This window comes from Genypterus blacodes, unplaced genomic scaffold (genome assembly GCF_046128005.1).
Source record: "Genypterus blacodes isolate CSIRO-AG114 ecotype Tasmania unplaced genomic scaffold, CSIRO-AGI_Gbla_v1 ptg000008l_1, whole genome shotgun sequence".
Lineage (NCBI taxonomy): Eukaryota > Metazoa > Chordata > Actinopteri > Ophidiiformes > Ophidiidae > Genypterus > Genypterus blacodes.
Genome location: NW_027466822.1, coordinates 1195964 through 1256911, shown reverse-complemented (window position 1 = coordinate 1256911; position 60948 = coordinate 1195964). Strand labels below are relative to the sequence as shown.

At 43.3% G+C, this 60948-nt stretch overlaps 3 protein-coding genes and 2 non-coding genes across 7 annotated transcripts; 2 read left to right on the top strand and 3 right to left on the bottom strand.

Annotated features, from left to right (window-relative positions):
- Positions 1–6938: 6938 nt before the first annotated feature.
- On the bottom strand, positions 6939–7020 carry trnas-aga (transfer RNA serine (anticodon AGA)). The gene has a single exon. It is a non-coding gene; the product is annotated as a tRNA-Ser (tRNA).
- Positions 7021–7476: 456 nt separating this feature from the next.
- LOC143005319 (aurora kinase B-like) lies at positions 7477–10763 on the top strand. Its single transcript, XM_076156660.1, has 8 exons — positions 7477–7633; positions 8757–8838; positions 8919–8964; positions 9072–9260; positions 9507–9645; positions 9847–9995; positions 10084–10258; positions 10530–10763. Exons 1-8 carry the CDS (start codon positions 7628–7630, stop codon positions 10701–10703), a joined length of 960 nt encoding a protein of 319 aa, XP_076012775.1. The 5' UTR covers positions 7477–7627; the 3' UTR covers positions 10704–10763.
- A 928-nt stretch (positions 10764–11691) lies between these two features.
- On the top strand, positions 11692–30393 carry LOC143004643 (alsin-like). 3 transcript variants are annotated; one of them, XM_076155727.1, is made up of 40 exons: positions 11692–11791; positions 13147–13349; positions 13640–13800; positions 13919–14146; positions 14634–14851; positions 15072–15104; positions 15199–15396; positions 15605–15708; positions 16282–16490; positions 16830–16923; positions 17199–17347; positions 17613–17769; positions 17985–18081; positions 18183–18260; positions 18358–18579; positions 19042–19213; positions 19459–19654; positions 20272–20337; positions 20501–20663; positions 20831–20962; positions 21177–21305; positions 21476–21546; positions 21901–21967; positions 22125–22303; positions 22629–22694; positions 23230–23328; positions 23681–23845; positions 24110–24221; positions 25685–25762; positions 25859–25995; positions 26130–26285; positions 26399–26513; positions 26850–27007; positions 27397–27504; positions 27629–27811; positions 27941–27986; positions 28250–28311; positions 28576–28725; positions 28809–28905; positions 29049–30393. In XM_076155727.1, the coding sequence occupies exons 2-40, from the start codon at positions 13330–13332 to the stop codon at positions 29085–29087; spliced, it is 4914 nt and encodes a 1637-aa protein (XP_076011842.1). In that variant the 5' UTR covers positions 11692–11791; positions 13147–13329; the 3' UTR covers positions 29088–30393. The 3 variants fall into 3 exon arrangements, with proteins under 3 accessions (XP_076011842.1, XP_076011850.1, XP_076011833.1); XM_076155735.1 differs by having other exon boundaries at positions 14631–14851; positions 27632–27811; XM_076155718.1 differs by having other exon boundaries at positions 14631–14851.
- Positions 30394–43615: 13222 nt separating this feature from the next.
- trnal-caa (transfer RNA leucine (anticodon CAA)) lies at positions 43616–43724 on the bottom strand. Its single transcript has 2 exons — positions 43687–43724; positions 43616–43661 (listed from the first exon to the last, which is right to left on the bottom strand). It is a non-coding gene; the product is annotated as a tRNA-Leu (tRNA).
- A 6141-nt stretch (positions 43725–49865) lies between these two features.
- On the bottom strand, positions 49866–50621 carry olig1 (oligodendrocyte transcription factor 1). The gene has a single exon (XM_076155153.1). The coding sequence runs from the start codon at positions 50619–50621 to the stop codon at positions 49866–49868; it is 756 nt and encodes a 251-aa protein (XP_076011268.1).
- Positions 50622–60948: the final 10327 nt, after the last annotated feature.

Here is a 60948-nt window from a genome sequence, read left to right as displayed (position 1 = left end):
TGAATGTCCCTATGAAATGGCCGACTGTTGCAGTTTAGTGAAATGCTTTGGCGTGGAGCTCACACACTTCAAACAAACAAACAAACAAACAAACAAACCTCGCGAGGGAATCCCACATTTTTCCAATCAGAGGACCCGACTTCAGACTTACAATCGGAAGACGCCGTGGCAACCAGCCGTGTGATGTTTGGACCAATCACAGCCAGGAGGGGGCGGGATCAGAGGACGAGGAAGACAAAAGTTAAACCTGGAGACCAAGAACACCCAAAGAGGACGAATCACCACATCTGGAGCCTGGCAGGAAGTGTTTCTCCTCCAGATGAAGCATAAAAAAGCCACAGTGATACTGCACACACGGTACATCTCAGCTGTTACGCAGAGAGAGAGAGAGAGAGGGAGAGAGAGAGGATCCGATTTGATAGAGACAAACAGATAAATGAAAGAGAGACTGGGTAGAGAGAGAACAGAGGGAAGGCAAATGGTGGAAAAAGGGAAATGTGATTTGTTGAAAGAGGCTGTGGAGACAATGCTTTGATGTCCTCGGAAGCTGTGTGTGTTTGTGTGTGTATGTGTGTGAGTGTGTGTGCTGCTATTTTCAGCATGGTCAGAAGCTTCCCATTCCGTTCATATCTATCATGCCATTCTAAGTGTGTGACACTCATCTTACATCTTCTTCTGTGTGTGTGTGTGTGTGTGTGTGTGTGTGTGTGTGTGTGTGTGTGTGTGTGTGTGTGTGTTTGTGTGTGTGTGTTTGTGTGTGTGTGTGTGTGTGTGTGTGTGTGTGTGTGTGTGTGTGTGTGTATAAAAGGCAATGTAATACAGCGTTGACTTGTTACATTACATAAACTCTCACTGTCATTTCACTTCTATCTGTGACCATCGAGGTCGTTTGGTTGATGAGACCTTCATCAAATTAGAGAAGCCATCATTATTCAAGGCTTCATTACCGGCAGCACAGAGAATCTCTCTCCCCTCACCTTCTCTTCCACACACAACAGAGCCCTGCCCCCTTCTTTACCCACCCCAACCCCCACAAACACACACACACACACAGCAGTATTTGATGTGACATGTTAATTGATGCAGACTAATGGAGGTGGTGAAAACCACAATGATTGCCCTGCCCTGTTTTACACAAAGCTATCTCACTCAGTGTGTGTGTGTCTGTGTGTGTGTGTGTGAGAGAGAGACACAGAGAGGTGTAGGGGGGGAGCTCTGTCGCTCTGTCGCTCTGACTCTAAACAGAGCGAGAGTCAAAGTATTTCATGGCTTCCAATCTGAAAACATACTTCATTCTGTCATGTGAGTGTAAAGTGGGTTAGGATTTGACAGAGATGGTAGGATGAGGAAGAGTGGGGGTGAAGAACAGGAGCAGGAGAGACAGTGGATGAGGAAGAGGATTAAAATGGGGTGGGGGGCTTCCTGTGGTTCTGAGGTCGAACACACAGCTGTGGTCATCACCTTTCTCTGTGGGGAGTCTCTGTCTCTGTCTCTCTCTCTCTCTCTTTATCTCTCTCTCTCTCTCCCTCTTTCCCTCGCTCTCTCTTGCTCGCGCTCTCTCTCTCCCTCCCTCGCACACACACACACACACACAGACACACACACACACACACACACACACACACACACACACACACACTCAAACACATACACACACTGCTCTGATCATTACACCCTCTGTGGGAGTTTGACCTGAGCCAGATGGTCACTGGTCTCTGTCTCTGTCTCGCTCTGGTGTCAAAGGTCCGGGTCCATCGCAAAGTGTTGTGAGCTATCAATGTAGTTTATACTTTACATTCAAATAGATTTCTTCTTGAATACCAAATACCAAAACAATCCTCAGCTGCCATTTTTAAAGCACATAATCGTGACCTTTCACCCTAAAAATGGAGCTAAACTTAAGCAAACAGGTGCATTTTCCAACCTTCTCCTTAGCAACACCTCCACAGCTCCTCCTGTGGGATCCCGGCAGGTTCCGGGGCCAGCTGGGGAGTGTAATCACTGTAGCGTGTCCCTGAGGCCACCCCGGGGTCTCCGCCCATCCGGTCACACTCAGAGCATCTACAAAGGGAAGACGGCCATAGACGACCTTAGGTGCCCAAACCGTGTCGGCCAGATTCCTATCTGAGCAGCGGTTTGATTCAAGATCCTCACTAATCACACAACTCTAGACTCTAAACTCAAACAACTCAACATGAACCTGAACCTCTGCGTGACAAATACATTCACTTATGGACTCATTTGGACTGTGCATGTGTTTGGCTTAATCACAATAAAGATAAATTGAGAGAATAGAGTGCATGTAAACGCAATGATGAAGAGTGATGAAGAGGGGAGGTTAAGGACCACATGGTGCATTTTCCAGACATGCCCTCTTAAAAGACGGACAAGTTGGAAATGGAGGGGTTTGGATCAAAAACGCCCCTCCAGATGTTTTCCGACACATTTCCAGCATAAAGCGGCAGCTCGTGCGCGCCTATCCTGTGATCTCTGTGTAAACAAACGGAGCCCCGGTGTGTTGAGGAGGTGAAAGTCAGCTGGTCGACACAGCAGTGTTAGAGCAGAGAGAGGCGTCAACACTTTGTGTGTGCCAGTGTGTGTGTGTGTGTGTGTGTGTCTATGAGATCAAAGCAACTGGCAACCGAGAGGACACCGTTACCTCACTACTGAGCACAATACACACATCAAAAGGGAATCCACATTTCTGCTTAACGGCACAATCAATGGTTTAATTGAATTTACCTCATAAATCCATTAATACTAATTGGGTTAATGATTAACACACACTCACCAATACAAACACTGATACGTCTAAAGCTGCATGAAGCTGCTTTAATGTGTTTACGTCCTATTTGAACAGATTGTTTGGATCTGTCTACTTCTTATGTCTCAAACACACACACAGACAACACTCACACACACACAAACACACACACACACAAACACACACACACACAAGGCCTGGGTTTCAACTGCAAACTGTATACAGACAGTGAGGGTGGGAAGCTGGATCCTTATCTTCAGACAGAGGCCACACACACGCTAACACACACACCCACACACACACTGAGGCAGAGTTTACAGTCATATCAAATAAGTGGGCACTGTGTACAAACAGATTGAAACCCATTCAGACCAAATCCTTCGTGCCTGGGAAACTCCCTGTTTCCTGGGTGGGAGGCACATGGAAAATGAAAAGAGGTTTCCAAAGCTGGGGTCCAGGGGCATGCAAGGGTGCACACGAAGGTTGAGGGGGTCCTAAGCCATCAGCCAAAAAAAGTAACAGCTTAACTTTAAACCTATTATAACAAACTGGACTCGTGGCACTGAAGCATTACCAGTTTACCGTCTATTAGCTGCCACAACGCTGCCAAATTGTGTCATGCCAAGCCAACTGCCAGCTTCCTCCCTTGGTGCGCTCGCAGCTTTGAAGTGGTGCCCGAACACGCCGCTTCCTGCCGCCCTGGGCCGGGCTGTGGTGATTTAGTGGAAGCATAGATTAGCGCAGGATTATTATCTTTTTCTACCTTGATGGTTTCTACTAAGCAAGTGAAAACAATGGAGGAATGCTCACACCGTTGTTTGAAGCATCTGTTTCGGTCCCTGGAGTGTTACTGCGGCTCAGCATATGTGAACACAGCAGTCGGACCAGGATGACCTGGAGTGTTAATAATGTAGTTTCGTGCGCTGTGGATGGAAGAATGTTGATATTGGCAGGAGGATGTAAGAATTCTGGACATGCGGCCAAGTATTCTGAGGCTTTTCTATGAAGTAAACACTCAGCACTCTGTGTGTGTTTGTCCTTCCTGCAATTAAAAGGCAAAATCAACAGGCACATCCATCCTTTAGGTCTGTTTCTTGGCGTAAGTATACTTCAATTTCGGCTCATTTAAGCCTCATTAAGGTGTGTACATAATGTTTGAAAAAGCTCATTTATTGCCTTCATGGCTGTATAATCAAAGTTTGCACGTAAACATACTGAATATTTTGTCTGTGACTTAGAGGCCATGTTGGACCTCATAGTTCACTGTGAATCTGTAACATCTCAATAGAACGTGTGAGTAATGTCTTAACTTTCACATAATGGTGAAACTCCTCGACCACTCTGGGGGGGAGGAGGGGGTTTAATTAAAGCGACTGTGATTCTAAGTTGTACTTCATCATCTATAAACTGCCTGTTAAACGTCTCAGCTGCCTGCCGAGAGAGGAAATGTTCCCCAAATCTCAGAGATGCGTCCACAGAGACGAATGTTTCCTATGTGAGACTGCACAGGACTTCACTTTGCAGACCCTTTGCATCGTGACTGGCTGCGCTACAGAGACAGAGTGCTGACAGATGGCAGAGAAACCTGTGTGTGTGTGTGTGTGTGTGTGTGTGTGTGTGTGTGTGTGTGTGTGTGTGTGTGTGTGTGTGTGTGTGTGTGTGTGTGCCGACTGGCTTCAAACAAGCAGAGCATACGCTTACTTTAAAACAGCAGGAGGTCGTGTCAGTCACACAGGCACAGACCCGCACATGCACACACACACACCCACACACACACGCAAGCAGATGCTCTCCACCCAATATTTGAGTGAGCCACTTGAACCGCTACTTTCTCAGTCAGTACTTTTACATGCACGTTAGAACAACAAATATACTCCGATTAAGGCAATTCATTTCAACCATTGTGTAAACAGCATAATGTGACTGAACTAAGAATATGGCAGAATCCTCATAACTCTGCTCGTGTCTGTTTTGCCTCGATTGCCTAACAGACAATAAAACAAAGTGAGCATTTCTCTCTAATTGTTTCCTTTTGTTTCCTCCTGTTTGTATGATCAGCTCTCCACCTTTAACAGAGGCCTCATGTGGGATCATATGCAGTGATTCTGCTTCATACGTCTGGTTGTGTTCAGTAGGAAGGTTCAGTGATGATGTATGAAGCAGCCTAAAGTTAACAGGTTTGTCCACCGCCTCTCCATTACCACAACCGAAGTTGAACCCAAACCCTTACCAAGTGGCTTAACTGTGCACTCTGTAACCTGAGTCTGAGGCCAGGCTACAGAGTATACCTGCTGCTCATAACAACACTGTGGTCAACCAAACTGTTTCTCTGCGGCCTCGCTGAAGCCCTATGTGGGTTTACACACACACGCACACACACACTGTACGCTCTCGGTAGTCTTGTAAATCCAAGCTGTGTTGTTTCCAGCAGCAGTGGAAATACTTGCAGAGGTTTGTGAGGGTTAGGACAGAAGGAGAGCGGCTGCTCAGGTCACGACATGGGGACTGGGTGGAGCACACAGGGCGGGGGGTGGGGGTGGGGGAGTGCAGCGTGGGAGCAGGATGGGTGTGTGTGTGGGGAAGCGTTTTCATAGCTGAAATGTTGGAACTGTTTATTCTTATAATTATTCACATATTTTCACGGCGAGTTCATACTGTAGCTTATCCAGACTGCCGCTCAGACGCCATCTTCTACGCCATCAAGTCCTGTGTTTGTGTGTGTGTGTGGTTGTTGAGATTGCATGATTAGAAGATCAGAGCTCTTTGAAATATTTTATCAGTGTTATTGCATGTTACAGACAATTTATTGCCACTGATTTGTATGCTAGAGTGTATTCCAAGACATACCCCTGCGTTGGAAGTGTTTGTGCTTCCTCTCTCCAAGCCAATCATTGATCTTCACTCAAAAAGTATGAATTTGGAAACTTGAGGAGCTGCTCGCAAGTACTCCACTCAACCTGACTAACGCTGGAGCAACAGGTAAAGACAAGTACACAGATAAACACACACATCACACTTTACTTAACAAGTTGGAGCCCCTGTCTGCTCAGTATTCAGGTTTTCAGGTCTTTTGCATCCAGTTGGAAAAGACTCAAGCCTCAATGCAACAAACATAAATAGGTCAATGTTGCATTGACTACTGTGACTACTAAGACGAGATAGAATTCCTCTACGGAAGCTACTCTGGAATTGAGGAGGGACCCTGGCTCTCTGCGAGGATAAAATGTTAACTGAACACTGAGAGGATTGTGTGAGTGTGTGCAAGTTTTGCAGGGGAAAAAAGAGGAAACGCTGCAGGGCAGGCAGTAGATACTACTGACTGAAACTCGAGTCCTTGAAAGCTACAAGTTCATCTCTGTGCGTGTTCATCTCTGGAAAGGCAAATATATGAAAGTCTCCTTCTCTCCACAGCTCTGTCTCCTCCCTCTTCCCTCATTTTTTTTTTTCTGTTTTACGACTGCAGCCAGTAAAACTCTGAGCCAAACCCAGTTGGATGCTTTTATATAGAAAACACTAAAACGGCAAACAAGAGCTGATCACGAACATGGGGCCATCAGAAAGGAAATGAAATGAAAGGAGAGCCGACAAAAAAAGGCAAAAGTAACCAGGACAGAGGAACAAACAAGCAACAAACAGATGAGGTCGTAAACAAATGAAAGACGGGATGAAAAATCAAAGAAATGAACAAAGCAGCGACAATTCAACATGCATAAAAGCAAAAGAAACACAAGCAGTTATACAGATATAGGACAGTGAACAAGCAGACAGACTGGAAGTATGTGTGTGTCTACTGTGTACTTACACCAAAGGCTCAGTTCCAGGCTGCACATGCAGGGGAGGTGACAGCGCCCTCCTCTGGTGAACCTGCACTCTGCAGAAACAAGAGCGAAGCAAAGAGCAAAAAAACTGATAGTAAACTGAAGATACTGTATATCAACCTTAGCATGTAAAACTGTGTTTCAACAAGAGACAACAGGACACATTTTTATATCTCAAAACAAATTTTTTGTTGTTTCTGTTCATCATACATTTGAGGCTCTGAAAGAATTTTACAGCAAAAAATGAATTCAAGGCGGGGCGGTTGTTTGTCCACTCGAAAATATAACAATGATATTTACCTTATCACAGTTACCGCAGATATCTTTCACACTCTTGTAAAAGAAGAAAAGTTATGCGTTGTCGGCAGGATTCGAACCTGCGCGGGAAGATCCCAATGGATTTCTAGTCCATCGCCTTAACCACTCGGCCACGACAACTTCTTGCTAGCTGATGCTCACTTTTACTTTCATATTCAATATCTCAGTAAGCAGCCAGAGAAACTTGTGTGTTAATTTTATCTTTCTAACCTCTGACATATTTCTCGAAATAACTACGTGGATTTCTCTCGATATTCCTTCCCTCGAATGTTTTAAATCCAAATGTACGTGTTGTCTAGCAAACTACGTGAAAAAATATATCAAACAAAACACACGGGCCTGTGTACACAACACATTTGAACATTTACAAAAAAAGGAAATACGGTTAGCGTATATACAGCATAACACATCCATCAGTATCACGTAATGATCTTCGTAGCAGCACTGTGTTAGTGTGACATATTTGTTTTGGTCGGATGCTAAATCGACAGTCAGATGTGAAGTTGTATCAGGGCATAGGATGTTATAACAAAAAAGAAAAAACAAGAAACAACAGAGGAAAGTTTATTTGTAGTTCTAAACATATTTACTTATTTTATGACGTCATTTTGGCGACTTCCGGATCCTGTGGTTAAGACAAGACTTTTCAAAACGTTGGCGGCTGTTGAAGTTCTATAGAAGGACAGTGCTTTCCACGTAACGACTTTACGTACGTCTCTTCATCACAATGCAGGTAATCCTTTTTATTTAAAGTACTGAAGCAAAGTGAGCGAAGGTGAGAACACCGCGTGATTTCAGCGATAAAAACTTTCAAGCTCTCCCAGCTTCACGTGCCCGACTCCACCTGCAGGTGGATCGCAGACTTCTTGACTGACAGGAAGCAGCACGTGAAGCTGGGGAAACACGTCTCGGATGCACGCATGCACAGGTTCCCCTCAGGGCTGAGTTCTTTCCCCACTGCTCTTCTCCTTGTACACCAATGACTGCACCTCCAGTCATGTAAAGGGATCCATCATCTCCCAGGACCTCAAGTGGGAGCTCTACATCAGCTCCCTCACCAAATAGGCCCACCTGAAGAAGTTCAGCCTGCCAAAGACTACTCTGCCATCATTGAGTCCATCCTCACCTCCTCCATCACCGTCTGGTTCGCTTCGCATCATACGCTGTGCGGAGAAGGTGAACGACTGCAATCTGCCGTCCCTCCAGGACCTGCACGCCTCTCGGACCCTGAGGCGGGCAGGCAAGATTGTGGCCGACCCCTCCCACCCTGGACACAAACTGTTTGCAACCCTCCCCTCTGGCCGGAGGCTGAGGTCCATCAGGACCAAAACCTCACGCCACAAATCCAGTTTCTTGCCCTCTGCAGTGGGCCTCATTAACAAGGCCAGGGTCTGCCACTGACCACATCGTTTCCCTAGCAACTTGCACGTTTAATTTTATTCAGTTTAGTTTATTTATTTGATTTATTTAATTTTGTGTGTTTTCTAATTTATTTTTATTTCTTTGCATAGCTGTTGTCTCATAGTTGTTGTCTTGTTGTCTAATGTCTTATGTGTCACACCGATAACCACAAAAAATCTACAGTTTAACTGAAGCTAATCTCTGGCTAAGCTGACAGCATATTGTCAGACTTCGGTGTTATAATAACATATGCCACCTTATTAATGTGATCTTACAACCCACAACAACATCACACAGCTCCCTGTGTAGGCCCCTGTCCAAACATCACAACAAAGTATTCCTAAATCCTGTTTCGTGAATGTTATTGCTTTTCATAGAACCTGGATTGAATCATTTGGATGTTTGTGACTAACTGGTTACTAAGTTCTTTATTTAATATTTTTCCTAAATATCAGTTGACGGCACCCAGCATGGTTCCAGGCCCAGAGTGTTTCCTAGTGAACCCACGTCCACAGGCAGACCAAAATGCTGTCACAGGTAATGTTTTATACACGCACGCACACTATCCAAACACAACTGGGTGCTGTGCCTGTTTTTAATTGTATTGTTGTTTTTAGGTCCTGGGAGAGAGTGTGTCAGCTCGTCCTCTAACCCGGCTGTCGGGTGAGCGCCTTCCCTTCCTCCCTTTAGCATTCGATTTGAATTGTCTGCATTGTCGTGGTTTGAGTGTTTAACGCAAAGAACATATCTGCCCCTCTTCTTTTGATCAGGAAATTTACCCTACATGACTTTGATATTGGTCGTCCTCTGGGCAAAGGCAACTATGGCAACGTCTACATGGCCAGGGTGAAGAAGCTGCAAGCTGTGGTGGCACTGAAGGTTTTGTTCAAGTCACAAATGGAGAACGAGGGTGTGGAGCATCAACTCAGGAGGGAGATTGAAATACAATCCCATCTCAAGTTAGTGTCCTTCATAGTGATTTTTTTTTTGGGGTCATCTATTATATTCTCATGTCGATCTAACTGATTCAGGACTGAACTGCATCTTGGAATGTTTCAGTTTCTTGAATGAATTAACACATTCATCCATCATGCAGCTCAGTCAAATGGGGATTTTCTTTTGTAAACGGCAACTAATAGTTCCTTCTACTTCTGCTTTTGAAACTGTACGGCTGCCGTTAAATAGGATCTCTCCTTTCTCTCCAGGCATCCCAACATTTTACGCTTCTACAACTACTTTCATGACCATACACGAGTGTTCCTGGTCCTTGAGTATGCACCACGTGGTGAAATGTACAAGGAGCTGCAGAGATGTGGGAGATTTGATGACCAACGAACTGCCACAGTAAGTATACACAGTATAATGCTATTATATGTAATTTAAGCCGTTTTTGAGGGCGCTTGTGTTCAATTGATGGCTGTGAAGTAATTTCCAACTCCCTGTGTGAGTACCACTGTAGGCACCATGCTGTTGTTAGATGCTTACTCTTGTAATACATGTGAATGTCTTCTTACACTCTAACTTGAATCGTTTTAACAATTGCAGTACATGGAGGAGATTGCTGATGCTCTGCTCTACTGCCACAACAAGAAAGTGATTCATCGGGACATCAAGCCAGAGAATCTGCTTCTGGGCTATCGCGGGGAGCTGAAAATTGCCGACTTTGGCTGGTCGGTCCATGCACCTTCCCTAAGGTAAGCAAACCAAATCTACCCCTGATTTGGTAGTGATTCTTGATTCTTGTCTGCGTTCCATACTCATCTTTGTCCGAATCTTTCCCAGGCGTCGGACGATGTGCGGGACACTGGACTACCTCCCTCCAGAGATGGTTGAGGGTCACACTCACACTGAGAAGGTGGACCTGTGGTCTATTGGGGTCCTCTGTTATGAATGTTTGGTTGGCAACCCACCATTTGAAACTGCTAACCAGACAGAGACGTACAGGAGAATTGCAAAGGTTTGGATTTCTCTCTTTCTGGGTTTCTTTGCGTGTTGAATGCAACTTTGCTGTTGTGACACCTGTGCAAAGCCATTACAGCAAACAGTTAGCTGGGTCACAGGTGCAATTATTGCATGGTTGACCTTTCTGTCAGAAAGGTCTCTGATTACGAGGGCAGCAGTTGAATCACAATCCATAGACTGAAATATCTGAATAATCATAGCATATGGTTATAGTGAAAGTCAAATTTTTCTAATTAAATGACCAAATGTGATCCGTGTTGTTCTAGGTGGATGTGGACTTCCCCAAAATTGTCTCAGATGGAGCACGGGACCTCATCTCGAAGCTGCTCCGCCACAGCCCACTCGGTCGTCTCCCATTACAAAGGGTAATCGACCACCCTTGGGTGAAAGGCAATTCCCGCCGGGTCCTGACCCCCACCTGCAGCAACAAGACAGCCTGAGCCCAGCCTGGCCGGCCTGATTTTCCCTTCTCCAGCATGGAGGCTCTACCACGGCAGTCGCCTCTGTGAGTAAAGCTAATACTACTACTACTACTACTACTACTACTATCTATTTATTGGTCTGGCTCTGTTGTAAGTCAGCTTTCTTTGATGAAATAAACTCATTCTTCTTTGTTGTTGTCTTCCAGGATGAACACCTAAATATGTGTTGTAAATATGTTTAAATTGTAATTTCATTCATGTTTTCTGTTATTGTTATGTTTACTATTGTTATAAATTAAAGGTTATTCCTTTCAATTTGAGGCCTGAAATGATTTCAGTGGTTAACTGCACAAAAATGACAATTACGTTGACTGTACTAACCTATGAAAGATGATAAATGTGAATGATGTTGATATGCCTGCATGCTACCGAAAAATGTAGTTAAAATGTTACTTTAATCATATGCAATTCTCTACTCTCCAAAACTGCTGCTAAATATATGAAGTTATATTTAAACATTGTCATTGACTAGAGAATGATTCACATTGCTGATATAATATTGATAATCAATAATATCTAAGCAACTTATGTGATTTCAACGAGGAAAAAAATTACCTCAGTATATAATGAACGCCTCAATTTATACTTAGGGTGGGAATCGCACCGGGAACCTCAGGATCAACAGCTCTTCTTCCCCTTTCCCCTTTATTCCCCAGTTTATGTAGAAAGACTGACCCCCATGGGACTGCGTAAGAGACACTTGACATTGTCTAATCCAGTGGTTCCCAAACTTTTTCTTTCGCGCCCCCTTATGTAGATCATACGCTCTTCTTCCGATCCCGCGCCGGGTTTAGGACTTTGGGAACCACTGGTCTAATCCATCGTTCGGTTTCCTTGTGATAATGTTTTCATACTCCGAGTGGAACCTCATCGCGTTTCTAGCGGATCTCTTCAGCCGCTCATAGCTGCAACAGGTGTGGCACCGCAGTAGTTTGAGAGTGTATGACCCTGCCCGGCTTCCATCCGTGGGCTGAACACAACAACACAGCTGACAGCAAGAACTTCTGCTTTCCCTGCGCTGCACTGATTCGATCGGACGTCAGCAGGTAACCGAGCCGTGACACATCACACCCTTATCTGGAATGTCAATCTCTATCATTTGATATTAGATGTTTTGTACTGACTACAACGCGGTAAAGTTGGCAAATTGAGCGACTTTAGCTTTTAGCACGAAGCTTGTTCATGTAAGTTTATAGCTGTGCGTGCCAGTGCCACGCAGTGAAAAATATGTTGAGAGCCCAAAAAGTGACGATAGTTGTGTCAAAGAACGTGTTGTTGATAAACGTCCTTGGTGATCACAGCACAGGCAGTGTTTTACGGTCAGTATGGAACGATGCGTGCTGCCCGGAAACCTGACCGAGCTCATGTTTGCCACTGAGCCACATGTTCGCAGAGATTACTGCATGTCGTTCTGCTAAAAAAATCCTTAGATATCTAAAGGGAAAAACTGGAATGAAGAATCAATAGAACCGATGCTGAGTTGGATAATGACCAATGTGGAGGAAGCTCAGCGCTGTGATCCTGCTTCAATCTGCTCATAGGTTTAAAGTAGTTCAGCTGCAGCTACACTACAAGCTCCTGAGAAACAGTAGCTACCTACATTGAAGTTACCCCAAGAGTAAATATTAAATATCTTAGAGGGGTTTGTTTTTATACTGGGAGCAAATAGCCAGAATAAATGGATATGTGTTTATATTTATATTTACATGACTAAAAACTGTATTTATTTCTGCAGTGTATTAAATCAAGTGTACACATTGATTTCTATGATTGAAGATGAGTATAGTTATAACAACACAAAAACAGTCAGTTATGTTTGTTACAAATCATTCATGAAATCAATGAAAGCAGTATTTGTACTTTTATCAGTGGAAAAACGAAGAAGCATTGAGATGAATGTATTTGCATTGACTGAACTTCTCAATGCCGAGCAAGGTGACAGGAGTGATGCATGCTGGGATATTTTCAATGGAGTAGTGCTGTTGGGAGCTCTGTTAGAGTTCAGTGTGATTGTTAGGTGTGTTGAAGAAAGTTATGATTGTGCTCCTTTGACTCCTCCTCATAAGTAGCAGTGTAGCTTTTGGCAAGCCACATAGGCACTTTTGTAAGTTACTGAAAAAGATACACTGTTTTCTAAATAGCTGAGCTACTATCAAGCTTCTGAAAAGTAATTAAGTTAGTAGCTACTTATAAGTAGCTAAACCAGTTGACTCAACAGAAATATACAGAGGTATCTTGTAGTTTAAGCGTATATCAGTACCTGAATATGGAATTAATGTGGCACAGTGCATGAACAGCAATATGTTTATGAAGTGTTGGTGAGAATTCCATCTCAGACAAATCTGGCTGTTGTTCCACATTAAGATGATATGGTGTAATTATACATTTATGTCATGAACAGATGTTGACCAGAAAGCTTCCCCTTGAAACTGAAGATGAACCAGGGGCATCAAAACAAGAGAGAGGCCTCACTTGGTTAAATGTAGCTGAATGATTCCTGTGAGCGAATGGCCGATGAGGACGTTGGAGAGATCTTCATAATGATGCTGCCTGTATTGTCCCGTGGACCGGATCGTCTTTATTGATGGAGAACAGAGTGGACAAGTAAACACACCCAGACACACACACGCACATTTTGTTAGTGCCTCTGCTGATCATATCATCCATCATCCTATTTCAGTGGCCATTATGTTGAATTATAGAAGCAATATGCTGGCTGGTAAGGTTGTGTTCAAAGGCCAGTGTTGCCAGTGTGCATCTCAGTCTTCAAATTAATGTTTTGTTGTACTGTGTAAGCTGAGGTCTTGCCAAAGTCACAAAGTCATCTTGTAAAGGTTGCAATTTTAGTTCTTATCCAGGCTTGTGTAGTAATCCATGTGTGCACCTGATTGCAGCCCCTTAGATGAGGAGGACCTTGCCTCCCCTGACAGAGGCCTGCTCCACATCTGGCAACCTGAGGGCCACAGTGTGCAGCTGTGCCCAGACAGAGTGCTGCTGTCTAAGCCTGTTCTGCAGGTTGCTCTGGGAGAACACCATGGTCTCCTGCTGATACAGGGTGAGGGAATGTGGAAAGAAGCTTGAAAATGTATATCTATTGTTATAAACAACACAGTATAGCCAAGTAATAGTTATGCCTGTAACAAAGATGACTGTGCATTGTGGTTTTCCTCCAGGTGGTTTAGTGTATTCCTTCGGGGAGCTGTCATGGCGGCATGGCCAGCGTGTCCCTGTGGAGGGCCCCTTGTTGGAGATCTCTCTGGTGAGGAGGACTGTGGTCCGTGTGGCAGCTGGAAGCTTCCACTGTGGAGCAGTGACTGAGCAGGGCAGTGTTTACATGTGGGGGGAGAACTCGGCAGGGCAGTGTGGGCTGAACAAGAGGGGCGGGGCCACGTACAGCACAGGTTGGTTCACCCCTTCCTTGTTTCCTTCCCTTAAATCTTGTCTACACACTCCTACTACCTACACGAAAACAGTAAATTGTCACAAACCTTTACATGTTGACTGTATGGACTGAGCCAGACAAAAGTGTTATCTTGTTATTGATATTCTTTACCGTTTTACTCTAATTGGGTGCCAAACTTGGTGAACATGTGCACTGGCCTCTTGTGCAAAAAAAACACATCAATTGACCTGATGGTGAAGCTACAACAACAGTTCTTTTTTTTCTATACATTTAGAACAGAACATAGTAGAATCAAAGGTTTGTTGCTGTGTTGGTGGGGGGATTGGCATGATCTTGGTCTCATCTGTTAAATTCCGACACTGAGACTAATTATTGGAGGGCTACTTGTCCTCGGTGGAGGTATGCGCTCTCTTAGTCCCTTCTAGTTTGCTGTGCTCTGGCTCATACTGGCACACACTGTGTGTGTGTGTGTGTCCTATCAGCAGGCCAGGCAGACAAAGGCCCAGTGTTTGTAGCTGAGCCATGTCCGGTCAGTGTGGTGGACAGTGAGGTGGTTCCTCCTGTGGCAGTGCGAGTCATTGATCTGGCCTGTGGACGGGAGCACAACCTGGCTTTGTCAGCCCAAAATGAGGTGTGGGCTTGGGGCAGCGGCTGCCAGCTGGGCCTGGTCACCACCACCTTTCCTGTATGGAAACCACACAAGGTAAATACATGATAAGAATAAAGTATCTTCATCTTAATCTTAAATTGAATTAATTGAAGTCACAATCTCGCTTTCTAGCAGCGTCATGAAGGAAAACACTCCAATCCTTTTGTCATAGTTGAATATACTGGGATCGAGACAATGACTCACAACAGCCAGTTCCCATTTTAAACAAATTTTCAAGCATTCTAACCATGTCACTTTTATGACTTGGGTTTAGGTGGAGCACCTGGCAGGCAGACATGTGATCCAGGTAGGTTTTCTTTCCTTGCAAATATCTACAAACTACTAACTACTACTAAATAAATACTTCATTCTGTTTATTGTATCTGATGTGTTTCCCATAGGTGGCTTGTGGGGCCTTCCACAGCTTAGCCCTGGTACGGCGTTTACCTCCTCAGAGCTTCACTACTCAGCGTGCGTCTGAGCAGAGGGAGCAGAGCCAGTCGCCTCGTTACCTGCTCACACCGGAGGATTCTTTTGTCGTGGATGATACTCATTACTGTCCACTCGGGGTGGAGCTACCTGAGGTCTCACCAGGGAAGGTAGCTTGGTTTCCTGTATTGGTCGGTTCCTATTGCCAGGCTGTGACGCCAGGTAGCAAATTTAACAAATGCTTTTTTTTGCCATTTGGAGATGAGAAATTATATAATAAAAATCTCAGTTTGGTCCGTTCAGGATATAATCACGTGTTATATATCTCAATAAAAATGTTGTGGTTGATTCCTCCTCTTCCTTGGTGTGTGTTCTCAGGGCTGTCCCAGGAGAAGCAGCCCCAGACGGAGGCTTCAAACCGCGGGGAAGTCGGGCACCAGCAGCCCTGCCTCTGGATCCAGCCCGTGTCAAAGTTCTATACAGTACAGTTTATTGGTTTATTCATTAATTTATTATTGGTCATGGGTAGCTGCCCCTGTTCCCTCGTGTCAGTTGTCTCTCTGTCATCAGCTGTTCTTCAGTCAGTGGATGAGTCCAGATCATCAGATTCAGTAATAACTGGTTGACATGTTATTATCCATATGTTTCAGCACATACTTGAAGTTTGCCTTGATGTTAGTAGTGGCAGATGGTTGGCATGTTGGGGTCATCATGTGTGCACCCTCCCTGACCCAGCTTCTCCATTGTGCCTCTGAGTTGCCCCAAAGCTTGGGTCAAGTCGGTGTTTATTTCCCATCATCTTCCTCTCTGTCACGGAGAGTTTTCCCTCCATGACAGGAGTTCAGTTTCTATGCAAGCTTTGGTTGCGTAAACAAATCACATGAGCACTTTGTTTAAACAAATCAAGGTTTTATCTTGATTAACTGTGCAGCCCTAATATGATGGCAGTTGGCAAGTTCCTCTGTCGTATCTGATCCCTCTGAGTTAATGTGTGTTTCTATGGTCCTCTTCTTAAATACATACATTTTACATCTTCCTCTCTTCCTCTTATTTAGTTCCCAGTTTGAGGCAGGTGGAGATACACAGACAGACGGCAGCTCTGCGTCTTCCTCAGGCCGCAGGACCAATAGGAATTCGGCCTTTCCTGACGGGCTGGAGCTTCAGGCTCTCCTCCAGAGACTCTCCAGCCAGTCCACAGAGGAAAGGGACATCAATCACAACACAGCAGCGGGAGACAACACCTCGCTGAGCAGTCACACCTCAGGTTCAGATTGAATTTGCTCAATCTGCTTCTATCATTTGTGCCTTCTTCCCTTCATTTCTTCTCCCTGTAGGACCTTCATCCAAAGTTGTGTCACCTTCTTCTTTGTTCTCTGTTGCCATCTTGGTCTTTCGGTGGTGGCTCATTTCTTCTTTCACTTCTGTATTCCGTTCTTCCATTCTTTTTTTGGCTCATTTGCAGGTTTCTTTCTCCTTTCATTCACTCACTCCCTTGTTCCTTACTTCCTCCCCTCTAGCTTTAATGCTGCTTTCATTTTGTTCTTTTCCTTGCTATTTGCTCTTTGTCTCCAAATTCTTCCCTCATCTCCCCTTGTCTCTCCAGATGAAAGCTGTCTCTCCTCCACATCTGAAGTCTCAGTGGACCAATTTGCTCCTTGTTACAAAGATGAATCCCCAGTTAAGAGACAAATCAATGAGTAAGATCATGTTAACTTCACATGAACCCCCGATTTAGAACTTGAATTTTCATTAATTAATAAGTACATAAAAGCATTTGTGTACTTATTACATAGAGCTTAATGACAAGCTGCTGTTTATCACTTTTACATTTAAATATCTTGCCAATCGCTAAAACCAATTTGAAAGTAAAGTGGAGTGTCTGTTAAAGCAGTAAAAATAAATCTAAAATCCACTTACGTTCAAATCTAGATTAACCTATTTCCTCTCTGATCTTTGACCTTCTCTTTTACAGGAGCAGTGGCGTGTCTGGACACTATTTACCCGCAGTGTGTGTGGAGGAGGTTCGTGTTTGTCTGGAAGGGGAGCGCAAGATCTCCAGTCCGATTGATATAAACCAGGCAGCAAACAGGAGACTCTCTCTACCTGGAACACCCACCTATGGTAGAGAATATGTGGTGTGAATGACCCGACTGTGCTAGGAAGTGTGTGTGTGTGTGTGTGTGTGTATAACAATGGAGTACAGTCAAGAGTCAATATTTGTGCAGTCTGAGGAATGTTCTTCAGCAGGCATCACTCAATGATCTCACTCAATCTTACCCCTCCGTCTCTACTCTGATCTACCGACTGAAGAGTGTGTAGACCAACGCAATCACATGTAAGGCGACACTATTAGGTAATTACTATAATGTGGCTTTTTTATTTACAGGGTCCCCATGCGGGCGGCGCCTGAAGGACTGCAGGTCGTCCTCTGCCGGTCGGATCCTGGAGGAGGCTGCTGATGGGCTGCCAGCACTGGAGACGGAGGTGTGGAGCTGGGGCCGCGGGACAGAGGGTCAGCTGGGCCACGGAGACCAGCTCGCCAGGTCTAGACATAGACATATACACACACACGCTAACACACTCAAACACTCACAGGGGCTGAAGAGATATTCTCCTGTCAACACACGAAAGCAACAATAACAAGCCTTTGGTAGTGCAGACTGTCCAGCTATGTGCGGAAGAAAGTTTTGAAATGACTAAAAGACCTTGACTCAGTTTGTGTGTGTGTTTGTATTTGTGTGTGTGTTTGTGTGTCCAGACTTCAGCCTTTGTGCATCAAGAGATTGACAGGAGAGGAAGTGATCAAAGTTGCAGCAGGGTCTCACCATTCACTCGCCCTCACCGCTCTGTGTCAGGTAACCAAGCGTGTTAAATAAGCGTAACCAAGCGTGTATACACAAACACACACTCGCATGGATACGCTAATTGTGTGTGTAATTACTGCTTTGTGTTGTAGGTGTATTCTTGGGGCAGCAACCTGTGTGGACAGCTCGGCCATGACAACAATCCTGTTCTTGTGCCTCATCTGGCGAAGGTGCAGAACCTTCATCTGTTCTTCCAGATGTTTATCTTATTCATCAGTAAAAGTCCTAACAGTATTGGTGTGTTTTGTCCCTGATGGGCCTCCGTAGCTGTCTGATGGTGTCCGAGTGTGGGACGTGTGCGGCGGTCAGAGTCACTCCCTGTTCTTGTCCGATGGAGACTGTGTCCAGCCGATCTTATTCTACTGTGGCCAGCAGCAGGGGCCGCATCCAGGGTCAATACAGAGCCAGAGGTCATTGCCGGGTCAAAGCCAGAGGTCCCCCAGCAGGCTGGATGATGTCAGACCCATGTTGCTGCCATTCTGCATGGATGTTAGTACTGTTTTGGTTCATACTTATGAGCATCGTTCAGTAGTTCAAGGAAGTTACAAAGTTTCAGTTTAGTCTCACACACTCCCTCCTCACTGGACGTAGTTGTGAACGATTACTGATTGATTTAGGGAAGTCACATACAACAAGCAGTATGTGACTGGAGATAAGCAAACATTGCTGACACGTTGTTGAGCCTGAACAAAACATCACATGACCCGTGATGTTATTGTATTTGGAAAAGGGCTGTAGGATAATATAGGTGCGCAGTGATCCTGAAGAGTTTATTATAGCAAAAGTGACGCATAGCAGCAGCCATTGACAGCTACCAGTGCAGTATATAGTACATCTCTTACCGTGTTCAAATAAACAGAACTAAGTAGACAGTGTTGTGTGTGTGTGTGTGTGTGTGTGTGTGTGTGTGTGTGTGTGTGTGTGTGTGTGTGTGTGTGTGTGTGTGTGTAGATGGGTTACATCAGCAGCGTTTGCAGTGGCGGTCAGAGCTGTGCTGCACTGTCAGACCACAACATCATGGGTTTCATCTCCGCCATCCACGAGCTGGCGTCCAGGGAGAGACGCTTCTACTGCTGGCTGAGCAGCGTGGGGAAGCTCCTCCTCACTCCATTACGCAACAAAGGTCAGCTCACATCTGAAGGCCAATTCATACCAACGCCGGCCTTGTTTCCTGACCTCATGTATCGTGTTTGTCGCGTTAAACAGTTAAATACTGATCTCTTTAGTGTATTTAATCCTCTTTTTTGATTTAAATTAGGCAAACAAATGTGGCAAATGTGTGTAAATGTTCTGTAAATGAATGTAGCATTTCTGTTCTTCACACATGTGTGAGTGTGTAAATAAGTCACCGTGTGTTTGTGCCCACAGAGAACATTTACACATCGCTGGGCGAGTCGTGCGCTCTTCGCTTCTTCTCTCTTTGTGAGAGCTTTGTCCGTCTGACCGCCCTGATCGGTCGACACTCCGCGTCCCTCAGCAGCTTCCTGCGAGGTGTGCAGGGTCGTGATGTCACCTCCTTGGCCCTGCTGATGCACACGGAGCACTTTGTGAACACATATAAAGAGTAAGATTCATTCAACCACTCAGTGCTTTGTAATACAATAAGGCAGTGGTTCCCAGAAAGAAAAAGCTTGGGAACCACTGCAATAAGGACATATGAAGCTACCACACGACTTTCGCTGACTTTCCGCTGAGTCCTTGCGTGGATATTTTCAATTGATGTGTTGCGATTTCTTTGATCCGTTGCTCTTCATGCTTTCATTTCTGTTTTCGTGAGGTTTGTTTTACGTATTGTTCCTCTTTTGTTTTCATATTCCTCATTCTGGCTGAGAAATTTCCCCAAAACCACTCATTATTGATGAGGTCAAGAAACATGAATCAACTTTAACAATCAATACAATTTCCCAGAAATACTATTAAGAAACATCGTAGTAACACAATCAAAAACTCGCTTACAACAGCAACGGCCTCTGAAGCTACTGACATACAAGCAATAGTGGGGTCATTAAACCAACAAAGTTACAGCAATGATGTCACATTTATTACTTACTAATGAAATCATCTAAGAATAATATGAACCTTAAATGAATTACTTATCAATCTAGTAAATCTTTGGCTCTAACATGATTTCCTCTCTCTCTCTCTCTCTCTCTCTCTCTTTCTCTCTCTCTCTCTGTCTAGATATTGTTCTGCTGTTGGTAACTTCCAGGTGATGGGTGGATTCCAGTCCCTTAACAAAGTTGCACTGTAGGCCTCCAATGACCTCAGCCACTCGCCTACATTTGACCTACTGTTTCAAGAAATATGATGATGAGTGTGACTCTCTCTCTCTCTCTCTCTCTCTCTCTCTCTCTCTCTCTCTCTCTCTTTGTCTGTCTCTCTCTCTCTCTCTTTTTGTCTGTCTCTGTAGTGACTGTTTAGGACCTCAGCAGTCCTGGTTTGCCCAGCTGACATATGATGGTTCGGCCTCTGCTGATGCTCCTGCTGACCTGGTTTCCTTGCTGTACCAACCGCTGCAGCAGCTGCACCAGTACAGCCGCGTGCTGCTCAAAACAGAAGCCTGCTATGACGTGGTGAGCGGCTCTCCCAGCTGACTCTTTGTTCACACTCCGTCAAGTTGTATATCGATGAGTTATGTATATATTCTCTCTCTCTCTCTCTCTCTCTCTCTCTCTCTCTCTCTCTCTCTCTCTCTCTCTCTCTCTCTCTCTCTCTCTGTCTCTCTCTCTCTGTCTCTCAGAAAACTACCGAGTATCTGTCCCTCCATCAGGGCTTTTGTCAGTACGAGTCTCTGTCATCGTCCCAGTTGAGGAGGATGAAGGAGGCTGAAATCACCTTCGCCTTCTGGCAAGCTCACTCAGGAAAAACTACCGTGAGAACAATTTATTACTGCGCTAGTCTCAGGGGAGATTGTAAAAGTTGAGGAAATTATCTCTCACAGACAGAAGAATGACCACACCCCAATTTTTGACATGCACGTCATAACTGTGTGTGTGTGTGTGTGTGTGTGTGTGTGTGTGTGTGTGTGTGTGTGTGTGTGTGTGTGTGTGTGTGTGTGTGTGTGTGTGTGTGTGTGTGTGTCTCAGGAGATTCTGCGTCTACCACAGCGCCGTGTTCTGTGTGAAAGCAGCAACAGATCTCTCACACTGCAGAACGCTGGACGGTTCTCCAACCACTGGTTCATCCTGTTCAACGATGCACTGGTGCACACACAGGTACACACACACACAGATTAATAACATATGCATCATTTCTTAAAGGTGACCTTCAAACCACAAAATGAAAGCACATATCCACTTCCTTTTTACTTTACAGTCACACACACACACATACAGCATGAGACAGTTTGATGTTTGGTCATGTGGTTTTTTATTTTTCTCTGTAGTCGTCCACACATCATATCTACCCCCTCAGCTCTCTGTGGGTGAAACCAGTGACTGACAGCAGCAGTGGACTGTGAGTTCACTCAGAAATCAACCTTTTATTTACTGTTGGTATGATTACAGCTTATGTATCTGCTTATCATGGTGCCCACTCAGTATTTACAGATTTGTATTGATCATCATATTCTGACACAATACATTTTGTGGTGGATCCAGATCATCATTTTAAAGTTAACAGTAGTTTTAGCCCATAGACAACCATTTAGCTTGTCCTGTGTTCACCACTGGATAGTTATGATGGTGACTCAGGATGGTACTGTCACCTTCAAATCAAGGAGTCAGATTATAAAGTTAAAGTACACAGTCATGCATGTTTTAAGTCTTTGTGTATTCTTAGAGTACTTTCTTGTTGTGAATGTGTTTTCAGCCATGCCATGAAAATCACATGTCCTGAGGAGAGTTTTACTGTGGTGGCCTCAACCCCACAGGAGAAGGTGAGGTTTCTGCTTTACGCTCTTCTTTTTTATATCATCTGAGAGGTTTGATGCAGTAAATTACACAAATGTGAGATGTAAGTGTAATGTGTGTCTCTCTCTCTCTCTCTCTGTCTCTCTGTCTCTCTCTCTCTCTCCCTCCACTCTTTTTCTCTAGAACAAGTGGCTGCGTGCTCTTAACCAGGCAGTGGATCAGGTGCTGGGTGGTGGAGGTCAGGGGTCATCGCCAGGGACGACGGCAATCTCTCGCATGGCCTCATACGCCTTCACTGGAGAAGGACGATTCAAAGATGCAAAGTACACAGGAGGCTGGCTGGCTGGACGGGTTCATGGCAGGTTAGAATGTGTGTGTGCGTGTGTGTGACATCAATGACACGTGCTAACCCAGTGGAAGGGTTCCTTTTCGAAAATTACTTTTTTTAAGTCTGAATAGACCTGAAATGATGACACTTTTGGGATGTAATGGAGCTGTGTGTGTGTTATAGAACGATTCAGCTGTTAAGGTATCTGAATGAAGTGAGCGATGCTATCAAGTGAGCGGTTAGTGAGACCCATGTAGAGCATTTCCTGTGTGGTGAAGTCCAAACCTTAAAGACCTCAGACCTGGTTGTCATGTCGTGAGTTCCTCTTATCTTGTAGTGAAACGTGTTGTCCTTTGCAGAGGAACCATGAAGTGGCCAGATGGGCGAACCTACTGCGGGAACTTCAAGAACGGACAAGAGGACGGGTCAGACATCAACTTTATACAGTCCTGAGCTTCTGACAGTAACTTGTTTCACAACAAATGTTGATTTCCAGTAATAAAGTACAGTTTTGGGAATACTAGAGATAATAAAAAATAGCTGGAGGATCATTTCAAGACTTGCTTATACTTTTTGTACAGTTCAGAATAATGACTTGGCTCACTCAGATGGAGACTCTGAAATCAGCTTTAAGTTTCCATTCAGACATCCAGGCTCCAGTCTTTGATCAGGGCTATTTTATATGGCAACGACTGAAAAGGGGCATGGGAAATAAGAAGTAAGGCTACATTAATCATGTGACCTGACTCAACTGTGGAACTGATTCAGATGTTTTGCCTTTGATCGCTGATCAAGACATATTTTACTGCCTTAAACACACATTCTGCTCCTCTGAAGTCATTGTACACAGACTAAACCGATGGGATGTTCAGTAAAACGTAATGGTGCTGAATCAGAAAGAAGCTGCTGATTTTACTTGTTCAACAATTACAAAAGCTGTGTGTTTGTCTTTTCTTTTAGCTATGGGGAGTGTTTAGTGCCTAACAAAGTGCTGAATAAAGCAGACAGCTACTCGGGGCAGTGGAGAGACGGCAAGATCCGTGGTTTTGGCAAGTACAAGTCAGTACACTGTTACTACTTTCTGACTTTGAAATTGTATTTTCAATGTTTTCGCGTAAACTTTGAAATGGAAAATGCATACTGAGCTTTGTCTTCTGATTTGAATTATCTTAGCTCATATCAAATGTTGAATAAATGCAGATGCTGTTAACCATTTTTACGTTTAAGTCAGCATCATGTAGTATAAGTCTGGATCAACAGTCTTAAAGTCATCTTCATTTACTTTTTGATCTTGCTGCTTCGTCACAGCATTGTATTTTCTGACTTCACTGGCAGTTTAACCCATTGTCCTATAATTATAGTGCTTTGCTCTTTGGACAGTGTGTTTATGTGTGTGAGCGTGTCCAAACAGGTATGCCAGTGGAGAAGTCTACGAGGGCTGTTTTTATGATGGCCAGCGTCATGGTTACGGCATGCTGAGCTCTGGTAAGCTGGCCAGGACGTCCTCCAGTGTTTTCATCGGCCAGTGGGTCCATGACAAGAAGACAGGATATGGAGTCTACGATGACATCACAAGGTTGGATTCATGTTCCTGTGGCAAATCAAATACAAGGAGCTTTCATGTTTAAGAAGTCTGACTTAAAAATGCTTCTTATTATCCTCAAAGCTTTCATTTTGATTCCTTCTTTTGACCAAACATAAAGCATAAACCACATGTCCAAAGACTTTCTAATGAAGGAATTTACACCTTTGAGAGACTAGAGACTAAAATGAAGGTACATATGTATTTACCAAAGACAAACTGCTGGCATGAGTCCTGCCCTCGTTTGTTTTTCTCCAGAGGTGAGAAGTACATGGGCCTGTGGCTGGATGACCAGCGGCACGGCAGCGCTGTGGTTGTCACCCAGTATGGCGTTTACTACGAGGGGAGCTTCAAAGACAACAAGATGGTTGTAAGTACAAAAATAAGGGTTCACTTCGTACTGAGACGTACAGCAGGGATGCTTCAACCTGGTCTTGACTTTGCAAATGTAACATCAGACACTATGTTGGCACAAGTCTTACAATATGCTAACTCCCAAGGGAAATACAGTTTATCTCTCTCAGTACAAAGTGTTTTGTCCTTATTCCGATTAAAATTTGAAATTGGGTCAAGCCATATACTACATGCTACCGTACATGCATACAATCAATCAATCAATCAATAGGACTCCGCCCTCCCCTGTGTTTACAGATGCATCTCAATCAATTAGAATATTGTTGAAAAGTTCATTTATTTCAGTAATTCAATTCAAAAAGCGAAACTCATATATTTTAGATTCATTACACACAAAGTGAAACATTTCAAGCCTTTATTTGATGTAATTCTGTATGGCTTACAGCTCATTCCAAAAACTCAAATTCAGTATCTCAGAAAAGTTTAATATTATATACGGCCAATGGAAATAAATCTTCCTCTTGACAATACCCCGTAGATGGGGTTCAGGTCAGGCGAGTTTGCTGGCCAATCAAGCACAGTAAAACCATGGCCATTATACCACTTATTGGTACTTTTGGCAGTGTGGGCAGGGGCCAAGTCCTGCTGGAAAATGAAACCAGCATCTCCGTAACTTGTCAGCAGACGGAAGCATGAAGTGCTCTAACATTTCCTGGTAGACGGCTGCGTTGACAGTGGACCAAAACCATCAGATGACATGGCACCCTAAATCATCACTGACTGTGGAAACTTCACACTGGACTTCAAGCAACTTAGATTATGAGCCTCTCCACTCTTTGAGTCACACCTTGATTTCCAAATGAAATGCAAAATGTAAGGACTTTGGACGACTGGGCAACAGTTCCTTTTTCTTAGCCCAGGTAAGACGCTTCTGAAGTTGTCTCTGGTTCAGAAGTGGCTTGACACGAGGAATGCGTCAGTTGTAGCCCATTTCCTGGACAAGTCTGTGCGTGATGGCTCTTGATGTACTGACTCCAGCCTCAGTCCACTCCTTGTGAAGCTCCCCCAAATTCTTAGTGAATTTAAAGGTACAGGAAACCATTGCAGGTGATTTAAATTAATTAGTGGATTAGAGTTTGACACCGTGAGTCTAAGTATTGAACTTTTTCACAATATTAACATTTAATGAGATAATGGATTTGGGGTTTTCATGAGCTGTAAGCCATGATCATCAAAACTAAAACAAATAAAGGGTTCAAATATTTCACTTTTTGGGAATGAATCTAAAATACTTGAGAGTTACACTTTTTGAATTGAATTACTTAAATAGATTAACTTTTACACGATATTCTGCATGTAAACATACTGACTGATACAAAATATTGGCACTGCCCTAACCATCATCATCATCACCATCACCATCATATCTAAAATGGCCTTTGTGTGTGTGTGTGTGTGGGATGTGCTGTGTGTTCTCAGGGTGCAGGTCTGTTGGTGTCAGAGGATGACACAGCTTTCCATGGGGAGTTTTCTGATGACTGGGCTGTTAACGGGAAGGTGAAGAGCATCTTTGTCTCGGTTGTCTTGGTTGTTGACTACACAGAAGAGATGTAGCCGTGTGCTGGAAATTTAACGTTCCATTTTCCCTTCTAGGGTCTTCTGTCCCTGGCTAACGGTGACTCTTTAGAGGGCCAGTTCAGTGGAGAATGGGCTGCAGGGCTGAAGGTAATTGGAACGTACTTCAAACCACCTCCTGATGAGCCTGAAAACAAAGACAGAACCAGTCTGCTGTGAGTATCATGTCTGACAGCTTCATTTCATATGCAGAGTAGCAGATTTCACTGTACAACAGATTGCTGCCTCACACTACAAATGGTTCTGATTGTATATTTCTGTTTTTGTCGGTGTGTGTGTGTGTTTGCAGCCGGTTGGGTCAGTATGTCGTGACTGCAGATCAGAGGTGGATTTGTGTGTTTGATGAATGTTGGAGTCGGCTAGGCTGCAGTGCTGTGGGGAGAGGAGAGAGGAGCACAGCCTGGGACAACATCGCCATCGCCATAGCATCTGCACGGCAACACAGGTAGACACACACACGACCGCGCTGTAAAGCATACACTGTATATTTATACTTTATGTCAAAATACACAATGCAAACCTAAATCCCGTGTCTATTCTGTGTGTTTGTGTGTGCAGCACAGACCTCAGTAGGTCTCACACCAAACTGTTGGAAAGTTTGGAGTGTATTCCTCAGCATGAAGAACCAGTCACTGCCACAAACTACGAGAACATACGAAGATACCTTACCAAGGTAACAAGTGACGAGCATTTATCCTTCTCTTCAAGTCTCCAAACGGCTGAAAGCCTGATAGCCTGCATCAATCAAAAATGAAACAAAATACATTAATAACGTGACATAAATAAGGGGCAATGTTAAGGGTGTCTGTAATGTAATTTTGTTAAGATAGGGCCTAAATCTGTAAAGTTAATTGAAGTTAGTTAGTTTTGATATTTATGGCCTGTGGATCAGCAAACAAGCATGAACAGTGACAGATGTTTACCGCCACTTTTACAGTTTGTTTGTTTAGTCGGTACCTGTCAGTATTCAGTGTTGTCGTTGGTGTGTCTGTGTTTGTTTGTGTGTCAGGCTTGTGAGACGCCCCTCCACCCTCTGGGCTGGCTGATGGAGACATTGGTGACAGTCTACAGGATGACCTTCGTAGGTGTGGGATCCAACCGCAGGCTGCTTAAGCAGGCTGTCCAGGAGATCCAGGCCTACCTCAAGCATTTCTTCACTGTGGTCAGGTAGCTTCAAACCTTCAATTCACTCTGTGTGTTCACTGCTTCACTAAAGAGGTTAAAGGTCAGGCAGAGCAAGAATTCTCAGATACTCCACATTTTTTCCTTTATTCAACCTGCCGATGTCTAAGCTACTGCAACACTCGAAGCATTCACACCTTGTTTACAACAATTCTACTTTACATGTGCCATCCACAGAGGGATCAAAGTGCAGATAATAGTTTTACACCAGTAGTAGAGGCGACATAGAAAATGTGATTTCAAATTTCTTTTTTAATTTATAGATTTTAAATCTTCCACCCAAAGGTTTAACACAACATTTGTTCCCATTTATATTGTATTTTCTCTTTTCCACTGGATCTTGTCTTATTTGCTCTTTTTAATTCTTCCTGCAGATTTCTGTTTTCAGGGTTACCAGATGAGGGCGTCGTTCTCACCAACACCCCTGCATTACCATCATCCAATGCCCACAATACCAACAAACATAACACAGCGGAGCAGTGGTAGGACTCAGCACACACACACACATACAGAAAGTAACCATGTCGGTGCAGTGTGTTTGAGTTGTGTTCTCTGCCTTTCCGCTCCTTTCTCTTCCTCTTCCTCCTCCTCTGCTCTGCACTCCAGCAGGGTTGTGGTGGTTAGCTGCTCCTCTCTGCTCCTCCCTCTGCTCCTTCCTCGGCTGTATCCACCCCTCTTCACCCTCTACTGTCTGCAGGAGGAGCAGGAGGAGGTGCAGTACTGGGAACGCATCCTGCGACTCAACAAACTGCCCGACCAATCACTGCTCAGCTCCCTGGGAGTGAAGGAGTGAGTATAGGAAATACAAATATGACCTTTTAACCTTCTCAGTTGTTTGTTGTTGAATTTAGTTCATTTTTGTTGTCATTTTGTTTAACCATCATTTATAAAGTTATTTCATTTTTTTCTGTTTGGTAGGAAATTCTGGCCGATGTCCATGTCAGTTCTGGGTGAAAAAAAGCAGGTCAGAGGTCAATTCTTTTCTCCATCCTGTCTCTCTTTCGGCCCAGCTAGATCCTTCATCTTCACATCCTCTTCCTCACTTCTTGTCATCTTCACCCTTACTCCTCTTTTGCCTCCTTTGACACCAACACACACACACACACACACACACACACACACACACACACACACACACACACACACACTCACACAGTATAGATCAGCTGCATCTTTGTAACGCCCTCTATAAGCGTCTCTCTCTCTCTCCCTCTCTCACACACACAGATCGTATCCAGCAGCAGAGACGCCTGCTTTGTTTCTGCCGTGGAGACGCTGCAGCAGATCAGGTAGATGCTGGATTCACCTGCACCGCCTCATATGGTGATGAGCAGATGAATGACTTATACAGTTTGTTCTGTTATGGACATGCAGTGGAATTCCATGCAAAGTCAATATTGACACGTGAACAATATTTTCATTGGAGACTGTTGTTAATCTGATGTCACCTAGAATAACATGCAGGTCACATGACAGGGCCAGGTAAATAATGTAGGGATCGACCTGTTGTGAATGTATAATCAACACCTTATGTCTCCAACACACACACGCAGCACGACCTTCACGCCGTCAGATAAGCTCCAGGTCATCCAGAGGACTTTTGAGGAGTTGACCCAGGAAGTAAAACCTATGCTGAACAGTGACTTCCTGTGGTGCATGGACGACCTGTTCCCTCTCTTTCTCTATGTGGTGCTCAGGGCAAGGTTTGTTCCCAGACGCACACACACACATACACATTCAGTGAGTGTAACTGCTGACTGATTGTGTTTGCTGCTGTGCTCACCAGGATCAGGAACCTGGGAGCTGAAGTGAGTCTCATAGAAGATTTGATGGATCCCAATTTTCAGCATGGAGAGCTGGGACTGATGCTCACTACGCTGAAGGTTAGAAAACACACACACACATACACACTCACACAGTTATAAACTGATTTTCAGGTGCAGCATGATCAATGGAAAAACTAATCAAACTCATCAAAGTGTGTGTGTGTGTCCGTGTCTTTGTCTGTGTGTGTCTGTGTGTGCAGGCCTGCTTCTTTCAGATCCAGCAGGAGTCAAACGTGTAGCAGGAAGGTGACACGCAGCGAGGGGAAGTGGTACTGAAGCAGCTTCTCACTGTCGGAAAAGAAACAGTCAAACCTCCAGTTTCTCCTGGTGGCCACTGGGCTGCACAGAGGCTGCTGGGAGTTTAGGTGCCTGAGGTATGGAGAGGCTTTGCACCTCCAGCTTCGATCAAACACAGGAAGTCCTCATTCACGTTTGAACCTATTGTTATGTAACCGTATGACACAATTCATGGATTTATGGGAGATCAACAACACGGCGCAGCATGGTTTGCCTTATGTGACCACAACCAAAATACACACATACAGATGTGTTGTGTTCAGGGTTGGTTTGTTGTCGATGCCGCAGGGATAACAAAAGAGAAATATTTTGTTTATTTTTAAAATTTTTGTACATGAAACACAAACATATGCAGTCTAACAAAATAACTCCAGCTGCTGCTCCAACTGAAGCTGCTGATAAGGACTTAACCAAAGTGTCCTGTACTGTATGTATCGCCTCCCACATTACTCTAACTGGAGACTTAAACTGTCTCATTTGGGAACAATAATTATAATGATTTTTCTATCTTAATGTAGTTTATAAAGATGAACAGTAGAAACAGATTAAGTTGGGAAAAATGACTTGAATTTGGACTTAATGTGTCTTTTTTGCATCCAAGAGGGCAGAAAAAAAGCCACCTAAGAGTCTGTCGCGCTGCACTGTGCTTGTACAGCAGGGGGCGACATTGAGCTGCAAACGATCTCGATCAAACTAGACAGATTGAAGAGGAAAACACATTTTGGTCTTATTTATTGTAGATTCTGTATATTTTTGGTGCACATCCTTAACAATATACATTTTGTTGTTATCTCAGTTGTTTTTAGCCATATTTTTTGGTTTAAGCTTCACTCTTTGACAGTGGTACCGAGGATGATGAAGGGCGAATCAAAGAGAAACTGTTAGATCACACAGGTACTTGTTGAACAAAGGGAAATGTTTTATCATGATCTATAAACACAAAAGTACTGCAGAGTAAAATAAGCACATGTTATTTGAGGCGTTTTTAAGTATCAGTTTAAGCTATAATGTAGTTGGTACGATTCTCTGCTGCACTGTGAGCTTTTGTCCTCTAAAATAATCCTAATACTCATCAGCACCAGTAGGAGGCGTATGTGTTCATAGCCGGTACAGTGACAAAGTTGTGCGTGCTGGGGTTGTGAGTATTAGAGTGTATTTATATGTTTTAGCTGACTGGTGTTGACTCTACCGTGTTAATTGCACACATAAGATTATACTACTGATGGTACGCATTTATTGATAAGATTACTGATAATCTGAAAACACCTAAAATCATGTTTTCCCAAATCGTCTTTAAAAACATCTTAGTTGCTTTAATTTGACAAAGTTTTTACGCCTGAACACGCTGGGGGGCAGAAGCGCACAGACGGGCAGGACCGCAGACAGACGGGCAGGACCGCAGACAGGCGAGCGTTTAGTCTCCTCAGCACCAAGTGGGACTGACTGACTTTATCACTGAAGATGATTGTTTTTCTAACAAAGTTTGTATTTTTGTAACATTTATAGAAAGAAATGTTTTGTGAGACTGATGTAGAATGTTGATGAGGATGATTATTGTTTGATAAATAGAAAATAATGTTAAATGTTTATGTTCAAAAGGACAATTCAATACATGATTTAATTCTAAAGTGACTCCTGTTGTTTATTATTTGATTCCAGGATTCGGCAGGATCTTAATGCAGAAACTAAAAATTGAAACTCAGAAAATGTGACAGTGTCCTCATACTTACCTTTGTCAAGTGGATTTGATGTTGCTGTTGTCAGGGAGACGATGAACAGTTTTACATTTCAATGCAAAGCTTTCCTTCATGTTGAAATAGTTTGAAAATATTTTCCTCCTGTTCCAACTCCGGCGGTTATTTCCACTTGATCTGTGTTGCCAAATGTATGAGCTCGCCACAGAGGTCAGGATTATGCAGAGTGGAGCTTAAGTGATTGATAAGACCTCAATAGTTCCATTTCATACTGACACAGCTTGCATAAAAAGTGGTTGCTGCTCAGATATAAAATAAAAGTACACAACAGGCTGAGAAAAACACAAAATATCTAGATGCAAAAAATTTTGATGCCAGGGTTTCAGACTGTAAACAACAATACAGAGCAAACTTTGTGGTTGATGACAAGGAAATGAAACTGGAAATTGACACTGGAGCAGCCAGAAGCATAATATTAGATCTGTCACTTCTCAAGAACAGCCACTGGATGGCGCCACAGTCATTTTGAAGACTTACACAAAGGAAATTATACCTGTGTTAGACCGTTTAAAGTCCCCGTGAGCTACGGAAAGCAAAGATAGCAATTATCTGTGGTTTTGGTCAAAGGGGGAAAGTCCAGACTGTATGGAAAAGTTCACCCTTAATTGGAATTAAAATGTCTCACCTGAAAGAGATTAAATGTGTTTTCCAGCCGCACAGTGCTGTATAGATAGATAGATAGATAGATAGATAGATAGATAGATAGATAGCATGAAAGCATGAGAGGACCGACTGGAGAAGGCCGACATCATCACAGCAGGCAAACGTTGTTGAGAGTGGGCAGCAGAAAATATGTTATATATATTTACTTCATCAATAATATAGTATTATTTAGTTATTTGGTAATATCTATTAAGTAATACTTTTGAGTTTTGTGATTGAGTTGTGATTGTTTATGCATAAAACATTGACCTACCTTGAGTTAATGTGCAAATGTTTCAGATATATAGATATTGTTAGACAGGAAGAATGGAGATTTTGCAATGTAACAAATCTTAATCAAACATATTCGTTGTACAAAACTGCAACACTGGAGTGGGACAGAAACTAATTTCTGTCCCACTCCAGTGGATGTGACAAGTGACCCTTAGCATCAGCTCCCCTTCACAAACAGTCCATGAGGCTCCTCTCTTGGCCAGTTGAGAACACTCAGTTACTCATCTGATCCCTCGCCAGCAAGTTTCCTTCTGTTTTGATTGAATTGGAATAAGGTAATGTGACAGCTGGTGAAGTCCTTGACTGTTCTGCCCTCATCCCGGAATATAGCTGATGCTTCTACCAAAATATGGAGGGGAGCCCCTCTGTCTCTGTCAGTAAGCCTCTCTCTCACTCTCACTCATGGCGTACTGTTCACTGTATGACACAATAACGTGTTGTTGTTATAAATCCCAACGTTTGCGAGAATGGTGTACAAATTATTAGTTTGTGCCAATGCGACTGTTGTACGTGAGGCCCTTGAGCTTGTTGTTGTGAGGCAACAGTGCTAATTACTGCATCACTGTGCCGTATGTGCAGAAGAAGACTAAACATTACCAACGCCAGCGCAGAACTTTGTCTTGACCTCTGCTGTTCTCTGTGGTGTCCTCAGTGAACTGGTGTGCATCACGCAGCTCTAAGCTGAGGCAATGCAGTGATGTCAGCTCCATGACCAAGCCCACAGGCTCTCATAACGGCACAATCCCTTACTTCACCCCGGCCTGCTGGGAAGACAATGGAGGGAGAACAACCGAGGCCCTTCACCAGCCCCGATACAAAGACATAACCAACAAGAGAGCCCGCCGCCCCGACCATGCAGATACATACGCAACACATTTACACTCCTGTGATCCTCTCATCATGCTCATCAGATGCATTTAACACTATCAATAAATCTTTTCTTTTGCTCTCCACTCCAGGCAAACAGCCATCGGACTGTTCTGCTACAACGCGCTGGATGCTTTTGTGTGTGTGTCCATGTATGCATGTGAATGGCATGCGTTCCTGTATGTGATGTTTAATTAATTGGACTGGAAGGATTGAGGGACATCTGCTCTCAGCCTGTCGTTTAGGGTAGCTTGACCCCGAGGAAATGTGTGTGTGTGTGTGTGTGTGTGTGTGTGTGTGTGCGTGCGTGCGTGTGTGTGTGAGGAACAAGCAGGTATGAGCCGTGGCCAAGACTGTGGATCTGCTGACCAGATGGTGCCAGCTAATGCCCCCTCTGTAGACTGGTGACCGCTAAAAATACACCCCTCACATCTAACCCCTGTGCCCCTGTGCCCTGCATCAAACTGTCAGGTAGAGAAGTTAACGAGACACACACACACACACATACACACACACACCAATTGTTCTGGAAATATTCCAATGTCATACGAGCTGCGGTGGATATTAAACAGGGAAATATTGGTGATAAGTGCATTAAAGGGAAGAAAACAATATATTTTGGTAATTTACTTAATATGTAATAATAATAATAATAAGAAGAAGAAATAATATTGAAAATATGCTGGGCTAGGATCGTTCAAAAGATTCTTGTCAAAATTCTGTTTTTCCACATCTCAGTTAAGCCAATAAATGTTTTTACTAAACTTGTCCTCCCTGCACAGAGCCTGTGATTGTCATCACTTGGCTGAGGGAAACCTTCCATGTGTTTGGCCTGTTGGGCCTTGAGGCAGAACACTTGTTCAGTCTGACAACTGAACATCTATTCAGTCCTCTCTGGGTATTTGATACATCGCACTAAGTCTCAGTTTTAATCCCTTGGAACCTACTAGCCTGCTTCCATCCAAAAAACAACATCCTACATCTCTTCAAACGTTTCTTCTTTCTTTATATTCCTGTACGTTGTGGCCACAGAAGGTCTAACAACATGGCAGCAAGGACAGCAGTAGGTGCAGAGCAAGGCCACATAAAGTGCCAACTCTGTGCTGTAGAGAAGCATATGAGCAGACAGATGTAGACGTGGAGAATATTAAGTGTGAGAGAGAGAACAGAGGGATTGAATGAAGACTATTTATTAAGCAAATGAGACAAAGAACGAAATGAAAGTTGATTCAGGTTTGTCGATCTTTGTGACAAGTGGACAATGTTTTTGATGTCAAAATTGCTGTGAAAAAGTGTTTTGACTTCTGTGGTGTTATTACACACACACTCACTCTCACTGCCTTTATCTTACTTTCCTCACTCACCTTTTTATCAACAGTGCCTTGTGGATTGGGCTGAGTGGAGCTGTCAGTCCTACGCTGGGCCTGCCAAGCTGCAGTATCCTGCTCAGAGAGGAAGTCAGGGCAAATGCTTGGGGCATCAGTGATGGTCTGACTGACCTCCCACCACTGAGCAGTGGACCCCCACAACAGATTGAGCCTCCAGCTGGCCGGCATGGGGCCTGTTATGGCCTCACGCTGAGCGCACACATGCCACAATTCACAAATTCCCACTTGCACACACACGTGTGCAGGCAGAAAACACGCACCCGTGCGCGTACATGTGCGCAGACACACACACACACACACACACACACACACACACACACAAACACAGAGACACACATATAGAGACATGTGCTGGCACATTTAGAGAAACATACAAACAGATATTTTGTGTATGTATGCTAATAAGAAATGTCTGTTTACTAATTCACCCACTATAACTTAAAACCCAACCAGCCACTATATCACAAAGGTTTACAATCAGTCACCTCAGTTCGAGGCAGGAGTACAGGAGGAGTACAGGAGTTCACTTTGTCACAACCATCTGCAGCTCAACTTGACAAAGGCAAAGGAGCTGGTTGTGTATCTGACAACAGCTACCTGTGAGTGAATATTGACAGTAAACTGGACGCGGCTACTGACTCAAACACTGATTATTGTGCAATTATTCAACTGTTCAATGTCCTGTGTAGTAACACAACTGTGCAATACTTAAAAAATACTGCATTCGGACTGTATGTGTAAATATTTCCTATAGTTTTGATTTGTTATTTTTACTTGTTTTGTTATCACCTGTGTTGCCATAAACAAAGTCCTTCCTCGTTAGGCAACCGCTCACTATCTGTTCTTCCCTCTCATTTAACAATTAATTCCCAGTTTGCCCTTGTTAAGTTCACCACCTCACTCTCTCATTGTCATTCTCTCAGCTAGGTGAAATTCCCATTCTGTCTTCATTAGTTACACTAGCAGAGGGATGTTACCTCCCTGCCAAGGTCCTCCAGGTCCCTGGGCACCAGTGTGGAGGCCTCCAGGGGCCGGAGCAGCCAGGCTGTATACTGTCGGTCTGCAGTCTGTTCTCCAGTTGTGACAGGGAAAGCAGCCTTATGATGACAATTAGTGGCTGTTAGAGAGCACAGATGAGCGCAGTGAATGGGAGCAGTGAGAGAGAGAGAGAGAGAGGAGGGAGGCAGATGATGATAAGGGGGAGGAGATAAAGAGAGAGGAGAAGGAGGAGGGGGCAGGGCAGGTGGTGCATAAATAAGGACACAATTAACAAACATACCCGCTAATGAGGACGGGCAAAGCTCAAGGGACATTTTAGACGGAGGGATGAGCAAAGTGGGGGAGGTGGGGGGGGGTGTTTGACTTTAACTCTACATTTGTGATTCGGGGGGCAGGGCAGGAAGCACTTTGCAAACATGTGGGGTTGAAAGGACAAACACCACAAAGTTGTGTTGTTTTGACATACAGCTTAACTGATTGTCAGTCACTGTGTGTATCTTGATGTAAGTGAGTTCATGGTGTAGGTGTAGGTGCTTGCAGTAGTTTGATGCAGTAGTTTGTTTGACGCCAAGGTCACCACTATTTGTCAAGAAAGGCATGTGATCAATTTAACCCTGGCATTTTTATAATTTGTGACGGGGGTCACTCTTATCGGCCTATTGGCATTCAGGTGTGGGCTACACCTGCAAGTGTGAATGAGGTGTAGAGAGAGAGAGAGACAGAGAGAGAGAGAGAGAGAGAGACAGAGAGAGAGAGAGAGAGAGAGAGAGAGAGAGAGAGAGGGAGAGATGAGGTGAGCTGAGCGGTCATGCATGTGATGCTGTACATCATCCTGTCTGTGGCTTCTGTGATCTATCAGTGCATTATCACATATAGCTTGTATTGTTTCCCTGGCAACAATGCAATGGTTAATCACCCCGCGATATGTAGCTAATGCAACAATAACAACAACTCACAGAGACACCCACCCCTCCCCCCCAAAGAAAAGAGAGGAAAAAAAAGCTGTGACAATGATGGCATCCACTCAGCACAAGTCCTCCATTGTGACTGCACTGACATGCTGTATTGTACCTGGCAGACAACATTGCCTCATAGCAGCTGGGGTGTGCTGGCAGGGGAAACAGGCCTGACTGGCATCAGCTGGGGGAGATTCAGTGTGATGCAAGCTGCATTACATCACAGAGCAGATCTTCCAGGCCCTCGCCTCTGGATCTCATGGTGCTTTCTGTGTGAGAGACCCTCCTGGTCCATACTTCGTAACACTATGAATAGTGGCATATAGTGTCAGAGGCAGAAAGTGAACCGACTCAATGCTGTAGTAGAATTTTGAGCTGATGGTTCTCATTTTGTAATCCAGTAACACATCATTTTTAAGAGTTCAGCCAAGTAGTATAGGAGTATTATTAAGTAGAGATTGAGAGAGAGGTGGCAGATGTGAATTCTGTGGACAAGAAGAAACAGTCAAGCACTTTATGATTCACTGTGGAAAGAATGAATAAGAAAGATGAAATATGATTCATACCCTCGAGAAATGTGTATTTTTGTTCATTTTCTTAGATCAACTAAATGTATTGAGAGGATAAATACCTATTTCCATACCAGTTACCATGCCAATGAGCATCAAGAAGATGAAGAGGCTGAACATCATCCCAAATTTCAAAATGACGGTGAGTTTGCAAATGTATTCCATATTTTGTTGGTGTTCTGGCTGAGAGAATGTTGTAATGCCATGTCAAAGTTTAAACGACTGAGAAAGAGACATAGAGAGCTTACATTCATACGTCATTTAAAGGATCGTGCACTAATGTGAAGTGCCAGGTTAAGGTCATTAAGTTGAGTGTTAATCAAACCTACTCCACCACCTTTTAAGCACGACCAGCATGAGTTTAATTTGGAGGAGCGGCTTCATTTAGTCATGATCTTTAAGCCTTTATGTTTCACCTAGACTCAGCAGATCGTGTTCTTGGATCAAGTCACTGATTAGTAGCTACTTGCTTGCTAGAGATTTGATTAACTGGGTTTAATGTGTTTAATGCGTTTAATGCGACGCCTGTGTACCCTGATGAAGGTACTGTACCATCGTAAAGCCTCCAGCAGAATAGCAAGAGCAACTTATCTGGACATAAGTCTTCAAAGGCCACAAGGTTGAGCTTTGTTTATCTCTTATTTCTTGCCTGGAGTACTAAACAATCTTCATTGTGGATGCTCTAGATTCCTAATTGTGAGCGTCCAGAAAAAAACATGTATAATATACTAGCTCACTTGACTCACTCACTACTTACTACTACTACTACTGCTAAAACCGAAACCCACAGTCTGTTAGCCACCTGCAGAATACACCAAATTTTAAATTACAGCTCTTGCAATGAAAATAAAACTACTATGTCAGTTTTACATTTTGACCTAATCACTCACACATAGACACACACACACACACACACACACACACACACACACACACACAAAACCATGCACATTTAAATGTCAGTCTGTGTGTTCTTCTAAATGGTGCGACTGGCTCTTCCTCATTAGGCAACAGATACACTAGCTTGCAGCCACAGCTACAACCATGAACACTCATGGGACGAGAAAGAGAGGGAGTGTGTGTGTGTGTGCGCGCGCATTTGTATGTATGTGTCTTCATCTGGCACCTCCTGAGGGAAATTAGTCGTCTCTATGCTAGCTGGTCTCCAGGTCCATCCCTGATGTTTTCGCTCAGCCGCTCCCTCTCCCATCAGGCCACACTGCAGCTAATTGCTAAATACTGTTGTTTCAGATAATGGCAACAGTCTTTATAGAAATGACTCGTGTACTGGCTACATTCGTTACAATATCCAGACACTGGTCCTAAGCTGTGTGATGTCTCTCAGATAAGGAGTCCTGATCTGAGTCTGGTACAAGCTGCTGTGATCTACAAAGAAACCTTCATTTGTCTACTTCATCAAACTCCTGATTCATTCAGATTGCCAGACTGCCATCAGACTCCAGAGACGGTGAGGTGATGTGGCTGGTGGAATCATGCTCATTCAGGATAGAGGATCTGTGATTGAAGGTCTGCTGAAGATACGAGGCTGAGGAGAAAAAGGAAGTTTTACCCTATGTTTCCCTCTATGGGCAGCAGTCAATGGCTCTATCTAGTTTTGATTGGTGCTTGCTGTGGCCTAGGGTCTGCTCCCTCGCTATCCACACTAAGTTCAAGTCCTTTCTGCTCATCTCATATGTACGTCACCTTGAATAAAAGCATCTGCCACTGACTAAATGTAAATACAACTTCATCAATATGAAGATACTATACCCAGCATTGTGATTTTTTTTATGTGAAAATGTGGTTCTTAAGGTTACAAGGTCAAATCACTTTTATTATCAAGAGCAGACAGTCAAACAGTTGTTGCTTGTTGAACGGTGGTTGTAAGAATCAGTGGTTTTCAGGCTCGGTGGCATGTATAAGCCATCTGTTTGCCAGTGAATGTGGCTCTGCTTCCCTCATTGAGCCAGTACTCACTGTGAATTGCACTGTTACTGCCAAACTGTCTCTCAACATGACGACAAAGAGGTTCCTGTGTACAGTAGTGGTCAGTCTGTAGCTCATAGTCTAAAATAGAAAGAAGGAAAGAAAGAAGTGACACCATTCAGGCTGTCACACAAGCTTCTCCTCTGTCGGTTTGGATGCAGGTGTGTATTCTGTCTCGCAGGTTGTGTCTCCCACAATATGTCTTTTGTAAGTTGATGAAGACAACACACACTCTTAAACAAGAGCCTTTGATGATCCATAATAAGATAAATGCATCTGAGCACCTTGTCACACTGATCTAGATGTCATTTGTGACTGTTTAGTTGTCCGTAGAATTTGTCAAAATATGTTTATATAGTACCTAAGGCTGTTCCAACATCCTCAGTAAAGACATACAAATGTTTATTCAAGCAGGGACGACACACACACACACACACACACACACACACACACACACACACACACACACACACACACACACACACACACACACACACACACACACACAATGCTCCAGGCTCAGACGCAGGGGGATGATGTCTGAAGACTACAGACGTTCGTTCTTCTCTCCTTTTCTTTCTCTTTCTTTCTCCGGTCGTCACAAACAGAGGCGTCTCTCTTCTCCAGCCTGCTGCTGCCGGCGCTCAATACCCAACTGTCACTTAGACTGTATGGTGACCCGATCTCATTCTCCTGCTACACACACGTGCATACACAAGCACACATTGTGTCCTCACAGCCTTTGCTCCTTATGTAGTTCCTTTACAAAGAAATGCAGACAACATTAAGCACAACTCACAGCTATTATAGATGATTTATTTGTATCCAATTTCTGGTGGAGAAATTTCAAGGTATAGTAGTAGCTCCAACTTCCTACCTGACTTCTGGGTCCTGTAGTGGTTCCACATAATACAATAAACATTGAAATGACATTAATAAAATGATAATCCAGTGTCAATCTGCACATGATTCCTCATTACATGCTGTAGGAAGCTTTGGCCAAACCCCCATTTAACCTGTGATGACTCATTATACACTCACAGATTATTGTCATTTATTCATTTATCAGCATATTTACAGTCATACTCAAAGCAATACACTTTGATACTATGCTATGTACAGATTTCAATGCACTTTGAAATGACAGTATTGTTATTAAGAGATGTTAGCACACGTATTCTCCCAGCCTGATGTAAAGCTAAAGGCTGTAAATGGATCATACTCACTCAAGCACAGTAAAATAAAATGTTGACATTCATTCTTCATACTTCAGTCTGGTGCATTTAAGTTTGCACTTCAAAGAAGCAGACATGTTGAAAAAGACACCTCATTCTAAAAGTGTACAGATGGAACCAACATAAAATAACTTTTGGCCAATTATCATAATCTCTCCCTCATGATTAAACATGGGAGAGTTAAATCAGACGATTAGCATGCTGTCAGAGAGAAGTCTAACTGCTGTTGTGTTTCACAGTGTGAAAGACAAAGCTCTGGCCTGCACACCAACAAGCCTCCCCGGCCAGCTACAGTAAAGTGGTAAACACATGTCTGTTTGGCTCAGCGGGGGATGACAAACACCCACAGAGCCGCAGCGATGAGAGCCGGAGGAAGAGAGGAGAAAGATGCTCTGACTCCTCAGCTTCTGTGTCTCTTGGTGCCTAATGTCCAGACATCTGGAGCCAAACAGTCACTGTGAAAGGTCCCAGAACAACTGCCAAGGGCAGCTCGGATACAGACAGAAGGAAGCAGGAGGGGAGGGGGGCAGTTTAATATAAAAGGGCAGATTGATACCTCCACTGCCTTTATTCATTTGTAAACTACATTTTTTTAGGGAAAGATGACTAAAGAGAGATAAATGTTTGATTCAATGTAGTGTCGGCTTTGGATATTTGAACAAAGTCTGTATTTGTTCATGAATTCAGTTGTGTTTCAGCAATGCTGGAGACTTTCAACCTAAAAGAGATGATTCAAATATTCCACAAGTCAGGAACTTTATCAGGAACATTAGAGCTCCCTCACAGATGTTTCAGAAAGAGAATAAAGTTGATTGATCAGACGCAGTAACAATTTTTAATGACAAGTCAAGCTGATGGGAGTTTCATGCAAATCAATGTTCAGTGTGAGCACCATTGTGTCTTGTGGATTGGACCTTGCAGTGGGTAAAGTGAGGAATCAGGCTTTTCCCATGTAAAGTTCACCAAACCACTATTATCATTTGAAACATTTAACTCATTTTCAATCATTTCCAAGCACACACACTGCAGAGTTCTTCATTTTTTGCCTATTTTCTAAACACTTTCTATGCCAAAATGTTTGTACAATTGCTTGAGATTCAATATTTTATGATTTCCTCCATGCTGCTTGTATCTGTGCCTACCAGTGTGCACAAAACTTTCCTGACATGACATCTAGAGGACGTTGGTGTCCTGTTTGTCTGCTGAGAGGCTCCTCTGATGAAAGCCATCTCTGAAGCTCTGTGAAGCTGCAGCCCGCGCGTGTGCCTGCTGTGCCTTGCAGTGCCACACCACCCAGTGTAATCACGCCGACAGGACTGGGCCCGGGTCCAGCAAGACAGTCGGCTCTGGAAGCTGTCAGCAGCAGGTCCGTTTGACAGCATGCAAATGTATGTAAATGAAGAGGTACAAGCGTAACACCTGCACACAGGAGAAATGGCCCGTGCCCTTCCCAGCAGAGGACCCACTGATACTCACACATCCAAATATGAATACGCCGCTTCATGTTAATGCTCCCGATAAACTGGTGGATTCCGGTTGAGCTTTCTATTATCAGGGAGGCTAAAGTTTTGCTAAAGATCTGTAAGTAAATGACGATACACAACAAGATACACTGCTCTGATACATTGAGCATGTGGCTACAGGGTGCAATCACGTTTCATGTTTCACTTAATTACACACAGATCAATAAGAGATGCCTAATCTTTGTTTTGGTTGTTGCAAATTGGTAATTCATGTAAACAACTGGCCTCGTGGTTCCCTTCTTGCTAGATCAGAACATTTTTGTTGTCCATGAAATCAGCACAGGAACCAGTTTTCTATCTGAACACCAGTGGAGAAGAGTTAACTGAGACACATGACTGACTGTCAGACGTTAAGGACCTAAACTCACAGCCTGACTGAAGATATTGACATTGATGGAATAACAAACGTGTATATTAAGTGTTTCCAACTGCATTGTTTTTAAGCTTTCTAGAAGTCAATTCATTCCTAGGCTGGAGTTTTTGAAGACCCTCATTTGTTTTGAGAGGTGTTTGGGTTGAACGTGATGTCATGTGACCACAAACATCATATCAACCCATTTTATAAAAAGCAGCAGGCCAATGAGAGCAAGCAAAAAGGCATCTACAGTCTATAGAGCAGTAGATAGTATGTGAGGTATATTACTGAAATAGCCATGACTGTCAGTGTCAGTATAGTCAGGTGTGTGTGTGTGTGTGTGTGTGAGGGTGTGTACGCCGTCTGCCTTTGAAATCCTTAGGGAGCTTTTTTCCTAACTTCAAAGCAAAGGTCTTTATTGTTCTGTGGAGCAGAATCGTGTAAGTGTGTAATAAAAATGCAAGACGTTGCTTGGCCTCTCCTCATTCCTCTGAAGTGTTTTGACTCCTGCTTTGACCCTGCCGGCTGCTTTTGGCATTCCAGCAGGATGGAGGAGAGGAGGACTGAGCGTGTGGGCCTGCAGCAGCTCCAACAGCGTGCGCACACATTCACACACACACACGCACACACACACGCACACACACATAGACTGTCCTTGGGCTAAGATGTCTAGGGTTTGTGCTGGTCAGCAAAAAGCGGACGGCTGCGTGATAGCACAGGCCTGTTGCTGTGTGTGTGTGTGTGTATGTGTGTGTGTGTGTGTGTGTGTGTGTGTGTATGTGTGTGTATGTTGGGGGTTAGCTGTCAGAACAGCCCTCAAGTTCGTATGGCTCTGGTCCAGACCTTGTCTGTAAACTGACTACACACTCACCCCTTCAAAAACCTTCATATTTATACACACACATACACACACACACACACACACACTCTAGCACGCACGCATGCATACACACGCATACACGCACATACACACACAAAGGCTGAAAAAGTCTCCTCTGCCCTTGGCTATGTGTGTTACTGTGTGTGTGTGTAAGCAGATGGACAGGTTCATGGACGCAGAGGGACATTTGTTGTCCTTTGGTGAGTCAAAAACTCAAAACAATACAAAGATGAAGTCCATATTTAAACAAACAAAGAAAACAATTAGTTTAGGTGCTGTTTAGGTACTGCATATTATTATTATTATTATTATTATTATTATTATCATCATCATCATCATCATCATCATCATCATCATCATCATCGTTGTTGTGTTGTTAAGGCTTATAGGAAGTGAAGCTTTGAAGACTCAGTATCTTCTTCTTCTTATCTTCTTAGAGTTTATTGCTGTTTATTAAAGCAGGTCGGTGGTGCATTACTGCCATCACACTGCAGTATATTCTATTTGTAGTGTTTGCAGGTATTTCTTCAGGTATTTAGATGATGTCATGATAGTAAGAAAACACTTTTCTATCAATATAAAGCTTTCTGTGCTGTTGTGTTTCTGTGCAGCAGATTCCAGAGATAGATGGACTGTTCAGGCTGTAACACACACTTATTCTTTTCAGAGATGTAAAATGTGTCACCTGCTCATTAGTTGTTCATCCTTGCAGAGATCAACCTGCAGCACAAAGTGTGTAAAAGCACACAGCTGACACTGAAATCGCTTGAATATACACACAAGGTAATTACGCAGCTAATATAGATATTAAAGCTCAATCAAAGAGCTTCTTATGTTTTCATTGGGGTGAATGTCAGCATGATTTTAAAATTATAACTGGTGGGACCTGGCTGCATGGAGAGTTGATTCGATTTTGAGAGAGATCCTTTTTTATCAATTTGACGAGATTTCTTATCAGTTTTAATGACACAATATAGTCTTCCCAGCTAAGCCACCTGAGTTAATGCTGTCCCTAAAATTGTTGTCAGAAGTGGGATTTGAACCCACGCCTCCATTCGGAGACCAGAAATCCCGTCTTACGGAAGGATGGTTCCTTGAGTCTGGCGCCTTAGACCGCTCGGCCATCCTGACAACTGCACTTGTTCACTCTTCGACGGACTGGCATTCAATAAAATCAGATCACAATATTGATCCAGATTTAAATGAGGAAACAATTGAATTTATTATGTAAAATTGTTTACATAAACAAATCAGGAAATTAACAAACAAATACATTTCAATGCTCAAAAGAGAAAAAAGATTCCTTCATCTTGCTTTTGTCCTGATGATTGATGAGTCCACGCTCACACTCCAGCAGACGACTCCCTGCTCTCATATGGACACATGTTTGCTCAGCACTTGGAGCTAAGGACTCTGTTGCTTTGCTCTCTTCACTCTCTCTCTCTCTCTCTCTCTCTCACACACACACACACACACGTCTTTATGTTGCAGCATGCTTGTGGTCACCAGCCTGGGAATATTCTGTTAATGCTTTAATCTGTCATAATAGACAAAACTGAATGGTGGATGGATTAAGAAAGAAAACTAAATTCAAAGATTGATTTATAGTAACACAGCTAATAACACAAAGTCTGCAAACAGCTAACTAAAATAAATTCAAACCTTTCTGCTTTACAGAGTGACATGAATTTAGAAAAACACAAATATAAAAACACACGTACATATTTAAATGTGTGAGATATTGAAATGTTGATTATTAACATTTCAAAAGATGAACACATATTCTATATTTGCATTGAAATGAGAAGTAGTGTCTGATAGTTTGTCCAGTTTGTTCACCCGACAAGGTTTTGATCACTAACAACCAAACTAACATGGATGAAAACAGAACATTAGCACAAGTGATAACATAACACTGCCAAACTAAATAAATACATTCATATTATATGCTGTTGGAATAATTGAGGATTTCTCATAATATGTATTTTCTGTGATAATTGAAAACCATAACTGTGACTCCCTCGGCCCTAATCTGGGCCACGTTCACTCAAGCAGCAGTAACAGTGAAAAACTAACCCATCCATGGCAGCACAATACTGGGCCCCACGGACTCCCCACATAGACGATGCTGTCTGACAAACCTGCCTGCCAAACAACTTAATTAAGCAGAAAAGGAGGCAAGAAAGAGGAGCCTAAACAGAAGAGCCAGAGAATGGAGGGGAAGAAAGGAGACGAGGAAACAGAGGAGGGAAAGGGCCGGTGCCTGTCAGGCTGCGCCGACAACCAGCCGACATTTAGTGTGGCCACGAACGGCATACACACACACACAAGTGCGCGCACACGCACACACACACACACACACACAAAAGACAAAAAGAAAGCAACAAAAAGCATTGGTGATGTTTTAACTGGAATTCCTGGACCCAAGGCCACCGAGGGTTCAGAGGGCAAACGGAGAGCCAGGGGTTCATTACCACAGTAACACACACAGTCTCTCAGACTTATAGGACCACAGCGGTGTTGGAACAGGTTTCATGTGTTTAAAAAAAAGAATTACATTTTGAAAGACTTTGGACAAACATTGTAAAGAAATTTGTGTTCTTTTAAGTTTAGTTTGATGTGTAGTCATGCTTCTCTGGTTATTTTTCATTTTTGTATGGAAATCAACTTGGACAGCTACATTTAATGTCTGCTTTTATAATATCATGTTATTGTGTTGATATTGAGGTCTGAGAGGTTCTGTGTGGGGAGTCCAATGGTTTTTGAGGCATTACATGTGATGCAGGTAAGTTTGTTCTCGTTTGTGGTAAACATTGTGAACAAACAGTGTGTTCAGTAGGGTGAGCTGGTTGATGCTTTTGTACAGTAGCGACAAAAGGTGAGGTGCAACAGAAAGCTCTGAAATGCTTTGAGTTTAGGTGTGGCAGAAAGTCTTTGGTGATGATGGTGGATGATGTTACTGTACACACTGATGGCTCGTGTTCTGACAGGGAGGAAGCTGTGGACCCAGTGGATGAGGAGTGTGGAGACAGATGAACTGGTGACGCTGGATGATACTGAAGGCAGATTAATAGGATCCGGGAGTAACTGCCTGGTTCTTTCCAGTTGCTGGTGGAGGGAGTGAAGGAGGCATGTAAAGGTGGCATGTGAAGGAGACATGCCACAGCATCCTCAGTCCCTCTCTTGGCCCAGCAGGCAAACTGGTTGGGCTCCAGATGTGGTCTGACAGCTGTGAGGATGGAGTGGAGAATCAGTTTTTCCAGGCATTATTGAAGTGAGTGCAACAAAGTCATTGAGTTCTGAGGGGGCGGGGCTATGATTGTAGATTTTTTTCCATAGGTACTGTGGCAGTCCACAAATAAAAACATGCGGCGGTGCAGAGATTTGCGTCCTGTTTGGTAAATCTACTCCATAGTGTTTCATTTCTGGATTTGAGGCTAACGAGACCTTTTTATGATAATAATAGACATTACAGAGGTCGATAGGTAAAGTATGGGATGTTGGTAAGTCTGGCATTCCAAACTCTGAGACTGCCTGCGTAACATAATTTAATGGTAACACTTCCATTATCATTAAGACATTGTCAACTTCAAAAATGTGCCTGTTTTCCACAAAGCTGCAATGGAAACATGGCTCCTGTTTCTCTGTGTGAGTCTCTTGTGACCACATTCACCCTCGGCTCGACTCCTTCAGCTGTTGGATTGGGGTAATGAGGTGATGGCTGATGGTGGCCTGTAAAGTTGTAATGAGGGCCGTGGTGTGAATAGGATGGAGGGCTGGAATGGGTGGGAGAGAACACGATGCTTAATGATTTGGACGCTGGGATCAGCAGTAACACTGTTGTATCAAAGAAGGGGTGACAGAGGGGAACAGAAATTCCAGGGTGGGATAGCACAGGAGGGCCTAATGTTATTTAGGGGGGGGAGAAGGAACGAATAAAAGCTGGGTTAGAAAGTAAATCGGGGTCCTGACCAGCCCCTCTGCTCCGCTCATTGTGAAGATGAAATTTATGGCTCTAGGACTTCCTCAGCCAAAGACTCCCCACGTAGACTGGTTAAGTGTGTGACAAAGGCTCGAAGCAAACAACATTTGGAGATAAGAGGCTGGATTAGAAGGAACAGTGTAAGACAAACGTGTACGGTTACAGGCTGGAGACGGGCAGAAGAGCAGAGTGATGATCAGAGACGAAGAGATCAACATGGTGAATACATGAAAATACACCAGATAACTATGATGCAAGACGACTGTAGCGGCTCAGTGCACGACAGGAACATGTGAAAAACAAACGCAGCAGATAGAGACACGGTTAAAGTAAAAAGTAAATGCAGTAAAGTAAATATAAATACTGGCAACAAATGACATGAATTGATTGTTAAAAAAGAACAACTCTCTGTCATTTGGAAACCTCATATCTGCGGTTTGAGGGTCAAATCTATTTATAAAGCACTTTAAACACAAAAGAGGTTGACCCAAACTGCTGTACAGCTGAGGGTGGAAAATAACTAATGAGTAAAGCAATAAAACAGCAGTAAACATGACATAACAGGGTGGTAGACATGAAATAGTCGAGAATAAAACAATTACAAGTGAAAAGGAAAAAAGAAAGAAAGAAAATATCAGTTTAACAAAAGAGCAATTCTATTTCTCAATGCTATCTCTCTCTGAATGAATGAATGAATGAATGAATGAATGAATGGATATGTGACATATGTGGCATAAACCACATAAAACGACTTTAAAAGATATAGTGATGTAAATATAAACATACACTATTGACTTCTTCCCCTTTTTGAACAAATAAAGTTAGAATTGTGGCGAGAAATGATTTCCGTGTGTGTGTGTGCGTGCGTGCGTGCGTGCGTGCGTGCGTGCGTGTGTGTGTGTGTGTGTGTGTGTTACAAGCTTCCCTCGCCCCATTGAGCAACAATGATGAAATGGAGATGGGTTAAAGTGGCGACACAAAGCCTGGGCAGACCCCTGCGTCGCTTCAACAATGCAACCACCAAACATGAGAGAGAGAGAGAGAGAGAGAGAGAGAGAGAGAGAGAGAGAGAGAGGGAGAGAGAGAGAGAAAAGAGAGAGAGAGAAAAGAGAGAGAGGTAACTAATCCCTGTGTAATGGACACAGACACATAAAGCAGCTATATGTAAATGAAAAGCATGAAGTTTGGTCATCTTACTTTGATCTCTGGATGGAGTGCTGCCACTCTTCCTTCACTCTCACCCTCTTCTCACTCGTCTTTTTCCTTGTAAGAAAATCAAGCCTTATTTAACTTAATGGCATCTCACTGGTCTTTTGTCCTGGCTGATGCTGACAGATTCCCTTCTTTTCACTCACACACCATTCACATATCTTCCCTCCATAATCCCCTTATTCCGGGGTGGCAATTATTTGGAGTATTTTATCAGCACTATGATTATGATCATTGTGATTCTTGTTATTCATGCAGGCCGTGCTAAGGAGCAGGTTGCCAGCAGAGCCTGTGCAGTGATTGAAGCTCCCCTCTTCCTCCTCCTCCAACAGCTCTTATTCTCACTCAAGATGAAGCTGCCTGCTTTCTTCCACAGGGGTGGCAAGTTTGCTGGAGTGAAGCCCATTCAGGGAAACACATTTTCTGGGCATTTGAACATATTGTGGAGTGAGTATAATGAGTCGCACCAAATCAGCCATGCTGGCTCTTTAACACAGATAAACATCAGGAATTTGAAGATGGAGGCGAGAGGGGCTAATAACCAGAAGGCCTCCTTTATGCTAAGCAATAATTACACGGGTGGGTTTTGATCTTTTGCTTGTCGGGGTGATGAATAGAGCATAAGAGACGAGTGTGAGGCTCATAGATGAGAATGGGACTGTTTCAGTGTTTGGGGTGTTGCTGAGGGTGTAAGAAGCTTTTCAGTTTGGCCTCCTTAGTATATAGAGCATATCTGAAATAATGATAATCCAGTGTAAGAGAGAACAGCATGAACCCGAGCCTGCACACACACACACACACACACACGCACACACACACACACACACACAGATGGATAATTTCTCTTTTTTTTCTCTTCACCTTCATACCAGCATCCTTAAATGTGACATATTGTGCTTTTTGTTGTTTATTACCTCATTACCTCTGCCAAGGACGTTAGAGCTGTTTGTATTTGTGAGCTTGAGTCCAAACTTGAAGGATGGCCCAGGCAAGCACTGATTACATCTGAGACTGAATTTTGAATTATGTTTGCATTATAATTGTTAGTATTATTGTTGTTGTTGTTATTGTTGATTGTTTTTCTGGTTCTGGGTCGGTATATGATTAAAATAAGGCAAATTTTCAGAACGCTTGTTCGTCCTTGGTGGAGGTTTGTTCTCTAATCAGTTTGCTTTATAAGGTAATGTAGTTGGAGTATTTAGTGAACATCTATTAAGACAAAGCAACAGGTCCTGAAAGCTTAAAGTTTGATTGGTCCTTTACTGCTGTAACATGTTTACATCACCATGTAACACACTTGGTAACACACCAAGCACATCATGTTGTTGTCTATGAGAGACATTGTTGTCTCAGCTGGCCAATCAGAACAGAGCAGGCAAGCTGGTTGACACATGGTGAAATAGGAATAGATCCATTTGGTTTTTGCTCATTAAAACAGACCTTAAATAAGAACAATGCCATCTGTGTAATGAAATTGTTTTTGACAACATTCTACAGAGGATAAGAAAATGAGACTTTACTTTTATTTCACTTTCATTTACAATTCCATAACTGACTGACTTATTCTCTCCCTCTCTCTCTCACACACACACACAGGCACACACACATGCAAATAAACATGTAGGATTTCAAATTTTTTTACTATGAGTATTCAAACAAGGCACTAGTTGGACTGTTTGGTCCAATGAAAGAACATTGTTCTGGATGTCCCATTTATTTAAATATATATTGTTTTTATTTCCCTTCATTGTGATCATCTGGCATTATAGTTTACATACTGTGCAACATATAGTTAAATAATCATCAAATTAGTTCATTATTTCTGGAGTTATGTTGTTAATCTCTAAAACAAATGGGGGATTATTAGATTTACTTACACATAAAAAGAAATAGTTTAAAAATTACAGATTTGTAATGTTTCTAAATGTCAAGACACGAAGAAAAATGTGTTTGGAATTTTACAAAAACAATTCGTAAAAAAAATAGTTGCATACTTGTAACGGCCATCAAGTCCCTTTGCAGAGATCCACTGAGTCCAAAACTAGAACTTTTAATTAGACTTTGAAAAAAGGTTTGAGGAGTCACTTTGAGAACCTGGAGGCTGAGGTGGAATGACTAAATCTGGGCAGTCTGCACACAGCACAGGGGCAAAGAGAACCTCCAGGTGCCCCAGCAGAGCTCCACTGCACCGGGGTCAGTGAGGCCTCCATTGGGTCAGGGGAGAGCAAGGGACATTTAGCAGATGAAGATGAAGTGGAGGAAGAAGAGGAGGCTGCTGAGGTGAGCAGCGATTCTTGGGAGAGGAGTAACTGGCCGGGGCCTGAGATGATGGGCCATCCTCCCGCCAGCAGAAGCCGAGGGGCCGGACCCGTGTTCACCCCGATGCTCACCTCACCCAGCAGCCGCCGCATCTCCTGCAGAGAGGAGCCCAGGAGGAGGATGTAGTTCCTTGCCAGCACCAAAGTGGAAATCTTAGAGAGCCTGCGACCTGGGGGAGCCCCGTGATGGTGAGACTGAGGCGGAGCCGTGGAAGGTGAAGAGGCGTAAGGTACCATCACCTCCCTCAAGGCATCCATAGCTGTGTTTAAGTCCTGCATCCTCTTCCTCTCCCGGCTGTTGATCTTCCTTCTCAGCTCCTGTTGCTCCTCGGGGCTCAGCTCCCTCTGAGGCTTGGTTGATCTTTGACCACCCTGGAGGCCCAACATGGAGCCAGGGTTGAGTCGGGAGCTGAAGTTGAACCCTGGGTGGCAGTGGGGTAAATCCTGGACAGATCCAGGTCCACACAGTGTTAACGACTGCTCCTGGGCCCTGATGACATGGTTTGACAGAACATTCATAGTCTTCTTACTGGTGCACTGGTCTTCAAGGTGAAGGTGTGCTCACTAGTGCACAAGCTGTTTATGAATGCAAAAATATGTTGCATATAAAAGCAAAATTCAAATCTTCATTTCTGTTGGATCTTCTTTTGGCTCACTCCCCCTGTTCAGCTTCTCTTTGCCTGCAGAAAATAGTCTCCATCCAGATGAAAGTAACGTCTCCAAAGCGTGTGAGTTGTGGTGAATCCCTCAGGTCGGCTGCACAGTGAGGGGCTCTTGAAGAGGCAGCTCAGCTTTATCTCATTTCCACAGCAGAGTGTGTTGGGAATGACAGCTCACATGGTGGAAAAGTGAGCTAAAAGCCCCCACACACTCCCCCCACCCCACCTCAGCTCAACTCCTCCCCAATAGACAATATGCTCTTCACACACACAGAGGCAGACTGACTCTTTTAATATTTTACAATTTATTGTGAAATCGGACAGTGTGGAGATAATGTGGTTGATGTGATGTGGACATGAGACATTTGAAACACAAGCTTTAAAAATTCAAAGGCATTCAGAGGTCGTCACTTGGCAACGGTTAATGTCAAAGTCATTGTTGGTCATCAGTCTGCTCCTCAGTCGACTAAACTATCTGCCCTGGAAACCTTTTTTCATTGACTTTGATAAAAATGAAACGTATTCAGCACATGGATCTGTAGGTTCGGTGTACTGATGTCAGCGTAGATTGAAATCATTCCTGCTCTTTCAGCTGGAGCAGAGCAGGTATCAGCAGTGTTTGTGAGCATTCATGGTGTGTAGAGCAGCTCTGGCAAACCCTGAACGGATGCATCATTGTGTGAGGGAATTAACTAATGTTTTCAGGGTGGAAGTGATTGTCGCTCAGTTCTGAGGGGTTGCACTCACCAAATTGGCTCACAGAGAGCTGGCACTGTTCCAGACTGGCAGACAACAGGCCAATTGACTGTGAACCACAGGTGAAGCTGACTTGGGGCATCCAGCAAGGCTGGAAACCTCAAATGTGCCATTCATGAGTCACAAAAAGCCCTCTGCATAGCACCATCACACAGTGAGCCTTGCCATCCTCTTTTTACTATCCCTCGTCTTCCTCCTTACAAAGCCCATCTGAGGGGGAGAAAGGAAGCCAGGGGGAAGACGGGAAGGACAGCACCTTCACAAACAGAAAGCAAGTTGTTTATGATGAAAGCAGAAGGAGATGCAGAGGAGGAAGACCGTTTCCTTTCCCAACCCCTCTTCTCTTGTCTTTCAACAAGTGGAAAATGTGTGTGGAGGCGCTTCCCTTCCCTGCCAGCGGCCCGGTGGGGTCCGGCTGGTGGTGTGATTGAAGCTGAATGGACGGCTGCAGACGGACAGGAAAGGGAGGGCAGGGTGAAAAAAGCCCTGTGAAAGGCTCCAACACCTGTGGCACAGAGCGCAGGCAGGGTGAGCACAGCAAGAGACACAGACACAGACACACTGCAGGGAAATAAAGGATTAAATAATGAATAAACAATTTCATCAAATTTCTTGGAACAACAGTGTTTACACTAAGTATGACGCTTATAACATCTATCATGTTTGATGCATGTCAGTTTAGGCAGTGATTTCTTATTGGAGGAGCAGAATTGCCAACTGTGACAACATTTCACAGTAACCACTTTTATTTTTTTATATTATTTACATTATATTGTGTCTATTCATTTCAATCAAATTTGTGTTACAAGATCATTTGTATTAAACAGGTTGAAATCTCACTGATCTGAGACTTTTAGGACGCGGTAAGTAAGATGCTCTAATCAATTAAACAAATGCTTCTTTCAGAGATATTTGAGAATTGGCAATTTTCAATTTCAAAACAAATATCTCTAAAATGATGAAATAAAGTTACTATGGTGATTGATGCAAATGTTTATCTTGGCCATGAAACACAAAAACAAAATAACAAAATACTGAGACTTTCTTAAATTCTATTCTTGTGTTTGGCCTCTCTCTGTGTGTGTGTGTGTGTGTGTGTGTGTGTGTGTGTGTGAGCGTGCGTGCGTGCGTGCGTGCGTCAGTTGTGATTTCTAGTGGCCGTCTACCAATGAGACACATTAAATGGAGCGTTGATGTTTTTGACTAGGAGACTATAGTTTAGCCTCCAGAAGAAAACAGTGTAAATAAAGGGACACCTGCGAGGAGCCGCACATATAGAAGTCAGAAAGGAGGAGAGAAGAGAAAGAAGCTGGTGTCTCACAGAAAAGTGCACATCCCCCCACTTTTTCTCCACCACTTAAAAAGGGAAGAAAAGTGAGCTTGAATTGGGGCTAAAGCTCATGCTGCATATCCGCCCCCCCACCCCCCCCAGCTTCCAGGCTCCTTTTGATAAGGTTGGACCAGGGCAAGAACACCAGTGACTCCAGCGTGGGGGGAAGACTAGTGTCTTTATGGTGGAGGGAGGACTCTCCATCTGGGTAAGGCCATCCGATAGCGGGCCTGCACCTGGGAGCTAAATGCCTCGTCTGTGTGGAGACGTTTCCTGGGTGGGGGGGGAGGGGGGAGGGCAGAGAGGAAGACACCTCAGCCAAATAGTCCTGAGTCAATTAATCTGCCCATGTAGGGAGTAAACATCCACACACACTAACACAGTACTGAACATACCAGACTATCATATCACAACATCCTAACTGGCTCAACTCAACAGAGGGCAACAGAACGTTTATTTCTGTAGTGATCGCACTGTTAGGAGGATTAGAGGATTTGAGATCAATTTCTTCTTTCCGTGGTAAATAAAAGAAAACAAACTTCATTTATTTGCTGGCTGCACACTGACCACATTAAAATGTACAACTAACTTAAATGCATGAATGATTGTTTAATTTTGAAATGCTGCAGTACGATGTCATTTAGATCAATACTGCCCAAATTCAGAACAAGTCCACAAATACACACGTTTGTCGGAGTCGTCTGACTGATACAACAATGGCAGCAAGCTCATGAGTTGTCGGAGTTAAGAGAAAAAAAGAAGAAAATTCTAATTTCCGTGTGCACAAAAACAACACATGAGGTCAGAGTGAAAAGAATAATCTGGATCTCAGATTTATACAGTGTTTCAAGCCATAGAAGTGTAAATCAAGTAGCATTTCTTATGTAGATTGAGTTTTTGTTCTCCCTTTTGTCTGGGATTCTTCCAAATGATAACTGTCACTCATGTGTGCTGAAGCCTTTCTTTGTCTCTATGCAGATCCATTCATTTTGTATTCATATTCGGATGCAGATTCTAAAAAATTAATTTCAGTAAAGAAGCAGAACAAATGACTGTACAGTTGTTTTTTTTTATTAAGGAACAGGTTCAATCTGACCTCAAAGCAATCTAAATAAAAAACATCACTGGCATCTCCAAATATATTCCATATTCATGCTGCTCATGAGGAACAAACTGAATTTGAATGTAGCATTGATGGAGTTTGACAAGAGTGACAAGACTGGAGCTGAAGTGAAATAGATGTGACTAAAGGTGTTGATCCTGTTCCAATAAGACAAAAACAACCAATAAAACAATGTCATTTGACTTTGTTGTTTGAGATTTCAGTAGTTAACGTGTTAAATGAGAAGGTGCACCTGTTCCCCTTTTTGTCCCATGAGGAATAAACAGTTGCTAGTGACTGATTTCCCCCGTCAGTCCCTGTGGGCAAACAGGTGCACGAGCCATAATGGCAATACGGCAGGACAGGCAGGACTTTTCAGAGGGAAATGGAAGGAATGCATCAAAGCTGAGACCAAGGACACACTGGTGTGTTTCTCTAACTCCTGCTCTGTGGGGCCTGTCGCCAAAGACATGAGAAGATTACAAGCTGTTAATAAGGTGGAACCAATTGGCTGAAGGTCTGTTTTTGTCCTTCCCAGCATGCTTTGGGAATGTTGGCCTGGGATAGTGGGCATTTGCTGCTGATCATAGTGTGGCCGGGATAATGAAGGTGGGAGGGGTGTGGAGTTTTACCCCTCTGGGCCCTTTGTGTAATAGAGCCTAAATGCTTTGTGCTCAATAGCTGCACACGCTCAGTTGGTCACGCTTGTTTAAATACAGATGGACATTTGCACCATTCACACTTCCTGTTACTAACTAGACGATAGACATTGTCACTAATTCTCTATTTTGTTGTTGTTTGACTACTATTTTCCTGTGCGGCAAATGAACAGAAAAAACTCTTCTGAGGGTTTAGGTTTATGTTTAATTATGTTAAACTTAAAGTATTCAAACAACTACAAACCTTTCATTGTTGTAATATAAATGTAAATATATGTAAAAATACACTTAACTGCTAACTATACTTTAATGTGATAGAAATCCACTGGGAGGAGGTGTTTTAAAATGTTGACCCGTTTATTTGTGTAGTTACAAGAACAAGTGACTCCAAACAGAGTGAACAGTTTGTCAGATTAACTTTGTTGGATTGAATCATTGACGGATTTAAACTAATTTAGACTTCAGACTTTATTATATTGAGTGACAGCAGGATAGACATAGTAATGAAACTGCTCTATTAACGTCATTTAACTTTGTCTGACTGTTTCATTTATAGACACGCTTACTGGGTGATGATGATGTGTGTTTGTGTGTGTGTGTGTGAACAGGGCTGCTGCAAATGATATTGTTCTACGATTTCTTTCTTATTTTGGTGTCTTTTATTCCTGTCAAACTCTTTGTGAACAGGCGTCAACTTGCTGCTCGCTCTATTGTTACAGCAGATGTCCTCTCTGACACCATGCCAAGCTGGGATTGGTTGGAAGGCTGCTAGATTTAAGTTAGTTAAATCATTCCCCCACAGTGTATCCCCTAATCCCATGTAATCACGACAATGATGGATTCACTGACACTAAACACCCACACAAGCACGGTGACACACAGAGACCAGGCCTGTACGTTAAGCTTACGTTGAGCTAGAAGCCTTATATACATCACTTTTGTTCTATTCTACTGACAGTTCTACAACAGTTTCCATATGTTTTGTAAATGACAACAAAGCGAAGCCACGCAAAACTTATTATCACTACAAAACGTCTTTCCAGGTTGCATTTCCTGTCTTCGGTCTCATTCCGCAACATTAGCAGGGAGCTCACAGATCGTGTTTACACATGTGCTGTCCCCGGTGCTGAAAGCTATGCCGGGTCCAATAGCTGTAACAATGTTTAACCCTGATTATGTGCAAACCAAAACTATCTGCTTTACCCTCCCGTGATGCAGGAACTCCCAGGATGCACAGCGTCAGAGAAGGAGCCTCCTACTATTGATCCTGCTGTAAACATTTCTCACACAATATTCATGCATAGTGACAGAAACCAGGCTAGCAGATGGATGCAGTTTATGTAAGATGATTCTTTGAGAAGGTGATGCCCACATCTGTCTGCTCCCTTAAGTACCCCTTAACACACATACACACACACACACATACACAACACGCACAGCATGACTTTACAACCCCCACCTTCTCCTCTGCAGCTCATTGACCTTCCATTGAGGATTGCTCCTTACAAGCACGCTCCACATTAAAATCCCACTAAGACCTGAGACAGCAGCTCCCAATCTCCCTCTCTATTCACCCTCCACTCTGATCAATCTGCTGCAGGTTCAACACAGATGCTGTTCTAATTTCTCAGCACCCCCCCTACAGAACTACCATCCACGATCCAATACAGCATTATGACTGTGCGGGCCGTTGATTGAAATGTGATACATTATAATCTTACTGTTGTTTGGCCAAACTGCTCGTGGGAATTTTCCAAAACAGGCTCATTTTGGGGTAATTTTGTGGGCTCACTCCTCTCCAGTTCATGTGCCAATCTGTTGACAGCCATTTTGAGTGCGGTGCTAATTTGATTTATGAATCAAGGGACCAAGGCAACAACTCAGGCAGCCGCGAACATATGCTGCAGAGCAACATGATATCAGGCTCACTAACTAGACAAACTGGTGTTTTAGTTATTATGAAATCATGTTGGCAGAACTGGTCTACAAGCAGAAATCTGACTGACTGAGCTTAATGAGCCGAGCCAATAATCAGCTTCGCTAACGGGACACTTGTTTCTAATTAAGGACTCTGTTCTTCATTTGTTTATAGATCTCGTCTTGGGTCTGCTAATGCCTACTTTTATGTTACAAAGTGGATTAATCTAGTGGTGTTATTAGATTAACCCAGAGATGATGAATGACATGGATCCTGAATGAAAAGCCGATCCTATAATGACACATTATCTTGATTTGTTTGATAAACGTCTTAGGCTGAAAACAAATCCAGAAACTCAAAAACTGATCACACCTCACACAATGGGCATTATTCATTATTCATAGATAGATATTGATACATAAAGTGTCGGAAAAATCCCATTACACAACCATTTTCGTTCATTCGTAAATCTTACCAACCTATTTAAAGGTGTGTTATTATGTTATTTCCTTGTTTGCATGCCAGGTAAGTTATGCATAGTTATACATGTTTCAGTCTGACGGTAAATTAAAGCAATATAAAATCTGTGGGATCTTTTAAATTGTATGTGTTCCACAAGGGTTAGTGGTGATTAAAACTGATACCTATGCCTATTCAGTTGATTAATCTGTTTATTTAAATGGAATTTTTTTTGATCTGTTGTTTTACGCATTCTTACTTCTGTGTCACTTTCTCACACACACACACACCCTCCAGCCCCGGAGACAGAACCCATGCAGTAACCTGCTAACATGGTGGTGTTCATTGGATTTCGCTAGGTACAGACTTTTTAACACTGAGTCAGCTTATTTACAACAGATCATCTTTATGAATGAGCTTCAATTATTGTGTTGTATATTTAGCATGACACATGTGTATTTACAGTATGTGTGTTTTTAGAAATCACCCCAATAACTCCAATAACTACTTTTTAGGAATGGATAATCCTAAAGTATGCTGTCATGTGTGTTTTCCAACAGATATCCAGTTTGTCTGAATCCTGTCATGTTCCATCTCTTTGTCCGAACATCCCAGCTGCCACCAGCTGCCAGAGCTGGCAAGGCCACAGTGAGGTGACAGACGTGAGCACAACATGCTCCACCAACCATATGGGACGGCACAACACGGTAAGCTTATAGCACATACACACTGCTCCTCTCTCATGTTCACGGGAACACACACACACACACACACACACACACACACACACACAGAGGGTGTGCACATATGTAGGAATCACCATGATCACACTTTGTTCCTGAACTGAAGTACAGAAGATGTACATCTCTATGTGTGTGTGTGTGTGTGTGTGTGTGTGTGTGTGTGTGTGTGTGTGTGCATTTTTTTTCTTAGAAATTGAAATGTGAGGTTATTTACTGCATAGATGACCCTCAAGCCATTTGGAGAACTGAACCCTTTAGCTTTTTGTCAACAAATGTTTATTTTTATGACATTTTTATGACAAAAATGTAAAATGTAAACATGTAAAACAACACAGGGCAAACTATAAACTCCACAACCCATTAACTATGTGTACACTACACACACACCCATGATCCATTATAACCCATTATTTTGTGTGTGTGTGTGTGTGTGTGTGTGTGTGTGTGTGTGTACACATGGACCTGTGTTGATGGTGGTCTTTCCCTCCTCTTCTTCACTTTGTGGCTCACTGAAATCACATCAAATAAGACGATGATCATCACCACCCAACTTACTATGTAACCTATTGCCATACAATTTTGATTATCAAGGTATTGATTATCTGTGGTGGTTTCCTCCAGGCTGATGAACCTGCAGGGTGCCAGGAGGGTGAAAGTCCCAGGTTAGATAGACACTGGAGGTACAGTATGTCGCAATTCTTACTTTATCATTGGGTGGTGGAATTTCCTGTTATTAATATAATTACTATTTTAATATTGCTGATGTTTTAATGCTGTGTGTTTTTCAAATTTGCATTTAGGATGTTTTTCAGAAACTGCCCTTGAGTTTAAAAAACATCATAAGATAAATTTTATGCTCATTTTATACTTTGAGACGCTTTTTGGGAAGCTGTGGCACTAATGATGTCATCATGTATGTCAGTTTGGTCAGACTGGATCATGAATGATATATTATGATACATTAACCTCCTCAGCAGAACAATGCCATTGTGGGATATGGCCAGTACTTGTTACTAGTTTGCATGATTGGATGCTAATACATTTGTATCTAAGATGGGGGCAGGTGCACACACACTGTACCACCCCTTAATGGTGTTTAGGGGGCCCTCATGGCTGAAGTCATTCAACGTTCTGTCCACCTACCACACAACTGGTCCCTACTGGCCCCCAGCACAGTCTGTGAAACCTCTGTGCTTCTGCGGTGGTTGATTCATGTTCCAGCGCTGTGCTCCTTGGATTCACCTTTGATGTTTAATCCCATCCTGACTGTGTCCTCCTTCACTCTGCAGAGCTGCTTGGCCAGTCATGAATATCCAAAGGTCCGCTTACTTGACAGGATTATCCCTCTTTTCAAAGCCAATGAGGGCGATTCTTCAGCCACAAAAAACGCACTCAATGGATCCTTTGCACTCTTGCTTTGTTTCACTCACTTTCCTTTACTCTCTCTCTCATCCCCTTCTCTCTTTGTCCCCTCTGAGCTTTTACTAAACACATTGATCCACCCAGTCGAGGGGTTCTTCTGCTGCTCTTCATAGATTTTTAAACAGACACACACAGACATAGAGAGAGAGAGATGCATACATATATGAGCACAAAGGATTTCTGCCAGGGAAGTATCAGAACAACATCTCAGCTGCTGCACATTGTTTCCTATGAAAAAAGTGTCAACCACATACTTACCTCCAGATGTGTCCTCTAGCTTTGAGTATCCTAAAAAGCGACGTCACTGAGCTGATGTCCTACAAAGGTGGCATCTGATGTTGTATCTTGTCTTTCAGTTTCTGTTCCATCAATTCACGATTACTCCCCTCAGTCCATTCATTTCCTCATTGGGCGCCTGAAGAGGAAGAAGGCTTGATAGTCAGACAACCACATTTGTTGCATACCTCCCTGCATCTAACCCATCTGACCTATGAGGGACCGTGGGCAGCCACAGTCCTGTGCCCTGCGGGGACCAGTGGAGTGCTATGCTCAAGGGCATTGGCAAGAGTAATTAACCTAACACACACACACATATTTTTGATGGTGGGGGAAACCAGAGCATTGAGGGAGAGCATGCAAACTCCAGACCATGGGCATCGGATTAGAACCCAGGACCTTCTTGCTACTATTCTCACCCCTGAGCTACCGTGCCGCTCAATTCTCCTCATACTGGAGTATGTACTGAATTAGTTCCTTGTCCAGTCTAATGTAGTTCAAATAACCTTGTGTAATCTGTAACAGTAATGAAACTGATGACAGAAACTATATTTGAAGTGTCCTGATAGCTGATATCCAGTTGATATGTCACAGGGGTGAAACATTCCTATAGCCTCCCTCTGTACACCAGCATAATAAAGAGCATAAAGGGAGGAAAGGCAGAAAGAAAGGAGCGACTTACACTAAGTGTGTGTGTGTGTGTGTGTGTGTGTGTGTGTGTGTGTGTGTGTGTGTTGGTAAAGGGTGAGCAGATGAGGCCGCCTTGGACTAAACATTGGTCCCCAGGGAAGCGGCGGCCCCTGAGCCTTGTCCTGCTGACCTGTGAGGTCTCATATTCACTGTGTCCATATTTACAGCTCCATCTTTTCCTTGTAAGAGTTCAATCCTGTCATTGTCTGCATCATCTTCTCTGTTTGGACGTCTTCTATTTCTTTCTCCTCCTTTGCTCCATCATCCCTCTGGCATAGACTGTTTGTCCTTCTGTGACTCTGCTACCTTTGATGCGTCTCACCATCGTCTTTAAGCATAATCCTTTCAGCTAACAAAGCCTGATCCATGGAGCTGAAAGGCTGTACATCTGTGCAGTGAGTTAGGAGAGTTTAAATCCAGTTACACCAGTGTGAGACTCATGCTCCCCTTCTGTCTAATGTTATGAATATTTAAACTGTCACTGTGTCAACCTCAGATGCTGATTCAAGGGATCAGCCACCTAAACCCAAGCAGTGGATAAACAGCTCCTGATTCAAAGCATCACAGTCACAGGGACATCAGGCGTGGGTCGTCCTGCTCACAACTACACACATGTTTCTATTCCAATTTTATGCACATTATTGTTCAATATTTAAACCGACAACTCAAGCTCGAATATGAATTGCCAGTCTTTCCATTAAATGAGTATAATGTGATGTGATGAATAATGAGAATTAGGATTCTGCTTTCTCATCCCACAGTATATGGATCAGAATTTAACTTGAAGCAGCTTTTTTACAATCTAGAAGCTTTCTGGAAATCATAATAATTA

Coding starts and splice junctions, on each gene's coding strand:
- LOC143005319 (XM_076156660.1), top strand. Junction 8,965..9,071: donor TCCTCTAACCCGGCTGTCGG/GTGAGCGCCTTC, acceptor TCTTTTGATCAG/GAAATTTACCCTACATGACT. Junction 9,261..9,506: donor GAAATACAATCCCATCTCAA/GTTAGTGTCCTT, acceptor CTTTCTCTCCAG/GCATCCCAACATTTTACGCT.
- olig1 (XM_076155153.1), bottom strand. CDS start 50,621: ATGAATGTTCTGTCAAACCATGTCATCAGGGCCCAGGAGCAGTCGTTA.
- LOC143004643 (XM_076155718.1), top strand. CDS start 13,330: ATGGAGAACAGAGTGGACAA. Junction 25,763..25,858: donor ACTGGGCTGTTAACGGGAAG/GTGAAGAGCATC, acceptor TTTCCCTTCTAG/GGTCTTCTGTCCCTGGCTAA. Junction 27,505..27,628: donor CATAACACAGCGGAGCAGTG/GTAGGACTCAGC, acceptor TCTGCACTCCAG/CAGGGTTGTGGTGGTTAGCT.